At 44.1% G+C, this 70707-nt stretch overlaps 7 protein-coding genes across 14 annotated transcripts in view; 1 reads left to right on the top strand and 6 right to left on the bottom strand.

Moving 5' to 3' along the window:
* The window catches only part of ZGLP1 (zinc finger GATA like protein 1), a 13613-nt gene extending 5532 nt beyond the window's left edge, over nt 1-8081 (top strand). The window contains exons 3-6 of the mRNA XM_081894760.1: nt 946-1040; nt 2039-2132; nt 6835-6966; nt 7077-8081. Coding sequence (XP_081750886.1) covers nt 946-1040; nt 2039-2132; nt 6835-6966; nt 7077-7107 — 352 coding nt within the window. The 3' untranslated portion in view covers nt 7108-8081. The remainder of the gene's footprint in view (nt 1-945; nt 1041-2038; nt 2133-6834; nt 6967-7076) is intronic.
* A 3051-nt stretch (nt 8082-11132) lies between these two features.
* LOC309360551 (olfactory receptor 1B1-like) lies at nt 11133-17463 on the bottom strand. Of its 7 annotated transcripts, none has more exons than XM_081895117.1 (3): nt 14958-17463; nt 12756-13426; nt 11133-12511 (listed from the first exon to the last, which is right to left on the bottom strand). In XM_081895117.1, the coding sequence occupies exon 3, from the start codon at nt 12504-12506 to the stop codon at nt 11571-11573; it is 936 nt and encodes a 311-aa protein (XP_081751243.1). In that variant the 5' UTR covers nt 12507-12511; nt 12756-13426; nt 14958-17463; the 3' UTR covers nt 11133-11570. The 7 variants fall into 7 exon arrangements, with proteins under 7 accessions (XP_081751243.1, XP_081751244.1, XP_081751246.1 ...); XM_081895118.1 differs by having other exon boundaries at nt 15800-17463; XM_081895120.1 differs by lacking the exon at nt 14958-17463 and adding an exon at nt 14205-14260.
* Nucleotides 17464-17978: 515 nt separating this feature from the next.
* LOC309360090 (olfactory receptor 1B1-like) lies at nt 17979-24002 on the bottom strand. Of its 2 annotated transcripts, XM_081894671.1 has the most exons (3): nt 23585-24002; nt 21192-21289; nt 17979-19643 (listed from the first exon to the last, which is right to left on the bottom strand). In XM_081894671.1, exons 2-3 carry the CDS (start codon nt 21202-21204, stop codon nt 18700-18702), a joined length of 957 nt encoding a protein of 318 aa, XP_081750797.1. In that variant the 5' UTR covers nt 21205-21289; nt 23585-24002; the 3' UTR covers nt 17979-18699. The 2 variants fall into 2 exon arrangements, with proteins under 2 accessions (XP_081750797.1, XP_081750796.1); XM_081894670.1 differs by lacking the exon at nt 23585-24002 and having other exon boundaries at nt 21192-21805.
* A 4906-nt stretch (nt 24003-28908) lies between these two features.
* Nucleotides 28909-29889, bottom strand: LOC309359678 (olfactory receptor 1f45-like; the record flags this gene model as incomplete). The annotated part of the gene is made up of 1 exon (XM_081893553.1): nt 28909-29889. The coding sequence occupies one exon, from the start codon at nt 29887-29889 to the stop codon at nt 28909-28911; it is 981 nt and encodes a 326-aa protein (XP_081749679.1).
* Nucleotides 29890-39905: 10016 nt separating this feature from the next.
* On the bottom strand, nt 39906-49817 carry LOC309359677 (uncharacterized protein; the record flags this gene model as incomplete). The annotated part of the gene is made up of 2 exons (XM_081893552.1): nt 39906-40858; nt 48869-49817. The coding sequence occupies 2 exons, from the start codon at nt 49815-49817 to the stop codon at nt 39906-39908; spliced, it is 1902 nt and encodes a 633-aa protein (XP_081749678.1).
* A 10514-nt stretch (nt 49818-60331) lies between these two features.
* Nucleotides 60332-61267, bottom strand: LOC309359707 (olfactory receptor 1E5-like; the record flags this gene model as incomplete). Its single annotated transcript, XM_081893585.1, has 1 exon — nt 60332-61267. One exon carries the CDS (start codon nt 61265-61267, stop codon nt 60332-60334), a length of 936 nt encoding a protein of 311 aa, XP_081749711.1.
* A 7826-nt stretch (nt 61268-69093) lies between these two features.
* Nucleotides 69094-70029, bottom strand: LOC309360509 (olfactory receptor 1E5-like; the record flags this gene model as incomplete). The annotated part of the gene is made up of 1 exon (XM_081895067.1): nt 69094-70029. The coding sequence occupies one exon, from the start codon at nt 70027-70029 to the stop codon at nt 69094-69096; it is 936 nt and encodes a 311-aa protein (XP_081751193.1).
* Nucleotides 70030-70707: the final 678 nt, after the last annotated feature.

Genomic DNA, 70707 nt, shown 5'->3' with positions numbered 1-70707 from the left:
TCTGTCATGGATGCTTTAGTTGATATTACTTCATTGCAGGGCATTGGTCTAGATGACCCTTGGGGTTCCTTCCAAGTCCACAATATATGATTCTATGAATAGGGGTACTCCAATAACTCTCAGCATCCTTTACAATTTTCTGGATTCTTTTGGGAGAAAAGAGGCAGTGTGGTGGGAATGGTTTGAGTCTTGGACTAGGACCTGGATTACCTCACAGGGTTGTTGTGAAGATAAAATGGGGGGGAATGCATGTACGTACACCACCTTGAGCTTCTTGGAGGAAAGGTGAGGTACAAATGTTATATACAGTATATATATGCCATGATTATTTAAAGTGGTGTAATAGTGCTTTAAATGTATGGGGCAGAGGGGCCTTAACTCTGAAATATTTTCAGTCAGGGAAGGTAAATATAATTGTAGCTCCATTTCTGGGATGAGTTACATATAACTGGAAGCAGCAGGCTTTAAATACCTGGGTCTTTAAATACATAAATTTAAACAGGCTTTAAATACCTGGGTCTGGTTTTACTACTCCACAGGCTTTCACGTTCATTAATGTTTTATTTTTAAGCATGTGTTGTATGGTATAATTCTAGTAACCCTTGCTTATTTTGCTTCTGTCTGTAATGGAAGTGGATTAACTGGCAAATGATGATTCTAGGAGATGTCACAGGTTTCAAATCCCTCACTCAGCAATAGATTATTTAGAATGATGTTTAGGTGTCCTTGAATGCATGACTCACCTCTCAGCCTCAGTTCCCCAATCATCAAAATGGGAATAAGGCGGCCTGTTCTGGAATGACTGAAGACACGTGAGATGAGGAAAAAGGTTGTTGGTTCTCTTGAGTCTCAGGAATCACTGCAGAGTGCAAAACTAAGTCAATTAGTTTAGAAATTAGATTTTCGAAGCAGATCTAAAATGCTATGCATCTAATCTGTGTCCAGTGGAAAACTTGGGAAAAGAAGCCGAACCCCTTTAGCAAGAGAAGAATGCAGAGCTGGCAGTTCCAAGGAGGAAGAAGGATGTCCCTCTACCCACAGTATGTCAATAATTTAGGCAATAAATACTTGTAGTATCAGCTGGAAATATTTGGGATACTAAGGACAAATAAAAGCTTGTTGTGATATTTTTTTCTCCAGGAGAAGTACAGAGTGGGGAGGGTCTTGTTCCACTTGCCAAGCATGTGGTTTTTCTGTAGCAAACCAATGAACGTTCTTGTTTCACCTATTGGTAAGGCTAGTTTTTTAAAAAACAAAAACAAGGGAGGGGGAGAGAAAGAGAGGAAGTACCGTATTTTTTGCTCTATAAGACTCACTTTTTCCCTCCTGAAAAGTAAGGGGAAATGTGTGTGCATCTTATGGAGCGAATGCAGGCTGCGCAGCGATCCCTCTTGCTGTTCTGGCTTCTGAGATTCAGAATATTTTTTTCCTTGTTTCCCTCCTCCAAAAACTAGGTGTGTCTTGTGGTCTGAGGCGTCTTATAGAGCAAAAAATACGGTAAACTGATGCCTCCCCTATTTCAATGTATTAATTTTTTTCTAAAAAAAACCATCCATCCCAGAGTCGCTTCATGCCATTAGTGTCTGCTGTAATAAACCCACAAGCGTGAAAGGGGGGTTACCTTCCTAAATACTCAGTATGCCTTAATGGTGGGTTGTGCTGAACTAAGTGTAGCCATGTGCAACTTTCCTAAACACTTTAAGGGCTTACTGTGGGAAAGGGAAGTGAAGCTTGGCTGCTGTATCATCTGAGCCAGTTCTGACCTCTCAGTCTGATCACTACTCAGCTGATCAGAGTAACTTTTATTCATAAAAGTTATTTTAACTTTGAAATGCTGTTCTGGAATCTTTTGATGAAGTAATATTCCAAATAAGGTATGCCAGGCTATTTGAAATTAATACACATGAGGGAGGTGCTTCGAACATCCAATAAACATTAAGTATTGTTTATAATAAGTTTTGTATTTATCCATTAAATACCATCCAGGGGGTTGTGGCTTATAAACTGCTATTTGACCCAGTTGCCCTTTGTCTTTAAGGGGATAAGTGCTGTGCTTCTTGCAAGACCAGGAAAACACCACTATGGAGAGATGCTGAAGATGGGACCCCCCTCTGTAATGCTTGTGGCATTAGGTACCTTATGACTGCTGAAATAGCATGGCATATTTCTTGTTGGTTTCCTTAAAAGGTATGCCCAGCATATCTTCTGGCAGTGCAAAAAGTTTAAAAGATAATACACAACAGCACTGAGTACAACTTGCCATGTAGCCTGAAAAGGCTCTTCTCTGTGATCTGAAGCCTGTGGTGAGATCAACAGATTTAGAAGCGATTGCAGCTCTCCTAGCGACAGCTAGAATTTGCATCACTAAATACTGGAAGTCTGAAGCAATTCATCAGTTAAAAGATGGGCTGGAGAAGACACAGCAAGTGTTAACACGCATTCAAATGACATGCTAAATCACATAAGCCAGAAACCAACATGAGCATAAGTTCTTAGAGTGTTGAGTGCTGTGTGTTTTGTGGAATGAAGGAGTTGAGGACAATACCTTTAGAGCTTATCCTCAGTGATCGGACTCCTAGATACTCTTTCTTATTCTTCCCCTCATTTGTAGCATCTGCTAGTATTATTTTAATATTTCAGTAGGCTAAGATACTTACCTGTGTACAATGTCTAATGAACTCTGCCATTCTTCTCTCCATTTATTTTTGATTTTTCACTATATAGGCACCCCCCCCAAAAAAAGCGATGATGAGACAAAAGCGATGATCTGAACTGCATGGCAATATGAAAGCATTTATCTGAGCTTTTTTAAAACAAGAAATAAAGCTACACCCAACTTTTCACCACAATTTTTTAAAAGCTGTTGTTGTTTAGTCGTTTAGTCGTGTCCGACTCCTCGTGACCCCATGGACCAAAGCACGCCTGGCACTCCTGTCTTCCACTGCCTCCTGCAGTTTGGTCAAACTCATACTGGTAGCTTCAAGAACACTGTCCAACCATCTCGTCCTCTGCCATCCCCTTCTCCTTGTGCCCTCCATCTTTCCCAACATCAGGGTCTTTTCCAGGGAGTCTTCTCTTCTCATGAGGTGGCCAAAGTATTGGAGCCTTAGCTTTACGGTCTGTCCTTCCAGGGCTGATTTCCTGAAGAATAGATAGGTTTGATCTTCTTGCAGTCCATGGGACTCTCAAGAGTCTCCTCCAGCACCATAATTCAAAAGCATCAATTATTCGGCGATCAGCCTTCTTTATGGTCCAGCTCTCACTTCCATACATCACTACTGGGAAAACCATGGCTTTAACTATACGGACCTTTGTTGGCAAGGTGATGTCTCTGCTTTTTAAGATGCTGTCTAGGTTTGCCATCGCCTTTCTCCCAAGGAGCAGGCGTCTTTTAATTTCGTGACTGTTGTCACCATCTGCAGTGATCATGGAGCCCAAGAAAGTAAAATCTCTCACTGCCTCAATTTCTTCCCCTTCTATTTGCCAGGAGGTGATGGAACCAGTGGCCATGATCTTCGTTTTTTTGATGTTGAGCTTCAGGCCATATTTTGCGCTCTCCTCTTTCACCCTCATTAAAAGGTTCTTTAATTCCTCCTCACTTTCTGCCATCAAGGTTGTGTCATCTGCATATCTGAGGTTGTTGATATTTCTTCTGGCAATCTTAATTCCAGCTTGGGATTCATCCAGCCCAGCTTTTCGCATTAGGAATTCTGCATATAAGTTACCGTATTTTTCGCCCTATAGTACGCACTTTTCCCCCTCCAAAAATGAAGGGGGAATGTGTGTGCATCCTATGGGGCGAATGCAGGTGCGCACCGACCCCTCTCACTCTCCAGGCTTTGCGCACCTCTCCGCAAGCAGCGGGAGCCCTGTGCTGGGCTCCCGCTGCTTGCGGAGAGTTGCCTGCATGCTGAAGCCTGTGCGCGCTTCGAAATCCAGCTTGCTCTTCTGGGAGTTCTCGGTCCACATACTACTTAAGCCTGCCTTGTAGAATTTTAAGCATAACCTTGCTAGCGTGTGAAATTGTGTGGTAGTTGGAGCATTCTTTGGCACTGCCCTTCTTTGGGATTGGGATGTAGACTGATCTTCTCCAATCCTCTGGCCACTGCTGAGTTTTCCAAACTTGCTGGCATATTGAGTGTAGCACCTTAACAGCATCATCGTTTAAAATTTTAAATAGTTCAGCTGGAATACCATCACTTCCACTGGCCTTGTTATTAGCAGTGCTTTCTAATGCCCATTTGACTTCACTCTCCAGGATGTCTGGCTCAAGGTCAGCAACCACACCACCTGGGGTGTACAAGCCATCCATTTCTTTCTGGTATAGTTCCTCTGTGTACTCTTGCCACCTCTTCTTGATGCCTTCTGCTTCTGTTAGGTCCTTTCCACTTTTGTCTTTTATTATGGTAATCTTTGTACGAAATGTTCCTTTCATATCTCCAAATTTCTTCAACAGATCTCTGGTTTTTCCCATTCTATTGTTTTCCTCTATTTCTTTGCATTGCTCGTTTAAGAAGGCCTTCTTGTCTCTCCTTGCTATTCTTTGGAAATCTGCATTCAATTTCCTGTATCTTTCACTATCTCTCTCACATTTTGCTTGCCTTCTCTCCCCCGCTATATGTAAGGCCTCGTTGGACAACCACTTTGCTTTCTTGTATTTCCTTTTCGTTGGGATGGTTTTCATTGCTGCCTCCTGTATAATGTTGCGAGCCTCCATCCATAGTTCTTCAGGCACTCTGTCCACCAAATCTAAATCCTTAAACCTGTTCCTCACTTCCACTGTGTATTCATAAGGGATTTGACTTAGATTGTATCTTACCGGCCCAGTGGTTTTTTCTACTTTCTTCAGTTTAAGCTTGAATTTTGCTATAAGAAGCTGATGATCTGAGCCACAGTCAGCTCCAGGTCTTGTTTTTGCTGACTGTATAGAGCTTCTCCATCTTTGGCTGCAGAGAATATAATCAGTCTGATATCGATGCTGCCCATCTGGTGATGTCCATGTGTCGAGTCGTCTTTTGTGCTGTTGGAAAAGAGTGTTTGTGTTGACCAGCTTGTTCTCTTGGCAGAACTCTATTAGCCTTGGCCCTGCTTCGTTTTGAACGCCAGGGCCAAACTTGCCAGTTGTTCCTTTTAAATCTCCCTACTTTAGCATTCCAATCCCCTATAATGAGAAGAACATCCTTCTTTGGCGTCATTTCTATAAGGTGTTGTAAGTCTTCATAGAACTGGTCAATTTCAGTTTCTTCAGCACCAGTGGTTGGTGCATAAACTTGGATTACTGTGATGTTAAAAGGTCTGCCTTGGATTCGTATCGAGATCATTCTATCATTTTTGAGATTGCATCCCAATACAGCTTTTGCCACTCTTTTGGTGACTATGAGGGCCACTCCATTTCTTTTACGGGATTCTTGCCCACAGTAGTAGATATGATGGTCATCCGAACTGAATTCGCCCATTCCTGTCCATTTTAGTTCACTGATGCCCGGGATGTCAATATTAATTCTTGCCATCTCATTTTTGACCACATCCAACTTACCAAGGTTCATGGTTCTTACATTCCAAGTTCCTATGCAATCTTTTTCTTTGCAGCATTGGCCTTTCCTTTCGCTTCCAGGCATATCCACAACTGAGCGTCCTTTCAGCTTTGGCCCAGCTGCTTCATCAGCTCTGAATCTACTTGTACTTGTCCTCCGCTCTTCCTCAGTAGCATGTTGGACGCCTTCCGACCTGGGGGGCTCATCTTCCAGCGTCATAACTTTTATATGCCTGTTGTCTTTGTCCATGGAGTTTTCTTGGCAGGGATACTGGAGTGGCTTGCGGGTTCCTGCTCCAGGTGGATCACGTTTGGTCAAAACTCTCCACTATGACCTGTCCATCTTGGGTGGCCCTGCACGGCATAGCTCATAGCTTCTCTGAGTTATTCAAGCCCCTTCGCCACAGCAAGGCAGTGATCCATGAAGGGGTTTAAAAGCTACAATGGTCAAAATTTTATACATTGAAGAGTAACACATTAGAACAGTATGTATTGTGCAAGAGCATCCTGAAATAAAACAACTTAACCTGTTTGTTCAAGGCTTATTCATCTAAAAGGGTCTAACAGTTGCCACTGTACAGAAACAAGCTGTAACAAATTATCTACTTAATTGTGGGATGCTACAGTATATAACAAGGAACGCAGGTGGCGCTGTGGTCTAAAGCACAGAGCCTAGGGCTTGCTGATTGGAAGGTCGGCAGTTCGAATCCCCACGACGGGGTGAGCTCCCGTTGTTTGGTCCCAGCTCCTGCCCACCTAGCAGTTCGAAAGCACGTCAAGTGCAAGTAGATAAATAGGTACCGCTCCAGGCAGGAGGGTATATGGCGTTTCTGTGCGCTGCTCTGGTTTGCCAGAAGCGGCTTAGTCATGCTGGCCACATGACCCGGAAGCTGTCTGTGGACAAACGCTGGCTCCCTTGGCCTATAGAGCAAGATGAGCGCACAACTCCAGAGTCATCAGTGACTGGATCTGGGGTCCCTTTACCTTTACGGTATATAACAGGCCACAGCACTTGAGGCCATTGCAGTCTCTGGGCCACGCTCCGTGAAGCCCCAACACTATGCTGACTGACCCATATCATATGTCACCATCACCTTCCTTTCCTATATCCTGGCATCTGGGATCCTTAGCCTGATGTTTCACCTGACACCCCTCTGAAAGATGATGCACCTCCACGTTCATGCCATTTGGAATTAACTGGAAGATTAAGTTGGGGGGTGGGGAGAAGGTTACTACAGTCAGACCTAAATGAATGGAATGACCTGCCATATGACTTAATCAACTCTGTTTTTGACCTTCAGGTACAAAAAGTACAGAATCCGGTGTTTTCAGTGCTGGAATATTCCAAAGCATGGTGGGAATCCCTTTTCTCATTGTTCCAGTTGTGGACGCAGGCTGCATTTAGTTGCTGCCCAGGAGAAATCTCGGAAAAGGTAAAGGGACAGGCGGGAGAAGCAGCTTCTAAAACACACCAGCCCTTCACCGGCAGGAAGAAAACACAGCTGCTGCCAACCTAAGGGCTCTCTTTTCTCTCCATTTCTAGATGTGGAAGCTTTCTAAGGGTTTGCAGTTAGCTGGATATCAAAACAGCTCTTGGGAAATCTGGCTGACTTGTCGGAAGGGTCTGGCTGAACAGCCTGGTAGATTGGTCATTAGGAGGTTCAGTGGATGAAGGGCTCTTCTTTGTTTGTCTTTGTCTTTTGTTTGTTTGTTTGTTTGTTTGTACGCTGCTTTTGTTTTTGAAGTCGTATGTTGGGTGTTTGTTTGCAGTGTGTGGGAGGAGGCAGGAAAGAAGGGGGATGTTTTTTGCAAGGAAAAAAGTGTTTGTTTCCATTAACTTCCATAAGCAATTGGGGCTACATATTGGAACAGAATGCAATGTTCCCATTGAGGATGGACATATTGAAACTGCTTTCAAGCAGTGATTCCCACCCAACCATTTAGTACTTTGGGTTGCTGCCTTCTTGTTAATAGTTCTTTGTAGTGATGGACTGGAAAGTACAAAGAAACATTTCCACAAACTACAAACTTTGGGAACAGCAGTCATTGAGCAGTTGTGGTGGGGGAGGGAGTTTGTTTAAAAGACATGAAGCTCTTTCGCGAATTCCTGATGATTTTCTATTGCACTAAATATGGCAAGTGTAAATATATAATATTTATGATACAAAATATTTATATACTTGATTCAAATATTTGTTGGGGATGCCGATGAATATCCTTTGTTAGTACAACATACAGCATTGCTGAATGTGTCTCAGAATGTGTGACCAACCAGGATTGTGCCATGTGGCACTTTTCTTTTCAAAGTGGTATTTATTTTTGTAAATAGTGTTTATACCTGAAGTATTTGTTTTCTGTATTCTCCCTTACATAGCACAGCTAAAAGAAAATGAAAATGAAAAATGTTGTGAAATTGAAAGCAATTACTCTGATTTTCCTGTAATTTTCTGCTTACTATCCCAAGTCAAGGTTTTGTTCAAGAGTACTGAGCTTCTTGATGGTTATTTTGCTGGTTATAAGCTTCTGCAATAAATATTATTTATTGTAACTAAGTGTAGGATATTCTTTTAATTCCTAATTTTTCAAGTCAAACTTGGAATAAAGCTTTGAGGGGCAGGGAAGCAGGGAAAGTAGCCTGAGAAATACACAATTGAATTTAGGTGTGGTTAGGCAATTACAGTACTACTTTGTAGTCCTTATTATAACAGTAGAGGAAACCTACAAAATAGGAGCTCATGATGTGCTTGGGATTTTGATGGTGGCTAGCTGTTTTCTAAGTAGAGACCTTGGCCTCTAGTAAAATGGTAGAAAATTCCACAAGAGACCTTGGGAAATGATCTGGACCCAACAAGCCTTACAGGGGCAAACCCCTAAAACTGATCCAACTGAATTGGATAACAAGCTGCCTCTGACAACAGAGCCATCATTAATTCCCTTCTCTTTCCACCTCCCTACCCCAGTACAGAAAGCCAGATCCAGTACAGTGGTACCTCAGGTTAAATACTTAATTCGTTCTGGAGGTCTGTACTTAACCTGAAACTGTTCTTAACCTGAAGCACCATTTTAGCTAATGGGGCCTCCTGCTGCTGCTGCGCTGCAGGAGCACGATTTCTGTTCTCAACCTGAAGCAAAGTTCTTAACCTGAAGCACTATTTCTGGGTTAGCGGAGTCTGTAACCTGAAGCGTATGTAACCCGAGGTACCACTGTATGTGTCCTGCCAGATGCATTTTGGCCTGATGTAGTTTGACAGAGAACCATGGTTGTTATAGCAGAGATAAGAAACCAAGCTGCCACAGACAAGACTAACTTGGTGAGGATGTACAAGTTACCCAATACAGTGGTATCTCGGGTTAAGAACTTAATTCGTTCTGGAGGTCCGTTCTTAACCTGAAACTGTTCTTAACCTGAGGTACCACTTTAGCCAATGGGGCCTCCCACTGCTGCTGCCGCGCGGTTTCTGTTCTCATCCTGAAGCAAAGTTCTTAACCTGAAGTACTATTTCTGGGTTAGTGGAGTCTGTAACCTGAAGCGTCTGTAACCAGAGGTACCACTGTATCAAAAGCCTTTTAAGGTCTTCAGTGCCACATCTGAGGCATGGATTAATATTTTTGCCCATTGATTCATATATATAGCTTCCAACCCTTTGATAAATGCTATCCCAAAGTGCATAATTTCCATAGTTCTCTTCATAAATGCCCAAGAGGCATTGTCAAATGCTTTTTCAGTATCCAGAAATATTAAGATAGCCTCTTTTTCATTCTTCTTTTCTAAGAGTTTGATAATCAATACATTTTGAGTGTTATTTCTTAATTGTTTTGTCGGTAAGCAGCCTATCTGCTCTTCTTGTATATAAATTTTAAAAATCATTCTCTGTTCAATCCAGTTTGTCCTTATCTCCTGCCTCTTTCATTCAAAGTTTCCTGGGAATTTCCTCTGTGGCCCCCTTCTTTGATACCATCACTATCTGTTTTAATTGGTTTTCTTCTACACCTTTATTGTTACTCTTTTTTGGGGGTTTTATTCAGAGATCCTTTCTTCCACCTCGCTTTGACCTGCGGCTGTTTTCTTCACTCTGCTGTACACCTACTATAATCAGGCTCAAGGGTATTTGGATATTCCTTAGATCTGCTGGCATTATAATACCTTCCTCCCCCCCTTTTTTCCCCTTGCCATGTTCACACTTTACAGTCTGTTCTTCCTTCGCTTGTTTTTTCAAATTCCACCACTCACATTATTGTTGTCGTTCTTGTTCTTGTTATTTATTAATTTGTGTACTGTAGATCTAAGGGTGCTTTGCAACATAAAATATACAAGATAAAAACCACACACAATACATAATAAAAACAAGGACAAAAACAAACCAATAATTGCTCCCCCAAACACATTTATAAGGGTGCATCACACTGTTGACTCTTGTTAAGCTTGTGGTCTACTAAGACCCCAAAATCATTTTCACAGGTACTGCCAATAAGCCAGGTGTCCTCCATCTTATATTTGTGCAGCTGGTTCTTCTTTCCTAAATGTAGGACCTTTTAGCCTTGTTGGAGTTCAGCATGGGCTCTTAAATTTATCTCCTTGAAATCTATGGAAGTAAGAAATGCTTAACTTTGGCTGATGTCAGTTTTTTAGTTGTACAAGGTATGAGAGAGAGCAAGTAAGTGTCTGTGAGGTACAGTGGAACCTCGGTTTTCGAGTGTCTCGGAAGCTGAACGTTTCAGTTTTCGAACGCTGAAAACACGGATGTAAAGGCTTCCGTTTTCAAACACACCTCAGAAGTTGAACAGCTTCTGCTGCGTGTTTTTCAATAGTCTTAATTTAACCTTCAGTCAGCCCTTTGCACCTCAGTTTTTGAACATTTCAGAAGTCGAACCGTCTTCCAGAATGGATTACGTTCGAAAACCGAGGTACCACTGTATTTAGTTTAGGCTGGGATAGTCAACAATGGTGCCTTCAAAACTCCCATTAGACCCAGCCAACACAGCCATTGTTCAGGGATGATGGGAGCTGGATTCCAAAAACATCTGGAGGGCACCATCTTAGTTATTCCTAGTTCAGTGGAATTTAGATTATTGTTGTCTTCTGCCTTCTATGAAACTGCTTTATATTAAGTCGGACTATTAGCCCACAATGCTCACTAATTATATTCACTGCCTGACAGCTGCTCTCTAGGATTTCGGAGTGGAATCTTTCCTCTTATATTTGCAGTTGTCAGGAATGGAATCTGGAACATTTTGCATGCAAAATATATGCTTTATTGCTGCATGACAGCTGTTCCTTCAGTATTGTCCCAGAGAGGTAGAATACAATCTTCCACAAGTGGTGGACGTGTAAAAAGGTAAAAGTGTATTGGGAAATGATTTATGATGAATTGGGAAAAAAGTTCAAAACTACTATCCCACAAAAACCAGAGTCCTTTTTGTTGGGGATAATCCAGGCTAAAATTCCCAGGTGTTGGAAAAAGGTTATTTATGTGTGCAACAACTACAGATCGTGTTTTATTAGCCCCCAAATGGAAAGTGAGCGAGGTCCCGATGGCAACTTAAGTTGACAGAATATGCACAACTTGCAGATTTAACATATAGAGTTAAGAGAGCAAGAAGAACATATGTTTCTAGAAGACTGGAATACATTTATTGAATATATGGAAAATAACTATACAGCTGAAAATGCTGGCAGCATGAAGATAAATTCAACAGAGTAAATAATTTTTGATGGATGTAAAAGTGGAAAACTGATCTGAATAGTTACAGTAAAATATGCAGGGATGTAGGATACGTAGAATGAACCATGGAAAGAGAAGGGAAATCACTGGATATTTTAAAGTTTGTAAAATGTTTATTTGAAATTGAAAAATTGAAAATTTAATTTAAAAAATTATAAAAGAAGAAGAGAGGTGGAACACAAATATTTGAATGAATGAGAATACGTTGAACAAGGTCCCATTATTCCCTTTAGCCATCCACGTCTGAATTGGATTCAGTACATCATAGCTGATACAGTGGCAACATGAGATGCCTGTTAACCAACCTCTCACGATTACTGTTGAAAAAAGACCCTCTTCCCCAGGAGACCCCACAGAGCTTCCTTGACATCTTTGTTCCTGAGGCTGTAGATGTAAGGGTTGGACATTGGGGTGATGACAGTGTACACCACAGCAAAGACAGCCCCTCGATGCGATGAGTAGCTGGATTTTGGCAGAAAGTAGGCAGCAATGATAGCTCCATAGAAGAGGGTCACCATGGTGAGGTGGGAGCCACAGGTGGAGAAAGCTTTGCGCCTCCCCGAAGATAACTTCATCACAGCTACCACAATGCGGACGTAGGTGAGGAAGATTAATACACAAGGTCCAAGAAGGACGACGGAACCTTCAAAGAAGATGAGGGCTTCATTGACGCTGGTGTCTGAGCAGGACAGCTGCAGGAGGGGCTGATGGTCACAAAAGTAATGGAATAAGTGGTTGTCCCCACGATAACTGAGACGCAGGAGGAGGCTGGCATGGAGCATGGAGTGGAGGGTGGAAACAATCCAGCAGCCAGCTACCAGGTGTCCACAGACCTTCTGGTTCATTACTGTAGTGTAGTGTAGTGGATTGCAAATTGCAACATAGCGATCCAGCGCCATGACGCTCACTATCAGAAGGTCAGTCACGCCAAACACGCAGAAGAAGAAGAACTGAGCCATGCAGCAGTAGAAAGGGATAGTCTTGGAAGAGGAGATGATATGAGCCAACATCTGAGGCACAGTGACTGATAGGAAGCCCACATCTACCACAGAGAGGCTCCGAAGCAGGAAATACATGGGAGTCTGGAGTCGGGCATCCAGAGAGATGAGAATGATCATCATGATGTTGCCCAGAAGTCCTGCTCCATACATCAGCAGAAAGATTAGGAACAAGAGTGGCTGCTCTTTAGGCTGGGCGGAAAAACCCAGAAGGACAAACTCGACGATGTCTGTGCCATTCTCACAGTCCATGGGACCTGCAGAGAGAAACACACCACACAGCTGGCATGAGCCAAAGGGCTTCATAGCATAACTACCTGTGTAGTAATTGCACGGGCTTTCCACCCCAACCTGTCCTCCAAATGCTGGAAGGACCTGGCAGGGAGAAGGAGAGGTCACAAGGTGTTGCAAGTCACAAGCCAAACAGTAAGCTGCCACCACCTCCTTTCCTGGGCACCCTCGAATGGGGTCCAAGGAGGAGAACCCCCCTTTGTTATTTACCGGGTTGCCCAGTCCTGTGTCACTGTACCATGACACAGACAGAAATCCAACAGATAGATGTACCAAGGGTCAGGCACCAGTTTAGCTTCTCTGGGCAAAAGACACAAAAGGTAAAAGTCCTTTTCCAAGTTTATTGAAAAAGCCACTCAGAAAGTAAAAGCTTGCACATTTCTTGGAAGGTTACAAACAGAAAACATTATAAAATATAGCTAACTAAAACATACTCACAAAATCCAATAGTTCAAAGCACAGCGAGTAGTCAAAATCTCTTTGCTGGTCAAACGCCTTCTGGCAACAAATGCCAGGGCAAGATGTTCTGCAGTTTTCATCTGAATTCCCCAAAGCTTTATCCTTGAGAATCCCACGTGGAAAAGGGGTTTAGGGACCAATCATTTCTTTAGGTTAATTACCAATTACCAATGGCTGTATGATGGGACTATATCTGCTGATTATCAGGAGACCAGGACAGCTGAACTTTGTTTATGCTCAAAGGACCTTGAGATCAAAAGACTGCTTCTTTGTTCCCAGACTTTTCTGACATGTATCAGGCTCTTGAGCTGTAAATTGCCTGATAGCCTTTTCACACCCAGTCCACATCCGAGCCCCCAGCTGCCAGGATCTACAAATCAGATAGCATCTCTTTCCTGCTGTGATGGTAACATATGAGAGTGCTGGAGGTGAAATAGTTAAACAGGTTACCCAATCAGAACCCAGGGGGGTGGAGTCAGAGGGACTATTAAACCAGCTCTGGGAGGGATGAAGGGAGAGTTTGTTGGGTGGTTGGTTGGAGTGGGAGTGAATTGGGATAGAGTCTGTGGGTAGGTTGAGTGAGTGTAGCAAAATAAACTGAGTCAGGAACAGTTAGGAGCTAGGAAGACAAGTAAATATCTGAGAGGTGGTTTAGTGAGTGAGAGCAGGTAGCGGAACATATAGGTCTGGATAGGCACCCCATGATTGTAATTGACTGAGACTGTTTAAGAAACCACACGCTTGTTACACTGCAATAAATAAACAGAAGTTTATGTTCCAATTTAACCCTGACTGGACTCAGTATTTTACCAGGTAGGGCCTGGGTAGTGGCAGCGAGAAATAAAGTGGTGGTGCAGGGATCAATAGACGGTGAAACGTCCGGGGACCTTGTGAGATCGCCACAGAAAAGTGGCGGCAGCGGCGGGATTCGATAAGTCTAAGAGCCTGTGAGGGGAAGCAATACACCTGGAGAGGGGAAGGGTAAATCGGTGAAGTGATTACCTGGCCCGAGGGTGTGATTGAGGTAAACCCCAGATTGCTGCGAAACCGAGATCACCATAACAGCAAGAGATCTCAGAAGTGTGGTGGCCTGGGATTCGGACTCGGATGCTGAACCTGAGGAATCCCAGCCTGCACAGGATTCCCCGCCTCCAGAACCAGCTGAGCCGGGGCTGGAGCTTGAGCCTGAAGGGTCCTCACCTGTGCTGGGTCCTCAGTTGCAGGCACCAGCTGAGTCTGCTCTGGCTCCTGAGGGGTGGAGGACCCATTGCCTGCAGGTGCTCCACTCTCAGTCCCATCAGGGGAAGCTGAGGTTGCCTCTGGGTCTGGTAACCCTCCAGCCTCTCCTAGAGAGGCGGAGGGAACTAAGTTCCCACAGGAGGAGTGCTCGCCTCCAGGCCAGTGGACCTGGGCCGCCCTATGCCTTGGGGCGGATAAAAGCCAGCCAGCCCCAGTCCCAAGTTGCTGGAGCAACATTGTTGGTAGCCAGTTCCTGCCTGAACCCTGTCCTGCTTTCTTGCTGGAGCTCCTGACCTCACTCGACTCCCTGCCTTGTGCCCAGCTTCAGCTTTGATGGACTTCCTCCATACTGCACCTTCGACCTCGGACTGGACTCGGACCTCGCCTCACGGTTAACCCACGGGACCAGCACAAGAAGACTGTTCTGGCAGAGGCTTAGGCTCAGGGTCAGTGGAAGTAAGCTTGAAAGGTTAGAGGCAAAAACCTAAAGCTATATTTTGGGGACCAGGGTCTTGAAAAGCCAAGCCGGGAGGAACAGTGTTGCGAGTAAAATTCTCTTATTTAATTAATTAGTGCAAAATACTAATTCACACATCATGCCCCCCAAGAAGACCAAGCACCCTGTGAGAGAAAACCCATACGAAAGCTCTGGGGAAGAGAATGGGAATCCCCAGGGGGAGGAAACGAGAATAGAAGAGATGACTAAAACCCCACCTGAAGTAGAAGTTCCACCGTTCTCAGAGGATTTTGAAAAGTGGAAATTTGTACAAGAATATAACTTGAAATTAGAGCTTGAGAAAAATACAACTGAACAAGACTTGGAAAAAAAAAATTGAGGCTTGAGCAAGAATTGGAAAAAGAAAAACTGAGGGCTGAGCAGGAAAGGGAATAGCAGCGGTTTCAGTCGGAGATGAGGCAGTTGGAATTAATGGTATGATTGGAAAATCAAAATAATAGTAATAACACCAATGGGCAGAATCAAATGAAGATAGATTTTAAACGCTTTCCTGAGTTTAGGCATAAGGATAGCCCAGAAGCATTTTTAGTATCCTTCGAGAGAGCCTGTCATGATTTTCAAGTGAGAGAGGAAGATAAAATGATGATCTTGAGAGCTAGAATAAGTGGTCCTCTAGCTGAAATATATGCACAAATGACTGAGGAACAATCCCGAAATTATGAGGTGTACAAGCAGTTAATATACACCTGCTTTGGGATTACCTCAGAGCAGTTGAGAAAAAAAATTAGAAGTGTGACAAAGGTGAGGGAGGAAACCTATGTGCAGATGGGTGCAAAGATAAAAATTTACCTCACAAGATGGTTAGAGCAAGAGAATGCAGACGCAGTACCAAAGATTAGGGAAGTGATAGTGTTGGAGCAATTTTAAATGGCCAATTGAAGTACCTGATAAAGGAAAGGAACCCCAAGACAATAGAGGAAGCGGCTGGTTTAGCCGATAAAATAAATGAAATGGCCCACAGATTTGATGGGCCAAAATTTGGTGGGAGATATTGGGAAACAAACAAGAATAAATTTCAGCAAACCAAAGGAAAGATTACCTCAGGAACTGATAAGAGAAGTAGCTCCTCTTCAGAAAGCCAACATGAGAAGGCACACACTCATATGGAGTTTACTGAGGGAAAAGTCAATAAAACAAGTTATGCAGGACCCAAAGACATTTCATACTGGAGATGTGGAAAATTAGGTCATAAAAGTTTTGATTGTAAAACAGGAAAAGAAACGTCTATTGGTAGCACCACACAAAAACAGACATATTGTATCCGGCCTGTGGAGCAGGGCCAGACTAGTCAGGTTGTCAAGGGAACGGACATGCCAGCTAGGCCTGAGCCTGCTGAGGTATTAGACGCCAAAGTCCTGCACTGTTATGCAATTCCACAAGATAATCTCTTGTTAAAGAAAGCTGGAGAGTATATCTGGATAGACGGAAAAAGATATCTTGGGTTAAAGGACACGGGTTCACAAGTCACTATAGTCCACCTGGAGATAATCAGGGATGAAGCCAGAATTCCAGGAAAATTAATAAAATTAAAAGGCATTTCGAAGCAAGCAGAGATCCTAAAGGCGGCGGAAATAGATGTCAGGTTCAAAAACTGTGCAGGGAAGTGGCAGGTAGCCCTTTCGGAAGAAATTCCCGCCCCTGTGCTCATTGGTTGGGACATTTTAGAACATGTGCAGAGTACTTTCATCGTTACCAGAGCAAACGGGAGCCTATAGTCACCTAATCCTGAGCGGGTCGATACAGTAGCAGAGGCAGACTATGCTGAAGGACAGCAAGGGGATAATCTGTGTGAGGAAAGAAAAGACACCTTTTTGTTTCCTTTGACTAAAAGTCAAACCCCAAGTTTTGCCGAAAAGCAAAAAGAAGATACTGAGTTACAAATGTACTTTGAGGCAGCCGAGTCGGAGAGGCCATTAACTCCTCAGTGCCCAGAACGTTTTTGTTCGAGCAAGGACCTTTTATATCGAGAAGTCCTTGCCCCACCGTCCGGGGGTGGGGGATGAAGAAGTGAGAAGACAGTTAGTAATCCCACATGAATACTGGGGCCAAATCCTGCAGCACGCTCACAATAGTGTATTTGGAGCGCATACGGGTATTACACGTAAAAAACGGAGAGTGGCTCAGAATTTTTATTGGCCAGGCATGGGGAAACAAATAAAACAATACTGTCAAGCTTGTGACATATGTCAGAAAAGAGACACCGGTCAAGACAAAACAAAAGCCAAATTGTGCCCCTTGCCTATCATATCAATCCCTTCTCAACGGTTAGGGCTGGACCTGATAGGGCCCTTGCCTAGAGCCAGAAGGCGGGGAAACAGATACATCCTCACCATAGTGGATTATGCAACCAAATATCCAGAAGCCATTCCGTTGCGAAACATTGAAACGGAAATGGTGGCAACCGCTTTAATTAACTATATGAGTAGATTGGGCTTTGCCAGTGAAATAGTCACTGACTTGGGTTCTTCTTTCACATCAAGACTAACGAAAAGAGTATGGGAAGTGTGTGGTATTAAGCATTTAACATCAACACCTTACCACCCTGAAACTAATGGATTAGTTGAAAGATTTAATGGAACCCTAATGAGAATGATTAAAGCCTATACTGCAGAAAATCCCAATGATTGGGATGATAAGATACAACCACTACTGTATGCATCTAGGGATGTACCCCAAGAAAGTACCGGGTTTAGCTCATTTAAGTTATTGTGCAGGAGGCCCCATTAGCTAAAGTTAAAGCTAAAGTCAGGTTAAGAACAGTTTCAGGTTAAGAACGGACCTCCAGAACGAATTAAGTTCTTAACCCGAGGTACCACTGTATTTAGTTTAGGCTGGGATAGTCAACATGGTGCCTTCAAAACTCCCATTAGACCCAGCCAGCACAGCCAGTGCTCAGGGATGATGGGAGCTGGATTCCAACAACATCCTGAGGGCACCATCTTAGCTATTCCTAGTTCAGGGGAATTTAGATTATTGTTGTCTGCCACCTACTAGAAAACTGCTTTATATTAAGTTGGACTGTTGGCCCACAATGCTCACTAATTATATTCACTGCCTGACAGCAGCTCTCTAGGATTTCAGAGTGGACTCTTTCCTCGTTATATCTGGAGTTGTCACGAATGGAGTCTGGAACATTTTGCATGCAAAATATATGCTTTATCGCTGCATGACAACTGTTCCTTCACTATTGTCCCAGGCTAGAAGAGAGGCGGAATAAATTCTTCCACATGTGGTGGACATGTAAAAAGGTAAAAGTGTATTCGGAAATGATTTATGATTAATCAAAATCAAAATTATTTTCTCCCCAAAAATCAGAGTCCTTTTTGTTGGGGATAATCCATACTGAAATTCTCAGGTGTCGAAAAAAGGTTATTTATGTGTGCAACAACTACGGCCCGTGTTTTATTAGCTCCTAAATGGAATGTGAGTGAGGTCCCAACTAAAGAGGATTGGCAACTTAAATTTGACAGAATATGCACAACTTGCAGATTTAACATATAGACTAAGAGAGCAAGAAGAGCATATGTTTCAAGAAGACTGGAAAACATTTATTGAATATATGGAAAATAACTGTATACATCTGAAAACGGTGGCAGCATGAAGATAAACTCAACAGAGTAAATAATTTTTGATGGGTGTAAAAGTGGAAAACTGATCTGAATAGTTACAGTAAAATATGCAGGGATGTAGGATACATAGAATGAACCATGGAAAGAGAAGAAGGGAAATCACTGGATATTTTAAAGTTTGTAAAATGTTTATTTGAAATTGAAAAATTGAAAATTTAATAAAAATTATTATAAAAGAAGAAGAGAGGTGAAATGCAATTATCTGAATGAACAAACGAACGTACGCAGAACAAGGTTCCATTCTTCCCTTTAGACATCCACATCTGAATAGGATTCAGTACATCATAGCCTGTTAACCAACCTCTCACGATTACTGTTGAAAAAAGGCCCTCTTCCCCAGGAGATCCCACAGAGCTTCCTTGACATCTTTGTTCCTGAGGCTGTAGATGTAAGGGTTGGACATTGGGGTGATGACAGTGTACACCACAGCAAAGACAGCCCCTCGCTGGGATGAGTAGCTGGATGTTGGCAGAAAGTAGACAGCAATGATAGCTCCATAGAAGAGGGTCACCATGGTGAGGTGGGAGCCACAGGTGGAGAAAGCTTTGCGCCTCCCCGAAGAAGATAACTTCATCACAGCTACCACAATGCGGACGTAGGTGAGGATGATTAACACAAAAGGTCCAAGAACGACGATGACACCTTCAAAGAAGATGAGGGCTTCATTGACGCTGGTGTCTGAGCAGGACAGCTGCAGGAGGGGCTGATGGTCACAAAAGTAATGGAACAAGTGGTTGTCCCCACGATAACTGAGACGCAGGAGGAGGCTGGCATGGAGCATGGAGTGGAGGGTGGAAACAATCCAGCAGCCAGCTACCAGGTGTCCACAGACCTTCTGGTTCATTACTGTAGTGTAGTGTAGTGGATTGCAAATTGCAACATAGCGATCCAGCGCCATGACGCTCACTATCAGCAGGTCAGTCACGCCAAACACGTAGAAGAAAAAGAACTGAGCCATGCAGCAGTAGAAAGGGATAGTCTTGGAAGTGGAGATGATGTGAGCCAACATCTGAGGCACAGTGACTGATAGGAAGCCCACATCCACCACAGAGAGGCTCCGAAGCAGGAAATACATGGGAGTCTGGAGTCGGGCATCCAGAGAGATGAGAATGATCATCATGATGTTGCCCAGAAGTCCTGCTCCATACATCAGCAGAAAGATTAGGAACAAGAGTGGCTGCTCTTTAGGCTGGACGGAAAAACCCAGAAGGACAAACTCGACGATGTCTGTGCCATTCTCACAGTCCATGGGACCTGCAGAGAGAAACACACCACACAGCTGGCATGAGCCAAAGGGCTTCATAGCTTAGCTTCCTGCCTAAAGGAAGACCCATCTAACACAACACTGAAAGGGATGGTTCAGTGGTTAAGATTGCAAATTTTGGAACGCAGATTCTGAAGTTGAACTCTCAGTATGTGAAGTTTGGCCTTTCTACACTTGTTGAGCAGTCTTTTTCTTTTGTGGTTTTATCAGGTGGAAAATGCGGAATGCCATTAACAAACTGTCAGCTACCAAATACTATCAAATCCTTTAGATACTGCCCACCATTTCATATCAACAATAAAGTGCTGTCAACATTTCTAAATATGATACCATATAAAGAATCAAATATTTTTGCTTAATAAATATTCTGGCATAGCTACCGTTAAATACTAGGTGGTCATTTCCCCCCCCTCATTCAGTTGTTTGGATATTGATAAAGGTCATCTCCTCCTAAACCAGAGATGCGGGACTTGTTGTCTTCTAACTGCTGTTGGACCTCAACTCTCACTGCCCCAGGTAGCACAGCCAACAGTCAGGGATGATGGAAGTTGAAGTTCAACATCTGAAGGACGCAGGTTATCCACTCCTGCTCTGAACTATCCTTTCCTGCTTACAATGATTCTCCATTTTTAGAAACCAGAGGCCTTTCTCCTGGGCATGGTCGGCCAATCGGTGTCAAAGAAGGATAGAACTTTTTTATGTATGCTACAACAGCAGCAAGAATACTTATTGCAAAGTATTGGAAGACACAAGATCTACCCACCCGGGAAGAATGGCAGATGAAGGTGATGGACTACATGGAACTGGCGGAGGGGCTGGCAGAATCTGAGACCAGGGAGAAGAGTTGGTGGAAGAAGATTGGAAGAAATTTAAAGTTTATTTACAGAAATCTTGTAAAATTAAGGAATGTTAGATGTTGGAATGAAGTTACGTGGTTTTAGCAGAAAAGTTATAAAAGATTAAGTAAAAATAGATTGTTAATTGGTGAGAATGTAAAGTTACATTATATTAAGATAAATTATTAGGATAAAAACAAAGATGGAAAGGATTTGCTGAAATAGCTAATTGAACTAGAATACAAAAAAGGGAGGTGTGAGGAGGTCAAGGAAACAAGCAAATGAAAGATAAGTTATGGAAGGATTGATTTGGTTTTTTTCTTAATTGTTTTTACTTCTTTGTGTTTTTGCTCTTTTTTTCTTTTCTTTTTCTTTAATTTTGTAACCTTTCAAAACCTTAATAAATATTATTTTTAAAAATAATAATACAATGATTCTCCAGTTTTGTTGCATTATATCTGGCTAATGACCACCAGTCACACTCATTGTTTCAACACACCTATTCGTTTGTGGCTCCACCTTCACAGTTTTCATAGGATGGAACAAGAAACAACACGCGACAAGCATGTGATGACCTGGTGCATTTCCCAATTGTTAAAATTATTTTATAATTATTAAAAAATGAAAAAATGGTGCAGGGCTGCCTTTAATGTGCTTTCAACACATAAAGATGCATTATATTGAATAAAGCCATTGGTTTACCTTGCCCAGTCATCTCTCACTGGCAGCAGTGTCCCAAGATCTCGGGCCGAGATTGCCCCCAATGAGTCAATTTAAAAGTATTTGTTGTGATCGTGAATCTGTGGAACAAAGTAATATATTCACATGGCATGCATTAACTTTTGCAACCTGATGATGTCATGGAAAACCAAGGCAATAACTGATCAAAGAAGAATCTGACAGATTCAGGGACCACAGGGCACATGTGAATGAAGTATAGAGAGTGAATGACTGAGTGGGGGAAAGTGGATAGCAGATAATCATTTAGCCCTGTGCATCTTACTAGACCTCAAGTGCAGTAGCAGATATATAGACAGAAGATGGGAGAGAGAGAGGGGGGGATACAGACTGGACATATTTTTTGGTGGTGGTGAGCCATGTTCTAAAATATGGGTTTGCTGTTATCACATCTAGTAAGATCACATCATCGTCTGATCACAGTTTCATGGATGTTGAACTGGATGTAGGGATGTGTGAACATGTCCATTTTGGTTCCTTTGGTTCCTGTAATCTTATATTCATTTCTGCACATTCCTACATCAGTGTGCTTTTTATTTTATGTCTGTGTGATAATTCATCAGGATTTTAGTGCAATTTCCCCCCAGTTTGCATATTTTATATGAATGCTTTTACAAAGCAAATTGTAATGCAATTTTGTATGTTCTTTTTGGTAACATATGCATTTTTTAATGAGCACTTTGCCTAGTAAATTCATTTTTGGACACATTACTTGACTGAAGAGCCACAATGCAAAGTTCAGAGAAGCATGAAATTTGAAGAGTGGCTATGTTTCAGTTTTCAGGTGGCTTCTGAAAGTGTGGATTAAGTAGCCCACCCTCTTCCCATAATAACTCTCGCTCTCACTCCCTAATGGACCCACTCTTTCTGCCTGCACAAGCTCCCATTCAAATTCTTGCTCCTCTCCTTCCACCAGACCCACCCTCTGCCCATGCAATTCTGAGGAGGAGCTTGAATATGTGAAGAAAAAGTAGTTCTGTTTGAAGTCCAAACAGGACAGGGGACACTTTTCTCAAAAACGAAAAGAAAAAGACACACTTTTTTAGGGATGGGTGGCAACCCTAGCTAACACTTGCTTTGAAGTATCACGCAGTATCTCTGCACACAAATCGGAATGAATGATAATTAAATGCCCATTATCATCTAATCTCCCTGCAAATTAATAAACAGGTTTTCTGGAAGCAGTCTATTAGTCTGCCCCAGTGCAAACAATGAAGGGGGTTTCCTGATGGCTGTTTATTGTAGGATCAGTGTTCCTCATGCATGCAAAAGTTTGGGGGGTTTTTTTGTAGAGGACACACCACATTGTTGTAATGTTTCAAGGACCCATTTGCAAGTTAAGCCCTCGTCTGAAAGCACCCAAAGAGGTGGAAGACTGTGGTAAACACTTGCCCCACCTCCCCACACAAAATGGGGCAGTATAATTCACAATAACAAGCTTAGGATGTGAAGGTGAGCAATCAAGCTACAGCACATATTAGAGGTCTTCTACTGTCCCACAATAGAGGTCTTACTATACTGTCCATATAGTAAAAGCTATGGTTTTCCCAGTAGTGATGTATGGAAGTGAGAGCTGGACCATAAAGAAAGCAGATCGCCGAAGAATTGATGCTTTTGAATTATGGTGCTGGAGGAGACTCTTGAGAGTCCCATGGACTGCAAGAAGAACAAACCGATCCATTCTGAAGGAAATCAGCCCTGAGTGCTCACTGGAAGGACAGATTGTGAAGCTGAGGCTCCAATTCTTTGCCACCTCATGAGAAGAGAAGACTCCCTGGAAAAGACCCTGATGTTGGGAAAGATGGAGGGCACAAGGAGAAGGGGACGACAGAGGACGAGATGGTTGGATAGTGTCTTCGAAGCTACAAACATGAGTCTGACCAAACTGTGGGAGGCAGTGGAAGACAGAAGTGCCTGGCGTGCTCTGGTCCATGGGGTCACGAAGAGTCGGACACGACTAAACGACTAAACAACAACAACAACACTGTCCCACAATCACTTTACCTATTTTGTGCTTCCATATATCAAATGTCTACATTTTACATCCTTGTGCACAACATATCCACAGGCTTTCCATTCACAGATCTCTGTTGCTCATGCCTATAGGAACACACCCACAAGCATTTTCTCTCCAAACTTTTGTGCTGGGCTGATCTTGCTTCAGAAGGGCTTCCTTGCCTTGCCTTGGTCTGGGCCAGAAAAATTCAGTCCCACCACAGACTCGCATTCTGTCTCATCTAGCTGATGAAGGTCTAAATAAAGGGTGCCTAGCACACTGTTACAGACATTGTGTTAAAAGTTAATGGGGCATCAGAGACTGTAGCATGCCTCAAGATAGTAGCTAAACCTATCCTTACCTGCCTCTGTTTGGATGCTCTTAACTCCTCGCCAACTTGATCTTCAGGCTTGAACAAAAGCACTGGGTAAAATGGAACAAAACCCAACAGAACTGCTTTGCTTAAGTATCTCTAAGTTCTGATAAGAAACAGGAAGGGTCTTGTTAAAGGATTTGCATTGGGAGCCTGTTGAGATCTCTCACAAGCCACTTGAGAATAGCTGCTCTTCAACTCTAAAAAGAAAACTTAACAATCATGTTCTATATATCAAGTATAAAAATTCCACCCTTTCCCCAGCTTATGTTTTCCCCCATAAACTGGATTGTATCATATCTGTTTATATGAAATCAGGCCACCAAAGATTGCAACAGACTACAACCGACCTTGCTTTTTAACCTCTATGGATTCAGCTAGACTGGTAACGAAAAAGCAATTTATATGTGTTGTATGTGTGATATGAAAGGTAATCGATGACAACTGAATTGTGCTTTATCGGCCTTCTTCCGCTTCTCCACTCTGACTGTGCCCCACCGGTGGAGGGTTTCCATCCAGCGGTTGCTGAGTTGTGTGCCAGCAGTCATGTCCACTTAGCATTCTCTCCTCACACCGGGGTCTCTGAAATCCAAAGTGCCCCTTGCAATGGGTTGGGCCCCTAGCTGACAGCGGTCATTGAAAAAGGGCCACTTCTTTTTTGCAGGCTGTGTATGTGTGAGTGAAAATGAGCCAGGCCTAAGAATTAGAATTTGAAAAGAAACCAGGTGAAATTATTTCTGATTTCTTCCTCTCCACCTTGCACTTTGAGGTTTGCTATAGTTGGGAAGGGACGCGGGTAGCACTGTGGGACGCGGGTGGCACTGTGGGTAAATCCTCAGTGCCTAGGACTTGGCGATCGCATGGTTGGCGGTTTGAATCCCCGCGGTGGGGTGCGCTCCCATCGTTTGGTCCCAGCGCCTGCCAACCTAGCAGTTCGAAAGCACCCCTGGGTGCAAGTAGATAAATAGGGACCGCTTACCAGTGGGAAGGTAAACGGCGTTCCGTGTGCTGTGCTGGCCTGCCAGATGCAGCTTGTCACACTGGCCACGTGACCCGGAAGTGTCTGCAGACAGTGCTGGCCCCCGGCCTCTTAAGCGAGATGGGCGCGCAACCCTAGAGTCTGGCAAGACTGGCCCGTATGGGCAGGGGTACCTTTACCTTTACCTTATAGTTGGGAAAAGAGCCATCTTACAAAGATTACCATGATAAAGGACAAAAGTGGTAAGGACCTAACACTGGAAGGACAGATCGTGAAGCTAAGGCTCCAATAATTTGGCCACCTCATGAGAAGAGAAGACTCCCTGGAAAAGACCCTGATGTTGGGAAAGATGGAGGGCACAAGGAGAAGGGGATGGCAGAGTACGAGATGGTTGGACAGTATTCTTGAAGCTACCAGTATGAGTTTGACCAAACTGCAGGAGGCAGTGGAAAACAGGAGTGCCTGGCGTGCTCTGGTCCAGGGGGTCACGAAGAGTCGGACATGACTAAACGACTAAATAACAACAACAACATGTGCGAAATTACATTGTGCCACCAGATGGTGATGTGGTTTCCCATTTTTCTCTACCAGTTTTCCCTGTTTACATTTACAAGACTTTATACTGAAACACTTCTGCCTATTTCTCCCTGGGGGTGGGAAGAGGCCAGCAGCACCTCCTATTAAAACATTAAAAGTGTGTTATATTAGGGAATGGGAATGTTGCTTTGCAAATGTGTTTATTAGGTAAATTTTCCATATTAAAATGTATATATGGGATACCATTGCACTAAAATGCTGCAGACATTCATTTTTCAACAAAATGCAACCAGGTGCGGAAATATCACGTGACATCATTATGATGTCAGGACGAAGCATTTGTCTTTGCATACTAGCTTGCATCAAATGATTCATTTCCTGCTTCTTGCTTTCAGCAAGTATTGGCTGCCCTTGGATGCTCTGAACAAAAGGCACCAAATGCAATTCCCACTTGCTAAGGAACCCCCAGGAGTGCCCTTAAAGTGCACTTCAGAGCCAGCGTGGTGTAGTGGTTAAGAGTGGTAGCCTTGTAATCTGGGGAACCGGGTTCGCGTCTCCGTTCCTCCACATGCAGCTTCTGGGTGACCTTGGACTAGTCACACTTCTTTGAAGTCTCTCAGCCCCACTCACCTGACAGAGTGTTTGTTGGGGAGGAAGGGAAAGGAGAATGTTAGTCGCTTTGAGACTCCTTAAAGGGAGTGAAAGGCGGGATATCAAATCCAAACTCTTCTTCTTCTTCTTCTTCCTTTGCAACCAGGCCTTTGTGGGTGTGATTGGGGCGAGGTGGCCTCACGGGCTGAATTGGGACCTCTGGTGAGCCTAGTCTGAGGTTCCTCATCTCTGGTCTATGTGAAGCCACTAGGAGACATCATCCTGAGGTTTAGGCTGAGACTCCATCAGTCCATGACACCCATCTCTCCAAAAAAGAGGATGCTGATTTGCATAACAGTTGTACGTGTTAATTTATACGTATAGCTGTAAACTTGGATATAGTTACTATTGTTTAAACAGAAAGACAACAAATCTCCCCAGCCATTGCAGGTGACCTGGGTGTGCCTGCCTTGTCTGTTGTCTAGGTGCTAGTCATGGGTAGGCAGCTTCAAGGGCCATCTACTTGCTCTCCCCTTTGGGGTTAAAAGGTAAAGGTAAAGGGACCCCTGACAATTAAGTCCACTTGTGAACAACTCTGGGGTTGTGGTGCTCATTTTGCTTTATAGGCCGAGGGAGCCGGTGTTTGTCCACTTCTGCAGACAGTTTTTCCAGGTCATGTGGCCAGCATGACTAAGCTGCTTCTGGCGAAACCAGAGCAGTGCACAGAAATGCCATTTACCTTTCTGCTGGAGTGGTACCTATTTATCTACTTTAAGGTTACCTGATTTTTTTCAAATAATCCAGGAATACTTCTTTTTTTAAAAAAAAAGAGAAAAAAAGTTATTAAAACAGGTTTTTGTTTTTTTTAAAAAAGAAGTAATACCTTCTCTTCTGTGGTCTCCTCTGGCATGTGGCCTTCCTCTGGGCCCGGCCTGCTCTTTTGGAGTGCTAGCCACCATGGAGTAGGTTCGGGTCAGGCCTGGGCTCGGCCACGTGTCCTTGCCCTCCCAGTGCTCTTCTACCTCTTTTCCTCAGTGGCGGCAGTGGCGCAGCAAGGTCAGCGCTCCCCTCTTTTTTCTCCTTCCTCTTTCTCTCTCTTCCTTCTCCCTGCGTTGGCTTCAGGGTTTTCCTGGCCCCGGAGCACCGCTGGGCAATAGGCCGGGTGCTCTCACTCCCAGTTCGATTTGGGTCAAGAGGGGATCAGCGGGTTCCCCTCGGCAGTGGCACTGGCAGCGGCAGTCTCAGCAGCCCGGAGCCAGCCTGGTAGCGCAGTTGGCTCTGGCTGGCTTCAGGAGCTGTTCACTGCCATGGCGCCTGCAATTTTGCCTCGCCCAAAGTCCCCATATGATGTGTCTTGTGCCGCTGAACCAATCACGCAACATTCATTCCCTACTAATAAATCTATAACACTTAAAATATAAATCCGGGGACATTAAATGAAATCCGGGGACATTTCGGGGACGGATTTTGTCCAGGGACAGATTTGTAAATCGGGGGGCTGTCCCCGGGAAACGGGGACATCTGGTAACCATAATCTATTTACACTGTGTGCTTTTGAACTGCTAGGTTGGCAGGAGCTGGGACTGAACAACGGGGGCTCACCCCGTCGTGGGGATTCGAACTGCCGACCTTTCGATCAGCAAGCCCAAGTGGCACAGTGGTTACTTATCTTTAAAATGGACTTGGAGCCAGACAGCCTTTCACATAGAGAATGCCTTTCAACAGAGGACTTTAAAGGAGGACACAGTAAAGGAGGACCACTTATGTACATCCTAGGCAGATGGTAGAGATTATGATGTTTCTGAACTAGTATCAAGGAGTAGCCTGAACAAGTGTAAAATTAATCCAGCAGGACAGAGATATTATTTACTGGGGAGTCACGAGTCCTGGAGAATGTGTATGATGGGATTGCACTTTGCTTTGTTGCTTATGGGTACTCCAACACTGCCTGAGATTGCCCAGGTGTTTGGGATGGCTTCTTAAACACTTTTGGTTGGTGTAGCTGTTCTGTCCTTTTCCTGGAGAAGTCAGACTTGGCCACAGTCATCCATGTGTTGCACGCCAATTAGACTACAATAATACAACGAAAGTCAAGTGCATTTAAGGGTGTTTAGAGATTTCAATTGGTTCAAAATGTGGCTGCCAGGATATTAACTGGAGTTAGTCACACATAATATATAACTGTTATGTTGCTTTTTAGAATTGTAGAGTTAGAAGTGACCCTGAGTGCAGGGGTGTCCAACAGGTTGATTATGATCTACCAATCAATCACAGGATGTACCTGGTCGATCCTGGTCGATTGCGGGACCCTGATGCCCCCCCCCAACACAAAAAAAGGCTCAACAACTTTGGCTGACCCTCCCCCCCAAAAAGCTCAACAACTTTGGTCAATTCAATGGGTAGATCACTGCCAGTTTATTTATAGTGGGAGTAGATTACAGTCTCTTGGAAATTGGACACCCCTAGTGCAGCCCCCGCCGTGCAGGAAGATGCAGCTGTTCCATACTGAGCTCCATCATAGAGAGGAGAGGTGGACTTACAGAGAAAGAAATTGCTACATCATCCATAACTGGCAAACACCACTCTGCTGTGTGATGATGAGTCATCTTCCCTTGGAGTAATTTCAAAGCTACTCCATTGTCCTACAAAAAGTTGGATTTTCTGAGTGGGGATGAAGGCTAGACAGGGAAGGCATACCTGATATCAAGGAGGTTCCTTGTCAAAAGTAGGTGAGCAAAATGTGTCTTTCCCAAGTGTGGAAAAGTCAATACAGTGGTACCTCGGGTTACATACGCTTCAGGTTACATACGCTTCAGGTTACAGACTCCGTTAACCCAGAAATAGTACCTCGGGTTAAGAACTTTGCTTCAGGTTGAGAACAGAAGTCTTGCTCTGGCAGCATGGCAACAGCAGGAAGCCCCATTAGCTAAAGTGGTGCTTCAGATTAAGAACAGTTTCACATTAAGAACGGATCTACGGAACAAATTAAGTACTTAACCCAAGGTACCACTGTACCAAGTGTGGCAGCAACTCTATTTCTAAGATTGCTGCTGGTTTGTTTAGCAGCTGTAGTTGGTGTGCAACATTAATCTTTAAATTGTTTGGCGTATTTTATTGATTTTTCTAGCCGCCTTGATTATTCTTTTTATGGACAGAATTTTTAAATATATCAACATCACCACCACCAGCAACACACTCAATGCATTCATGAAAAAGACACTGTGCCTTTTCCAGGTGCCTGCTTCCTCAGAAAATCTCTGATCCTGCCGAGAAGCCTCCATGCAGCTGCCTTTATGTCCTGGTTCCTCAGGCTGTAGATGAAGGGGTTCAGCATGGGTGTGACCACTGCATACAAGAGAGAGATGATGGTTCCTTTCTGGGCTGCGTAAGCAGAGGGAGGCTGGAAATAGAGGGAGCTGATGGTGCCGTAGAACAAGACCACTGCAGCCAAGTGGGAGCCACAGGTGGAGAAGGCTTTGCGCTTCCTAGCGGTAGGTGGGACTCTCATGATAGCACAGAAGATGTGGATGTAGGAGATGAAGATGAGAACAAAAGGCCCTAGGATATCCACAACTCCCTCTGCCTGCACCAGAATTTTTATGAGCCCTGTGTCAGAGCAGGAGAGTTCCAAAAGAGGATAGACGTCACAGAAGAGGTAGGGGATCTCCCTAGAGGCACAGAAAGACAGGCGGGATACCAGAAGCGTGTAGAGCAAGGAGTGGAGAGCGGAAACGATCCAGGACCCAGAAGCCAAAATGAGGCAGAACTTGTGGCTCATCAGGGTGGTGTAATGTAAAGGGCGGCAGATGGCCACATAGCGGTCATAAGCCATGCAGGCCAAGAGGAAATTATCAGTGTTGCCAAATGTCAAGAAGAAATACATCTGGATCAAGCAGCCATTGAAGGAGATGGTTTTGGTTTCGGACATCAAACTCATCAATATCTTAGGAACAGTGGTGGAAGCAAACATGGCATCTACCAGTGAGAGGTAGCTGAGGAAGAAGTACATTGGGGTGCGACGGAGGTGGTCATCAAAACGGATCAGCAGGATTATCAAAAGGTTCCCTAGTAGGGTTAACAGGTAGATGAAGAGAAAAAGAAAGAAGAGGAGACTCTGATGTTCTGCTAGGGCAGAGATACCCAAAAGGACCATTTCAGAGATGCTTGTCTGGTTCTTTCTGGCCATTTTACATCTGTAAAAGGGAATGAGAGACCAAGATACCATTTAACTGCTGCTGTGCAACCTTGCAACTTAAACACACAACGAGAAGAGTTCGGTTGGGTCTTGCTTACCTGCAGCAGGTCACAGATTTCCCTTTGGAGAATGTGGGAGCTGAGCTCACAAAGAACACACACACAATGTGAATCAAGACTACAGCCTACTTCACATGTCTGTGTGGCAAAATGTGTGAGCCGCTTTACTGAGATAGGGTTGTATTTATTGAGTACATTTATGTCCCATGGTGTGTGTGGTGTGTGTGTGTATGCCAGGAGGGCCGTTGCCCTGGGCGCACATTGGGGGGAGCACAAACCAGGCGCCCCCCTGGCACATGAGCGCCCGCCTGTCAGCAATGGGGGTTGGGGTGCACAGAAGATGCTCTTTGCCCTCTGTGCCCTGCCCAGCCTGGCATACAAATGCCCGTCTGGCAGCAGTGAAGGCTGGGGGGAACGGAGGGTGAAGAGCACCCGCTGTGCCCTGTGCCTGCCCAGTGGCATCGGCAGCAAGGGCTGGGTGAGTGCCCCCTGGCACGGGTGCACCCGCTCCAGGCTCTGGCAGATGGCACTATGCCCTTGTTTATATGCCCCTGTTTATTTTCTTCCATCCTGGTTCTTAAGGAGATGTAGGCTACATTCATGCCATACATGTAAAGCATGACTTCCCCTGAAGGATCCTGGGAATTGTATTTTACCTTTCATAGAATTACAGTTCCCAGCATCCTTTGCAGTTCTCAGGTTTCTTTGGAGGAAGTCACTTTATTTTACATGGCCCAAAATGCCCCCATTCTCCTATAACATCAGGGCTGCTTCCTTCCTGTTCTTATCCTCCTTATATTCTGGGCTTTCCCACACCTCTTTTTATGTAGTTTCGGAAAACAACAACAACAACAATTTACTATTTATACCCCGCCCATCTGGCTGGGTTTCCCCAGCCACTCTGGGAGGCTTCCAACAAAATATTAAAATACAATAGTCCGTCAAACATTAAAAACTTTCCTAAATAGGGCTGCCTTCAGATGTCTTCTAAAAGTCTAGTAGTTGTTTTTCTCTTTGACATTAGATGGGAGGGCGTTCCACGGGACAGGTACCACTACTGAGAAGACCCTCTGCCTGGTTCCCTGTAACTTGGCTTCTCGCAGCAAGGGAACCGCCAGAAGGCCCTTGGCGCTGGACCTCAGTGTCCGGGCTGAATGATGGGAGTGGAGACGCTCCTTCAGGTATACTGGGCCGAAGCTGTTTAGGGCTTTAAAGGTCAGCACCAACACTTTGAATCGTGCTCGGAAATGTACTGGGAGCCAATGTAGGTCTTTCAAGACTGGTGTTATGTGGTCTCAGCAGCCACTCCCAGTCACCAGTCTAGCTGCCCCATTCTGGATTAGTTGTAGTTTCTGAGTCACCTTCAAAGGTAGCCCCACACATTGCAGTAGTCCAAGCGAGAGCATGCACCACTCTGGTGAGACAGTCTGTGGGCAGATAGAGTCTCAGCCTGCATACCAGATGGAGCTGGTAAACAGCTGCCCTGGACACAGAATTGACCTGTGCCTCCATGGACAGCTGTGAGTCCAAAATGACTCCCAGGCTGCACACCTGGTCCTTTAGGAACACAGTTACCCCGTTCAGGACCAGGGAGTCCTCCACACCTGCCCACCTCCTGTCCCCCCAAAACAGTACTTCTGTCTTGTCAGGATTCTGTTATTCTAAAGCAGCAATGCGGCAGCAAGCAAAGGCTATAGCAGCCAAGTCTGCTGCTTGTGGCTGGAAAGCCAAACAGGAAGTTTGTGACTGTTGCCATGGGAACAAAGGGGCAGTCCATTCTGTACTGAGCACCGGATGTTAGCTCAGTGGGTTTGTCATATGACCTGTACAGGATGTACATGGGTGGAGTTTATTCTAACTGCTGATGAGTGCAGACATGTTTTCTCTGTACTGAAGTAAAAGACAGGAATAAAAGATGTAAATAGATTTCTGTCTGCTTCTTTCCCCTCCCTGGGGACACCAAAGGGGAGAGAGGAGCAGTTGGTGTGTTTTCCTCACAGCCTGAGGAAAATCGCCGGAACGGACCTCGCGTATGTTTTATCCTGCCGGGAGTCGCCGGAGGGAGGTCTAAAGAATTCAGCCGGTGCCTGAACAGATAGGCACATACCTCAAGATGGGCCTGAAATTCCAACAGTGGTAGCAGACGCCGGTTGCTGTTTTCATCGACCTCTGCATCAAGAAGTGGCCTCCATGGAAGCCTGAGGTGAGAAGGCTGATTCTCTGCAGCCAGAAGCTGACCAGAAGCATCTGAAAGCCAAGCAACGGAGCCCAGGTATGAGTTTTTCGGGCTTAGAAGAGTGAATGCAGATTGAGTTATTCTCTGCTTCACGGGGAGCAGTAGATGGGAAAAACAGCTCCAGTCAAAAGAGAAACCGCATTCCAAACATTCCTGTGGTTAATCCTGTCCAAGGGATGGAATGCACTGTTGCTAAGCGACGCCCTTCAGTGAAGGCCATGCCTCAGAGAGGAGAAGTGAAAGTTAAAATGGAATGTTTTGACTACACAGTCTGAAGAGCTCTTGGAAAATTCCAACGCAGCCAGCGTTGAGAGCTGCCAGGTGCACAGAGTGTAAACAAGCCAGCTATTGGATTTTAGAGGCTTGTGTTTGAGAGTCAGTGCAAGGACTCAAAATGGATGCAAAGGGGGGAGGCCTGCCTACTCCAGACCTTCTGACCAGTGACAATTATGCATCCTGGTCTATTAAGATGAAGGCCTTGCTGCAGAATCAGAGACTGTTTGGGGTGATTGAGAACCCCATTCCAGCAGCACCAACGCGTGCTTGGGAGTCACAGGATGTGAAGGCCAGAACTGCTATAATTCTGTGCGTGTCAGATTCGCAGTTGATCCACATACAACATTTACTGCACGCGAGAGATGTTTGGGAAACGCTGAGAAGGACACATCAGAGAGATGCAGGTTCTTCAGCGTTGCTGTATTTTGAGAAGCTGACCAACCTGAGGCTTGCGCCTGATGGAGATGTTCAAGCGCACCTGACGGAAATGAAATTTCTGCGTCAACAGATGGTGGAACGTAACTTCCGTCTGCAGGAGGAAGTGTTTTGCTTCATGGTGATCAACAGTCTGAATCGGACTTACAAAACGGTTGCCAGTCAGCTGGGGTCTCTCCCAGCAGCGGATCTCACTTCGGAGAGGGTCTTTGCCGTGGTTCTTTGTGAACATGACAGACTTGCCGCCCTGGAAGTGAAGGACAGGGGGAGCCAAGAACGGAGTTCTGACACCCCCACTGCTGTTGCTACTGGAGAAAACGCTGTAGCTTTAAACCTTGTCCGATGCTACAATTGTGACCAGATTGGGCATCTTCAGCGGTACTGTAAGAAGCCACGTAAGAACAGAGGAGCTAAGGCGAGCTCCGCAAAGTCTGAGGCGTCAGACAAAGGTCACACCAAGCCAAAGGCAAAGACTGCAAAAGCTTTGATGTCGCTAAAAGCCACACCAGAGGTGGGAAACTTCTTTGTCCTAGACACGGGCGCGACAGTTCACATGACAGGACACAGAGGACTATTTTCTACGTTTGAGAAGCAAAGCTTCGCTGTGCAACTAGCCAACGGTCAAGAGCTGGAAGCCACCGGAATCGGAACTGTGTATCTTAAAAGTCTGAACTTGACTATAAGCAATGTTTATTTGGTTCCAGATTTGAAGTACAATCTGCTCAGCGTTTCGCAGATTGCCAAGAAGGGACTAAAACTGTCCTATGATGATCAGAAATGCGAGATCTACAAAGATGGAGAGTTGTATCTTTCTGCCAAAGAGAAAGATGGACTGTATTTGTTGACTTTTGATCAAAGTGATTACATGGAATGTAATTCTTGTGATTCTAACATGATCTCCTTTACAGGTGTAGCCAAGAAGAACACCAAGCAGGTGACCTCGAGGGTCGACAAGGCATTTCAGCGGGTGTATGCTGATGTGATTGGTCCTTTAGCACCTTCTAGAGGCAATGCAAAGTATTACCTAATATGTGTTGATTCTTTTACAGGTTTTGTCTGGATTTATCTTTTGGAGAGACCGAAAGAAGCCTTAGAAAGGTTTAAAGAGTTTTGTGACAAGGTTAAAAATATGCATGATGCTGACATAGATTGTCTTTGCACAGATGAGAAGCCAATTTTTCTTTTACAGGAGTTCCAGAGGTTCCTGAAGCAGAAAGGGATAAGACACAAAATTGCTAGTTCCGAAGAAGCTTGGAACAAATGTGTCTGTAGTAGGGTGAACAAAGAATTGCAAAAGGGAATGCATGCGCAATTGCTTAGTTCACATCTGCCACATGAGTACTGGGCTGAATCGCTAATGTCATATTGTTACACGTGGTTGAGAAAGTTTTCAAAAGAGTTGGGATGTTCTCCTTTTGAGAAACTGTTCCACAGAAAACCTTCAGTTGCCCATTTCAAGGTTTTTGGGTCTCATGTGAGAACAGAAACTCCAGGTGGAGTAAAGAATGCCAGAGGCATTTTTGTGGGTTATGAAAAGGGTCTCTACAGAGTAATTTTGTCTGAATCTGGAAAGGTGATTCTCACAAAATTTCTAGAGAGTGCTCCTGAACAGGAGAAAGTGATTGTTCACACATTTCCCACAAGTGATGATTCTGATGATGATGATGATGAGTTTGATCTTATTGAGTTCAGTACTACTGATGATGACAGCGATAGCTCAGACAGCTCAGTTGTCACAGTCATTGAGAGGAAATCTCACACAATGACTAGACCCTCAGAAGAGGAGGATGAACCACTGTTTACAATTGGTACTGGTTCTCCAAAGAGTCCAAAGGCTGAACCAGAAAGTAGAGAAGAGCAGCACCTCTTACGTAGGTCTGAGAGAGCAACGAAGGGTGTACCACCCAAGAGGTATTCACAAGAGTTTGCTAACTTAGCTGTTGCTGTTGTAAACGACCAAGGTCAAATTGAAGCTGTGTCTGAGTCAGAGACAAAGGCACAACAGAGAGTTGCTAACCAAGGTAATGCAGAAGCACTCATTCCTTGGAAGTCACACAACCAGAGAGGTACATTGGTAAAACCAGTGGCGGGTAGTTCCAAGGGTGGAACTGAAACAACAGGGGAATGTTATAAGTATAACAACTGTTTGTTTTCTTCTCTGGATGACGCTTTGCTCGCAGCACGCATTGATACTTTAGGGGGAGTATGTTATTCTAAAGCAGCAATGCGGCAGCAAGCAAAGGCTATAGCAGCCAAGTCTGCTGCTTGTGGCTGGAAAGCCAAACAGGAAGTTTGTGACTGTTGCCATGGGAACAAAGGGGCAGTCCATTCTGTACTGAGCACCGGATGTTAGCTCAGTGGGTTTGTCATATGACCTGTACAGGATGTACATGGGTGGAGTTTATTCTAACTGCTGATGAGTGCAGACATGTTTTCTCTGTACTGAAGTAAAAGACAGGAATAAAAGATGTAAATAGATTTCTGTCTGCTTCTTTCCCCTCCCTGGGGACACCAAAGGGGAGAGAGGAGCAGTTGGTGTGTTTTCCTCACAGCCTGAGGAAAATCGCCGGAACGGACCTCGCGTATGTTTTATCCTGCCGGGAGTCACCGGAGGGAGGTCTAAAGAATTCAGCCGGTGCCTGAACAGATAGGCACATACCTCAAGATGGGCCTGAAATTCCAACAGATTCAACCTCAGTCTGTCAGCTGCCATCTGTCCTCCAACTGCCTCCAGGCACTCACACAGGACCTTTACCGCCTTCACTGGTTCTGATTTGAAAGAGAGGTAGAGCTGGATATCATCCGCATACTGATGAACAATTGGAACAATTGGAAGATACGATATTCAACGTGTTCATCTTGATGTAGCTCAAAGACAATGACCAAGTGTGTGGCAGTCACAAAAAAGGCAAATTCCATTTTAGGGATTGTTGGGGAAGGGATTGAAAAATCAAACTGCCCTATGTCAATATCATAATGCCAACATACAAATATGTGACTTGGAACGCTGTGCATTGTTCTTCTCACCTCCCTCATAATACTAGAAAGCAGTACCATCCAAAGAAGCTGAACACTGCAAGATTCAGCATGGACCAATGAAAGTGATTCATTGATTTATCAAAGAGTGCTTACTTAAACTATGGAATGTTCTCTACAGGATGACCGCTAGTTTGGATAACTTTAAAAGAGGATTATTATTATTATTATTTTATGTATTCCATTTCTATACCGCCCATCATCTGAGAATCTCATGGTGGACCAATGGTCTGATTGGGCAATATGAGGCCGTTTCTTAGGTACCTCCCTGGAATTTGTAATTTTATTTACTTTAAACTGCACAAAAAGAACCATGTGACTTGCTAGAAGTAAATAAATGTCCAATGTTCAAAATGCCTGGATTTGGCTTCCATGCTTCTCATACTTTCAGTCCTCCTCACTCAATTCCAGCTCCCATCAGCCCCAGCCACCAAGACGGAGAGAATTGAAGTTCAACATCTGGACCATCAATTCTCCATTCCTGACTTATGGGAGCAGGAGATGGTGATACACACCAGTTATATGCTCTTAAATAAAGTGACTGGGACTCACCTGATAAGGAGGTGCTAGTTCCACAAAGTTGGTGCACCCGCCTGTTGACAAAACAGGAATCTGTGTGTGGTAGAAAATATATCCATTCAGGAAAGAAAGCATCATAGCCAGATTTAACTGGCTGAGAGAGATTCTTTTTTCCTTCCTTTAGGCTCAATAAGATCTCTTTTATTTGGATGATAGATAAAAACATTACAAAGTGTAAGGCAGCAGTTGTTTAAAATCAACAGGATGCCTTCTCCATCTTGGATGTACAAGTTCCACTGCACCTTGTAATCCTGAAAGGAGCATATATTTCATTTCATGGAAGTTGTGCAATCTCCAAGGAGGAAAGAGGCCTCTTGACGGTTGAAATTTTGCTGGGCTGCAGCAATGAACACCTCCTTGACCATTAGGATCTGTGAGAAATCGCAACTGGGAGAAATGTGTGATATGAATAAAATAGATACATAAATAAACTGTTTCATTTAGCTGAGAAACGGTCCCCAGGAGCATTGATAGCAGTGGAGAACTGTGCCAGAGAGAGCTTGTTAATTGGCACAGTTCTCCACTGTTCCATCCATATCAACATGTAAGGAGAGCAAAGTAGTGGAATAATGTAAAGCCTCCATGAATGGGGCAATGTTTGCCGACATTTCTTTCATGGTGTTTCTGTGAACATCTTTGCATTTACAAATTTATGGGATGATAGGGAATGTAAGAAACAAAATGGGTGCAATGGAATGAAAGCAGCAGCTGGCAATCTACCTCTTACATACTAAACAACTCTGTACATTGTTACCTCGGGTTACAAACTTACGGTAATTCGTTCCAGAAGTCCGTTCTTAACCCGAAGTGTTCTTAACCAGAGACGCGCATTCCCTACATAGGCCTCCTGTGGCCCCGGAAGTGGATTGTGTTCATATCCCAGGGCAAAGTTCGCAACCCGGGATACCTACTTCTGGGTTTGTGGAGTTCGTAACCCGAAGCGTTCATAAGCAGGACTGTTTGTAACCCGAGGTGCCACTGTATGTAGTATATATAAACCCATTAACAATAATGTACAGCATTTCAACAGCTTCTGTTACATGAAACCTTAAATAATATATATACAATGCCAAAATAATAACGACTTGCGAAACTCGGTATCTCAAAGCCAAGCAGTCCAAACACTTGGACTTTGCTCTGTTTTGAAAGATGAGCAAAGTGCCGTTCCAAGGATGGAGCTGATCTATTTGGTGGAGCATTGGACTGCCATTGTATAGTTCCTTTTTGGGCCATCCAGAAGAAGATTCGTAAATCAGAGAATCTACAATATATTGTTGTAGGAGTTCCATTGGGACTGCACCAGCACAAGTATATGCATAGAGAGTTTCTCTCATGGACTTATTTCAGAAATATTTGGACTGCTTGCCTTTGTAATTAATGAGTTTTTGTAAACTACATACAGAGTTGTTTGTGATTTATCTCTCTGTATTCCTTGGGTGTGGTGTGGCACTCTACCTGTTAGCTTCCAAATTAAGAGACAAGTATCTATGAAATCTCCAGAAACACTCTGCTATTTATGGGGTGTGATGTCTTCTTGAGTGCCTCCAGACTGTCGGTTTTATACTTGAGGCAGTCAAGCATATTCTGGAAAATTTAAGTTTGTGCAATTTATCACCCTTTATGGAAAAAAAACCCTACTTCTTGTGGTCGTTAAAGTGATAGGAAAATGCATTGAAAAGTGTGGATTAAGAAGAGAGAAGATACATAAACACCAAGCAAGGAAATCCAATCTGCTCACTGTCCTATAACAGTGAGAAGACAAACCAACCCAGATTAATTCTCAATAAGGACCAGATGTAGCCTAACCTGTGTGGAAGCTTTGTGCAAGTAAATCAGGATGAGCTCATTGTATAATATATTTTTCAAACTTATTTTTATTAGTTTTCATATTGTTATGGAACCACAGAGACAAGTAAACAACGACAAAAAATCATTAATATAGCCAACTAAAAGGCAGGGCATACAAAATATAAACATATAATAACAGAATCTAAAATCGTGAGAACCATTTTCCTCATGAGTAGAAATGCTAGTAAATCTGAAATTGTATGAAATAAAATATCACATATTGAATAGAAATTATCAGGATCTTCCTTTCCCTTAGATTCCAATTAACTTGCATTATTTTTTTGTAATAATTAAATTCCAGAGATTTTTATACCATTATAAAATATATAACAATTAACAGTTTCTACTGTTGTGTTTTGGGACTGTTGTGGGACATGGGTGGCGCTGTGGTCTAAACCATAGATCCTAGGGCTTGCCGATCAGGAGGTCAGCGGTTCGAATCCCCGTGATGGGGTGAGTTCCCGTTGCTTGGTCCCTGCTCTTGCCAACCTAGCAGTTTGAAAGGACGTCAAAGTGCAGGTAGATAAATAGGTACCACTCTGGCAGGAAGGTAAATGGCATTTCCGTGCGCTGCTCTGGTTTGCTAGAAGCGGCTTAGTCATGCTGGCCACATGACCCGGAAAAACTGTCTGTGGACAAACGCCGGCTCCCTCGGACAGTAAAGTGATATGAGTGCCGCAACCCCAGAGTTGTTCGCGACTGGACGTAACTGTCAGGAGTCGCTTTACCCTTTGCCTTTACTGTTGTGTTATAGAGATCCTGGGAGCTGCTAGAATTCATCTCAAAAGTGCATTTTGTATAAAGGGAAGGATAAAGGATAAAATTTGAATAATAGGATAATTGCTGAATTAATTTTTAAAATGGAATACATGAAAGGAAGGCAGGTGGAAGTAAGGAAAATAAGATTTGGAAGGGTATTAATTTGAAACAGAGTTTTTTTTATAATGTTGAATTTTCTTTTTCATGTTTTTTAGTTTTTTTCTGTCTTTTTGTTTGTATTTTTGACGTGTGTGTTTGTTGGTTTTTTTATTGTTGTTAACTTTTGTAAAATCTAATAAAATATCTTTTTTTTTTTTAAAAAGTGCATTTTGACAAACTTGTGGATGGATTCTTGGGGAGGTTTCAAGTGAATGAGGGGGGCAAAATTGTCTCTGCATTTTGGGATCAGGGTTGGTGAATTTCAACTTGGGCCTCTTCTCCCAGCCTAATCTTCCACACAGGAGTGTCGCAAGGAGGCAAGGAGGAGTAATGTAAACTACCCTGAGCTCCATTGAAGAAGATTGAGATAAATGTGTATTAATCATAATAAATCACACCCCATCACTCAGTATTTTATTAAGCAGAAAAATCTGGTGAAAATCAGCTGTATAGATTTTACATACCAGTTCTAACTTCTCCCTAAGAATTCTGAAATTTAAGTTGGATGAGGATGCTGAGGACTCACAGAGATCTCTCACCCCCCACACTTAAATATGGTTTTTGACAGAGAAGGGATAACCATGAAGCCTGTTTAAATCTTCCCTGGTGTCCTTTGTCTTCTAACATCCTTGAACCATTTTCATCTTGATGATCAGTCTTCTCAAAGCAGCTTTCATCTCCTTATTCCTGAGGGTGTAAATGAAGGGGTTCAGCATGGGGGTCACCACAGTGTACATGAGAGAAGCGACAATGCTATTCCGGTCAGACTTCCTGGAGTAGGTCGGCGGCAAGTAGACCCAACAGAGGGTGCCATAGAAGAGGACTACCACAGCCAGATGAGAACCACACGTGGAGAAGGCCTTGCGCTTCCCACTGGTGGATGGGACATTTAGAATGGTGTAAAAAATGTACACGTAGGAAATCACAATGAGGAAGAATGGGCCCAAAACATCCAAAAAGCCCTCGATTTGAGCTGTGGTCTTCACAGTGCTTGTGTCTGAGCACGCAAGTCCCAGCAATGGGTAGATCTCACAGAAGAATTGGGGGATCTCCTGAGAGGAGCAGAAGGTCAGATGGGACATTAACAGCGTATACAGAAGGGAATGGAGAGATGCCAGGAGCCAAGAACCAATCACCAGTAGGAGGCAACGTTTGTGGTTCATGCGTGTGGCATAGTGTAATGGGTGGCAGATGGCCACATAGCGATCATAAGCCATAGAAGCCAAGATGAAGCTGTCTGTGTTGCCAAACGCCATGTAGAAATACATCTGCAAAAAGCAACCACCATAGGAGATGGTCTTGACCTGAAAGAGGAGGTTCTGCAGCATCTTGGGGACAATCACAGAAGCAAAGCCCACGTCTGCCAAAGAAAGGTGGCTAAGGAAAAAATACATTGGTGTGTGGAGGAGGTGAGCATCAGAGTAGACCAGCAGGACAATCAGCAAGTTCCCCAGAAGGATCAACAGGTACATGGTGAGGAAGAGCAAGGCAAAGAGATGCTGATGCTCTGGCTGGGCAGAGACATCCAGGAGAATGAACTGCAATGGGCCCGTGTGGTTCTCTTCTCCCATGGCTCAGCTGTGAAAAGTAAGGGAAGAGAGACAGGCATGTACAACTTCTTGACACACCCACTAAAAGGACCAAGGTGAATGTCTTAGGCTGGTGGGGGAAGGGAAGAGAGGCTTGCTCATCCATATGAGTGTCTGGAGGTGGCTGGAGGATGGATGGCAGCTAATGTATTGAAGTTGAATTCCAACAAGGCAAAAGTATTGTTTTGGGGGGATGGGGTGGGCAGGCATGGAGAACTCCCTGATCTCCAATGGGGTAACTGTGCCCTGAAGGACCAGATGCACAGCCTGGGAGTCTTTTGGACTAACAGCTATCCATGGAGTCACAGGTTAATTCTGTGTCCAGGGAGGCTGCCTACCAGCTCCATCTGCTATGCAGGTTGAGACCCTACCTGCCTGTGCACTGTCTTGCCAGAGTGGTCCATGCTCTGGTTATCTCCCGCTTGGACTATTGCAATGTGCTCTATATAAATGTGTGTGTGTGTGTGTGTGTGTGTGTGTGTGTGTGTGTGTGAGAGAGATCACCTTAATTTTTTGAAGCATTTGCTATTATTATTTTATGCCTCATAATAACCAGAGATACAGATGCCTTTGAGGAGGAATTACATGTGACTGGAAACAGAGTGTGCTTATGGGAGGTAAATGCATCCCTTTGCCATCACTAAATGACAACAGCAATCTGCATGAGATGATCTCAGTTGTCACACCATGGATTTTCTAAACTACATGGTACCTGCTCTTGGAGAAATTATTCCTTCCCTTCAGGGTTTGTGCGAAAGCATGGAAGTGGACACATGAGGAGCTCTCAAATTAAGAGAGTGAGAGAATGAATCAGACTAAAAAAGGAAGGAGAGAAGAGTAGATGGTCTACCTCATTCATCCCTTCATCTCAGGAAATGTTTCTTTTAAACCTCCTGCCATTAAGAATCACATCCATAACAGCAGAGTCCTCAAGATACCACTCTGTCTGTAAACCTAGAAGGAGCCTCCTGAGTACCTCTGAAATTTGTTGCAAGTCACCTTGTGGAAAATCTTTTAGAAATGAGACATGTAAATACGACGATAAATAAATAAACTTGGATGCTGACTGCTGCCTACCTAACAGATTCCTTCCCCTTCTTTACTTACTGTAGTTGCTATTAGAACACATTCTCTAAGGAAACACTGGGGGATATTTGGCATTTACATTCACAGAAGGGATTTGTGTGTGTGTGTGTGTGTGTGTGTGTGTGTGTGTGTGTGTAAGTAAATTCATTTCTGGTCTACACCATAAGCCTTCTTGTTTGATCCATGTTGAGCTGATCTGCCGTTGCTCTTGACAATATCTCAAAACGGCTGAATTACATCCTCTCTCTGCAATGGAGGACTAGTTGGGAGAGAGCAGATAGCATATAGTGTGGAAAGAGTTTGCAATGAAACCAAACGAAATGGATGCCCTGTATAGAAAGCAGGAGAGCTCTGAGCCCCCGGCTGGAGGGGTCCAGGCCCAGTCTCAGGTTAGCAAAGATTCCTGGCTCCAGGCAACCCAGATTTTATACAGTGCAGGTGCTCAGCAGGTAAGCAATGTCCAACTTGCTCAGCAGGTTGTCATCTCAATGTGGAAGAAGTCATCAGATTCCAGCAGGAAGAGAGCAAATGAAATGAGGTCCAGTGGTTGAAAGGGAATTGGGGCGAGCAGGGGAAAGTCGTGGCATGACAATCCATTAGCACTGTGACTCAGCCAGAAATGTCGAGTTAGCAAGGCTCTCTGCTGCAGAAAAACGAAGTCATGTAGATTTTTCTGTCCGTCTATCGCACAGTGTCACTGCTGATCTTGCAGTCCTTACGTTACAAAACAGATTTACCTTCCTTTCTTGAGTCCTAACCTGGGTTGTTGCAGCATGGAAGAGCACGCATCTGCATGGCATTGGGGTATTTTTCAGTTGAGAAGATGATTTATGTCTCTGAGGGACATGTTTTATTTCCCTGTTTCAGTGGTGTTTGGCACTGTGTATCCCACAAGGAACTTGTTAACTTCGAAACAGCTCCCTTCACTTGGGAATCCTTCAGTGCCACCACTCCTTCCACTTGAAGAATAGCCATAGGGTGTTTCAAGTGGTGTTTGCAAGCACAGATGTGGCAGACTTAAGGCTTGTTGGATCTACTTTGTTTGTTGCCAGGATGCCCCCTGTCCACCCCCAAGTATCTACCACCCAGAGACAAGAACAGAAGATAATACTAGTTACAGATAGGTAGCCGTGTTGGTCTGCCATAGTCAAAACAAAACAAAAAAATTCCTTCCAGTAGCACCTTAAAGACCAACTAAGTTAGTTCTTGGTATGAGCTTTCGTGTGCATGCACACGAAAGCTCATACCAAGAACTAACTTAGTTGGTCTTTAAGGTGCTACTGGAAAGAAGATAATACTGTTAGACTTAAAGAGCAAGGGGCTTCTGGGCACATTCTGAGCCCTAAGAGTTGGCTTTCAGAATCAGAACTAAACTGAGCTTATGGTCTTTGACTCAAAAGTCCACCCCAATTAGCTATCTTCATTTCAGCAGTCTAATTTAGGTGGGGAAAGTGGTTGTAGCCAGGGCTTTTTTTTTTCAGCCAGAACTCACCGGAACTCAGTTCTGGCACCTCTCAGGTGGGCACCATTGCCATTTTAGGAGAACAAGGGAGGTGAGTTCCGGCACCTCTTTTTCTAGAAAAATAGCATTGATTGTAGCACTGTTGTCGTTGATAAACAACTGGAAATAAGAAACACTTATTGATCTGCTACAAGTCACCCAGATAGATTTACCAGTAGATCCCAGTATACCTTCTCTCCACCTCTGCACCAAAGAAGCAGGCAGCAGTTATTGTTGCGCTGTTTACGGCATCTGCTGAAAACATTTTTGCTTAGGCAGATCGACTCACATATGTAGTTGACATGTATCTTAATGTGTAGTTTTATCTTATGATGTATATTTCCCCCTGAATTTCTCTAATCTTTTATTACTATTTTTATTATTTCCATCCAACAGAAAAGATAGCATATCAACAGAAGAGAAATATTACACTAATCATCTCCAGTTATCTTCCACATCAGAACTTTAAGAATCCATCATTAACACTCAGAAATACTCCATGTAACCTACAGCAATCCAAACATTTATTCCATCTTTACATGAAAATATTTTGACAGTAATGATGATGATATGATTTATACCTCAGCCCTCTGGCTTATATAATATTTCTTAAAGTTTATGGGACTGTATAAAAGGTAAAGGTACCCCTGAACGTTAGGTCCAGTCGCAAATGACTCTGGGGTTGCGGCGCTCATCTCGCTTTACTGGTCAAAGGAGCCAACATTTGTCTGCAAACAGTTTTTCCGGGTCATGTGGCCAGCATGACTAAGCCGCTTCTGGCGAAACCAGAGCAGCGCACAGAAATGACATTTACCTTCCCGCTGGAGTGGTACCTATTTATCTACTTGCACTTTGACGTGCTTTCGAACTGCTAGGTGGGCAGAAGCTGGGACCGAACAATGGGAGCTCACCCCGTTGCAGGGATTCAAACCACTGACCTTCCAATCAGCAAGCCCTAGGCTCTGTGGTTTAGACCATAGCACCACCCGCATCCTATGGGACTATATAGTAATAGTCAATTTAACATATCATATGGTATTGGGGTTATACATTATCCCCATTTCAATACTGTTAGTTTCTGCAAAAGTTTTTGGGCAGGCATACTGCTTCATTTCCATTTCCATGCCACCAATTTTCCAGGGATATTTTTGTTCTGCTTTTGTATTGCTGTAGTGCAAGAGTGACCCTCTGGATGGCAATAATGCAGTAACACTGGGGGAGCATGTTGTGTGGAGGGTTCAGTATCTATCCACTACTTATGCACTATTCCTGCCTCAGTGATATTTTGCAGAATGCATGTGCAGCCTCCCTCGCCACCTAAAGCTTCTTGGTACCAGGCTATAGAGTTGGGAGTATCCTATACCTGGGGCTGGGAGGTTGTGCATCATGGAATAGGTCCCTTTGAGAGACTGTGGAAGTTCAGTTGTGAGTTCATTTTCTTTTTGGCCTGTATCTGTGTAGTTAAGAGTTCTGCTCTGTGAAGAGGAAAATGTGGATTCTGTTCCTATTATGTACTGAAGTTCTCACCCTGGGCCAGCAGGGGGATACTGTAGATAGTTATGCAAATGAAGGATCGAAAGTGACGTTCAGTGATTGGTTGGATACTGTAGATAGTTATGCAAATGAAGGATCAAAAGTGACATTCAGTGATTGGATAGTTTTAGAAAGTTGTTACAGTAACGTAGTACTGGAGCTCTATATAAGCAGGCTGACTGAGCCCTTCAGTTCAGTTCTGTCCTGGCCTGTGAATAAACAATACCTGTAGCTGTTTGAAGAATCACTGTGTCGTCTGATATGTTCACCCACAACTTAACAGTTCCCATATCAGGGCCTTCTGTTGGCTAGACGCTACATTCACTGATCTATCTGTAAACACAGGGAGTTCCTCTGTGGTGGATGTCCTTTTTCAGTGGAGAAACATCTCCACTTCTCTCCAGTCTAGGCCTCTGCCAGTAGACCTGAGGGTTAGGATTGCTCTGCCATGTGTTTTAATATTACTGCAAGTCACTCTGTGAATGTAAATAAAGAATGAATTATATTATGAATTCATTTATTATAACAGTTTTTATATATCAGTCTTTAACACAATTCACAACAGTGGTTTACAATAAAATTGAATTAACTAAGATCACTATACATAAGTAACTAATACGACATATGACCTGGGACCCTTGTACCTACGGGACTGCCTCTCCTGGTATGCCCCATGGAGGACCTTACGGTCCACAAACAATAACATCTTGAAGGTCCTAGGCCTCAAGGAGGTTGGACTGGCCTCAACCAGAGCCAGGGCCTTTTTGGCCCTGGCCCCAGTCTGGTGGAACGCCCTGCCACAAGAGACTAGGGCCCTGCGGGACTTGACATCTTTCTGCAGGACAGAGCTGTTCGCCTGGCCTTTGGTCGGGGCTGAGTCTGACCCCACTCCTTTTCCAAGACTCTGCATATAAGTGGTCTCTCTAACTCTTTCATCAGCTCATACAAATAGCTGAGCCGGGTGAGTACTTGAGGTTCCCAACCCCTATAGTTATAGTTACAATTTGCGGGTAGTCATCTGATCTTATTTTGATTTTAATCCAATTTTAAGCTGTATTTCAGTTGATTGCTGAATTTTATGATTTAATGTATTATATATTTTGATGTTAGCTGCCCTGAGCCTGGTTCTGGCTGGGGAGGGTGCAACATAAATAATAATAATAATAATAATAATAATAATAATAATAATAATAATAATAATATACAGAAGTACAACTCAAGCAGCATAAAAAGGTAATAAATGCCATCAAACAGAGATGGGGAACCCCTGGCCGTCCAGATGTTGCTGGACTGCAACTTCCACCAGCCCCGGACAGCATGGACAATGGTCAGGGGCGAGCAGAGTTTTTGGTTGTTGTTGTTGATGTCCCTCTGTCTTGAGCGGCAATGGAAACAGTGCCTCTGGGGCTGAAGTCAAACCTCTGCATTAGCAACACCGAATGGACCTCCTCAGGTCACAAGCCTGGGCAGTGTGCCTGGAGGTTCTGGGCTGCCCAGACAACAGGACCCTGCTTTCGGCCTCGCTGATGTGGTCCAAAGGAAAGCAGAGCAATATGTTTGGCACCATCTTGGTTGCTGGAAGAAGGCACACAAGGCACCATCCAACCATCATAGGGACTCCTCTCCGGATTTGTGTAGGGTTTATTCTCTAGCCTTTTCTTCTCCCAAAGATGTCCTGCAAGGCAATGGAGATTTAGGACCAGAGTTTTCCTTCTCCCAAGTGGGTTACTTTCCCAGGTTGATGATCCTCAACTGCCCTCAATTCCTGCATTGCAGGGGGTTGGACTAAAGGAACTCTGTGATTCTATTATTCTCACTTCCCTCTACAGCGTGTGCAGAAAACACCTTCTTGACTGTTGGACCCACTATTGGTCTCATCTGCTCAATCCCACTGTAGTTTCCCCCCTCCCCATAGAAATGTAGACTAGGACTTCATAGAGTTGCACCACAGAAAAATGGCTGCCTCTCAGCTGCAGTTGTGAAGTCCCATGAAAGTGAGTACAAAGGGCAGCTGCTATGTGGCAAAAGCACTCTGAACTATTTCAGTGCCTTCTTCTCCATGCAATATATTCTTTGAAGGACCACTCCATGCCTTTCATAGGTCCCCCAAGCTTCTCCACTTCAGAAACCAAGCCCTCCAGAATCTCCTTGTGACCTTCTGCATCTCATTGTTCCTCAAGTTGTAAATGAATGGATTGAGCACAGGGGTGACCACAGTATGGAATATAGATGCCACTTTCGATCTGGAGCCAGAGTAGGTGGATGATGGGCAGGTGTAGATGCCTATCAGGTTGCCATAGTGCAAGGCCACAGTGGTGAGCTGGGTGCTGCAAATGGAGAAGGCCTTGTGCCTCCCAGAGGTTGATGGGACCTTCAACACCTTGGGTACAGTGAAGATGTAGGAGAAGAGGATGAGAGGTCCAAGAGCAGCTGTGGTACCTTCACTGACCAGCAGCATTTCAACATAGGAAGTATCTGAGCAGCTTCAGTAAAGGGTAGAGGGTCACAGAAGAAATGGAGGATTTTTTGAGATGCACAAAAGGTGAAGCCAGATACCTAAAGAACATACAACAGAGAGTGGGCATGTGCCAGGAGCCAAGACCCAGCAGCCAACAGCAGCCAGTGCGTATAGTGGAGTCATGTAGTGGGTGGCAAATGGCCACATAGCAGTCTCATGCCATGGAGGCCAAAATGAAGTTATCTGTGGTGCAAGAGAGCAAAAAGAAGTGCAGCCGCTATAGGTGTATGTCTGAGCCAGCAAGATCGGAAGCATTTTAGGTACTGTGGTGGAGATGATTCCTAGATCAGTCAATGACCGGTGTTTGAGGAAGAAATACACGTGGGCATGCAAATGGCTGGTGTTGGAGAAGATCAGCAAGAAAATCAAGAGGTTCCCGAGAGGCCCAAGGAGAGGAAAATGGGGAAGAGGAGTTCCTGGAAGTCTGGTGCAGATGAGAGACCCAGCAGGATGAATCGAGTAAGGTCAGTTTGTTCCATGGGTCTAATGAGAATGTGAATGCATTCTTATTCATATCTCAGTCCTGCAGTTCATCTAGATGCATAGATCCATTTGGGGGTGGATAAGAAGAAATACATTTCTTTACTTAAAGCATTTGATATGCCAGCCTTCTGTTGAAAGGAATCTGGCAACCTAACTATTAAAAATAGTTAAATATTAAATTATTAATTAATTAAATAATTAAAAATAACCAGCACACAGGACTGGAATGCCTGTATCTTTAAGAAGATTTTAAAGGTATATTAAAAGACCTGGGGGAATTTTAAAAGTTCTTCATCTGGCAGAGAAGAACAGAGGCACACTGAAAGCTGCCTGATACCATCTCAGCCCAATCGTCCAGAGAACTCAGTCCTGCTGACATGGACTGACAGCAGCCCTACCTGGAGGTGCCTGGGATTGAATTTGGGACTGTTTGCAAGCAAAGCAGTTCCTCTACCTGCAAGCTAAGGTGCCTCCCCTGAATATTTGTCGACAGGCAAGTCTCTCTTTGAAGAGAGGTGTGTGGCCACCACGGAAAAGGCTCATTCCTGAGTTGTTACATGTCTAACGTCTGAAAGTGAGGACGCAGAAAATGACCTCAGTGTTCAGGAAAGTTCCCATGGAGCAAGCAGCCTTTCTTTTAGACACCTCCATCTTAAGCCAAATAGGGCTTTGAAGGCTACACTTTGAATTGTACTCAGAAGCAGTCCAGCAACTACAGTATAAATTTAGCTGGAGCAACTATTGTGGTTTTATAAATGTAGCAAATGGCTGAAAAGCTAGATAAAAGTCGGCATCTTCCCACTGATTGCCCTCTTTGTTGGTTTTCCAAACTGATGCATGGCTGACTCTTTAGTCATCTCATATCCTCTATGCTTCTTGTCCTCTGAAACCAAAGTCTCAGTAGCCTTCTCATTGCCTCGTGCATCTCAGTGTTCCTCAGGCTATATATGAAAGGATTGAGCATCGGCGTCACCACCGTGTAGAATATAGATGCCACTTTCAATCTGGAGCCAGAGTAGGTGGACGAGGGGCGGATGTAGGTGCCCATCAGGCTGCCATAGAATATGGCCACAGTGGTGAGGTGGGCGCTGCAAGTGGAGAAGGCCTTATACTTCCCAGAAGCTGATGGGACCTTCAAAACCATCGATAAAATGAAGAGGTAGGAGAGGAGAATGAGTATGAGGGGTCCAAGCATTGTTGCTGTGCCTTCAATCATGAGCAGTGTTTCAGCTGATGAGGTGTCTGAGCAGGAGAGCTTGAGCAAAGGGTGCATGTCGCAGAAGAAATGGGGGATTTCTCGGGAGCCACAGAAGGAGAGTTTAGAGATCGTAGATATATACAGTATTCCCTGGGAAAAAGACAGGAGCCAAGACCCAGAAGCCAACAGCAGGCAGCGCTTGTAGCTCATGATGGTTGTGTAATGTAGCGGGTGGCAGATGGCCACGTAGCGGTCATATGCCATGGAGGCCAAGAGGAAGTTATCTGTGGTGCAAAAGACCACAAAGAAATACAGTTGGGCCAGGCAGCCGTTGTAGGAGATGGTGTTTGATTGAGAAACCAAGATGTGCAGCATCTTGGGCACAGTGTTGGAGCTGAATCCGATGTCAGCCAAGGACAGGTGGCTGAGGAAGAAGTACATGGGGGCATAGAAGAGAGAGCTGTTGGAGAAGATCAGGATGATGATCAAGAGGTTCCCCAGAAGGCTAATTAGGTACATAAAGAGGAAGATGGGAAAGAGGAGTCCCCCAAACTCTGGCGCAGAGGAGAGGCCCAGAAGGATGAATCCAGCAAAGCTGGTTTGGTTGTCTTGTCCCTTTTCCATGGCTCTGCTGAGAATGAGAATAAAAGAGATGGAATCATGTTCTTATCTACACCCAGGTTCTATACTTCATCTTATGCAATAATAAAATTAACAAATCTAGTTTCAAAGATGATAGATGCAGGGAATCTTAATATGACCAAGCAGACAAATTGGGCTTCCTCTCTACCTTGGTGCCCTTTGGATAATTACGGCCTTTTAAACAGGGAGGGTATTGCTTTTGTTTATTACTGTGTTGTGCGTTTTTGTGTTTCTATACTGTAAACTGCCCTGTGATCCTTGGATGAAGGGAGGCACAGAAATTTAATAAATGAATAAAAGAATAGGCTGGCTTTATTCAGGATCTGCTGGTTTTGCACTGACTCCTTAACTACGAACCTTCTACTACTTCCTCACAAGAATTCCAATGCTGCAATCCTGTACCCGCTTACCTGGGAGTAAACTCCATTAAATACAAAGAGCCTTACTTCTGAATAGGCGTGCAGACCATTGTACTGTAGGGACTCAGCTGTACAGCTGCAAATAAACGTTTTAAGTATGTTTTAAGTGCAACATACAATGTGACACTAGATGCCGATGGTGAGTCTTATGGGAAATTCAATGTATTTTTAAAAAATGCTTAAAGATACATTTCCAAACCAGTTTTTATATTTGGCTAGATTCCACCTAGGTTACCTATAGACTGAATTCTTAATGACTGCTTGGATTTCAGCTTCTTACTGTGTGGTAGCATTTGAAGAAAACAGTATGTAGGGAGTACCTTCTCTCAGATTAAACTACCAGAGGAAAGATACAGTAAGTCTTGGTTGTTAGGATGAAAGGGAGGGGGGAAGTGGGGAAGTTAGTAGGTCTTCAGCATTACAGAGACTCCAAGTACTAGAAAGAAAGAAAGAAAGAAAGAAAGAAAGGAAGAAAGAAAGAAAGAAAGAAAGAAAGAAAAGTTCACTAAAGGGGAGGGGAAAACAGCAGCTCTTTAGGATACCAGAGATTTCTCTAGCCTGTGTCCAAATAACTGAATCATCAATCACAGTTCTGATTTCACTCACAGCTAAAAAATTCTGAAAGTTGGCCTCTTCCCCCACCTCTTATATGCATCCCTTTACATTTACCTACATTGAATTGCATTTGCCACTTTGTTGCTCATCTGCCAGTCAGCCTCTCTGAGTTTGAAAATGGAATTCATTATTTACCTCTGCACTCAACCAAAATAATGGTTGTTTCCTGCAAACAGTGCTGCTGGGGTCAAATACAGTACTAGGGAGATTAATGTTGGGGAAATAGTGTCCAGATCAGAAACACTTTCTGGACTAGGCTCTGTGCAGCTGCTCCACACACACCCCCGACCGCTTTTCCCCAAAATGAAAATGGCCAGATTATGAACACATATTTAAAAGAATAAATAATATCTAATTTGCCCCAGAGACAATGGCAAAATGACATTCAGAGGGATACCTGGGCATCTTGAATAAGGCATTTATGAAAAAGCTCAGCAGCTTCTAAAATAAGGTTCCTGCTTCTATCCTGTTCCTTTTGGAGCTGTATAGCAGGGATGGGGAGCCTGTGGATCTCCAGATGTTGTTGGACGTCATCTCCCGTCAGCCCCAGACAGTATGCCCAAGCATGAGAGATGATGGCAGTCCAGAAACACCTGGAGGACCACAGGGTCACCATCTATGCTCTATCGTGTCACCTGTGCAGCATCAATCACCACCCTGGAAACATAGCAGAATATTACCTACAAGGTTCAGACTCACCTTGTTGAATCTTGGTAGTTTGACAAAGGGATAGTAATGATGATGATGATGATGATAAATTGTTTTCTGCTTTCCTATATGGAGGGAAAGCAATTGGAGATTGTGGAACTAGCTTAAGGCGGCAGTCAGCATAAAACAGGACCTTTAGATTTCAATGTGAAAGTAATGAACTGATGGGAAGCAGGAATTCCGGTGAGAAAATAAGTCAGAGAACAGAGGATAAATGTAATCAACTGTCGATCATGCCAAATGGTAATGAAAACCCCAGCTATGCTTGCAAAGTTGAAAGGGCAAGAAGGACTTGCATACCTGTACATTGGTTTCACTGAAGTACATAAACTGAAACAGCAGCAAAGAAGAGCATATAAACGTTGTATCAAACTGGAGAGCATTTCAATGGCATGGGCTTTGGTTTCCAAGGACAAAAGCAGCAGGAGAGCATAACTCCACAGGGAAGTTGTTAATCAAAATTAGAGCACCGCACTGCAGGTTCTGTGGTATGAAATCTCCAAGTCCCTCCATACAGCCATCAGGAGATTTTCCAACCCAACTTTCACTCACTTTTCCACTTTAGTGAAAGATAACTTAAGACACAGGTCCTCAACCTGTGGGGGCCTGGGAGCACAGCTGGAAATCTAAGAAACTGTTATGGGCACCAGAAAATACCCTTTTCACAGAAGAGAAACTGGCAAGTCTCAGAACAGCCCCCTCCGAATAGGCAAAACACCCCCCAAAAACAAACACCAACAAATAAAAAGTAGAAAACATCCTCCCATGAAAAAAACCAGACTCGTAATCTGGTAAACCGGGTTCGCTTCCCCGCTCCTCCACCTGCAGCTGCTGGGTGACCTTGGGCCAGTCACACTTCTTCGAAGTCTCTCAGCCCCACTCAACTCACAGAGTGTTAGTTGTGGGGAAGGAAGGGAAAGGAGAATGTCAGCCGCTTTGAGACTCCTTCGGGTAGTGATAAAGCGGGATATCAAATCCAAATCCAAACTCCTCCATATCAAATAACTCCCATCCAAAAAACCCTCCTCAATTTATTTTTTAAAAACATGGGAGGGGCATGGGGCCTTGTTTGTGGGGGTACTATGATGCCCACAGCCACATTGGGGACCCCAGACATACACCATATCTAAGGATGAGCTTTCGGGGGGAAATTCAGAAAATAATACAATGCATGATCTTCAAAGTCATCTTTACAACAAACCTATCAGTAGGTCACTTTTATTATTATTCCCCTGTTGTAGCTGTTTTACTACAAAGGAATTTCAGAAATAGACTGGAAAGAGAAGCTGCTGAATTGCAACTCATTACCAAACTTAAAACCATGGAGAAACCTGGCCTGAACAAAGACATTGGATTCTTATCTCATTATACATGACAAAGCCACTTTTCACCTTCTCACCCCTTGCTTTTTCCTGTAAGACCTATTGCAGTCGTTAAGAGTCGTCAACAGGCTCATCACAGCTATCTGCCAATCACCCATTCCCACCACCCTTCTGAGTAATACCCCTCCCCACCTTCTCACTATATAGAAGGGTCTGGTGACTTCTGTTTCAGTGTATCTGAAGAAGTGTGCATGCACATGAAAGCTCATACCAAGAAATAACTTAGTTGGTCTTTAAGGTGCTACTGGAAGGAAATTTTTTTGTTTTGACTATGGCAGACCAACACGGCTACCTATCTGTAACTGGAACTATTATTCCCCTGTTTGCAGATCAGGGATTGAGGCAAAGGCCAGTCATGCACATTCCAATCTTTGCCTGTCAGGTAGATTTGCTTGTGCAATGTTTTCTTCAGTTTGGAGTCGGTGTGTTTTACCAACATGGAAGATATAGGGTAGTGGAGCTGTGTGAAACCTGTACTTAATCCATAAGGCTTGACAGGGTAGAACTGATTGAGAAGGTGGAAGTACTGGGAACCCTGGGAGGAAGTCAGCTTGCTGTTGATGCCCGGAAAGGTCCCAGAACAAATAATTAAACAGTTGGTCTGTGAGCACTTAGAAAAAGAGGCAGTGATTACTAAGATCCAACATGGGTTTCTCAAAAACAAATCATGGTACATGAATCTCATTTCTTCTTCTTTTTGATAGTGCTGCAGGGTTGATGGAATGCTGTTGGCACAGTGCTCCTTGATTTCAATAAGGCTGAAATTTCTGTGTAAAATAGCAATAAAAAATAAGGAAAAGCTGTAAGAAAGTATTAGATAATACAAAAAGAATAAAGTAATAATTATAAGTACATTCGATAACAGAAATGGTAAATACATTGGGAGCTGACGGGAAGTCTTTTGCATCATAAGAATGTATGGTGAAAGGGATTGTATAGGATTGAATTAGTTTTTATTTGTATATTCAATACACAAGATTGTTTTTGTTATTAATCAGTTTCAATAAAGCATTAAAAAAAATGATATGCTTGTGGATTTTGTAGCTGATTGCCTGACCCAACCCAAAGAATACTCATTAATGGTTTCTTGTCATCCTGGAAAAAAGTGGCAAGTGGGATGCTCCAGGATTCTGTCCTGGTCCTGCTGTTGTTCAACGTCTTTATCAATGACTTGGATGAAGGAATTGAGGGGATGCTCATCACATTTGCAGGGTGTTATGTACTGACGTCCTCACCCTGGGCCAGCAGGGGGATACTGTAGATAGTTCAGGTCCACATATGCAAATAAAGGATTGAAAGTGACGTTCAGTGATTGGATAGTTACAGAAAATGGTTACTGTTGTGTTCTAGTGGAGCTCTATATAAGCAGGCTGGCTGAACTCTTCAGTTCAGTTCTGTTCTGGCCTGTGAATAAACAAGAGCTGTTTTAAGAATCGCTGTGTCGTCTGATATGTTCACCCACAACTTAACACAGATGACACCAAACTGGGAGGGGTAGCTAATGCTGCAGAAGGCAGAATCAGGATTCAAGATGGCCGTAACAGTTTTGAAAAATGTAAGATTCTACACTTAGGTGGGAATAACCAGCTGCACAATTATAAAATTTGGACATATAAGGACACCTGGCATGTGTCTGACTCTGGCTAATGTGCCAACTTTCCTTTTATGTATTTGCTCATGTGCAAATTGAATAAGCTGCACCCCACCCCTGGTACAGACACAAGAGCTATCCAGAATCACATCTGATCAGCCCGGACACCAGAGCCGTCTTTCCTATTGGGCTTACTGGCGTGTTGCACCAGGGCACTGGCCTCTCAGGGGCGCCCCTGCAAGTGAGGGAGCTATGTGGCTTTGCCGACGGCCTCCCCTTTCCCAGCACACCTGTGCTGGTCCCGGGGGGAAGGTTACCGTTGGCATAGTCAAAGTCCGGTCCTGGGTCACTAGCCTGGAAACAGTTCACAAGAAGCGGGGCGAGCAGGAAGCCAGGCAGGGGCAGGAACACTGGAGGGTCAGGTCTGGGTCCGGGCAGGAGCAGGTACTCAACGACGTTGCTCCCACAACCTGGGACTGGGCTGACTGGCCTTTATCTTCTCTGAGGCCAGGGGTGGCCCCGGCCCCCAGGAGACCTGCCTCTCCTGGCCTTAAGGCGAGCACTCCTCCTGGGAGAAACCAGTTCCCTCCTCCTCTCTGCCCTAAGCCTCTGCAGTTCAGGAGAGGCTGGAGGGTTACTGGACCCAGGGGGAGACTCACCTTCCTCTGGCAGGGCCGGGAGAGGCGCACCTGTAGGCACTGTGTCCTTAATCACCTCTGGAGCTAGAGTGGAATCACCTGGTGCCTGCTCCTGAGGATCCGACACAGGTGCAGGCTCTTCAGATCCAAGGCCTTGCCCCAGTTCAGCCGGCCCTGGAGGCGGGGACTCCTGTGCCTCTGAATCGGATTCCCAGGCCATCACATCACCTACCAGCTGTGCCCCGTCAACCATATGGCTGGCGGACATGCAGCTTCCTTCCCAAGCCTCCGCGGGAGGAGAGCAACTCTGGGAAACGGGGGGGGGGGGGGACCAGAGGGATCTTTGAACCACGGCGCCAGATATGCTTAAGACGGCCCTGCCGGACACTGAGGTCCAGCTCCCGGGGCCTTCTGGCAGTTCCCTCATTGTGAGAAGTGAAGCTACAGGGAACCTAGCAGAGGGCCTTCTGAGTAGTGGTGCCAACCTTGTGGAACTGCTGTCAGATGTCAAAAAGATAAATAATTCTACAGTGGTGCCTCGCAAGACGGAATTAATCCATTCCGTGAGGCTCTTCGTATAGCGGTTTTTTCGTCTTGCGAAGCAAGCCCATTGACAGCTTAGCGGATTAGCGCTACAGCTGTCAAGCGGCTTCCAGCGATCAGCTGTTAAGCGGCTTATCAGCGGAACAGCTGATAAGCGGCTTAGCGGCTTAAGAAAAGGGCGTAAAAGCGGGGGGGAAACCGCGGGGGGATGCAAGATTTTTTTCGTCTTGCGAAGCAACCCCATAGGGGAATTCGTTTTGCGAAGCACCTCCAAAACGGGAAAACCCTTTCGTCTAGTGGGTTTTTCGTCTTGCGAGGCATTCGTCTTGCGGGGCACCACTGTATAACCTTCCATAAACATCTGAAGGCAGCCTTGTATCAGGAAGTGTTTAATGTGTGATGTTCTGATATTCAAAACTTGCTGCACACACTCCAGCTGGCAAGATGTTCACACTAGGGCTGGCCCACCCATGAAGCAAGGTGAGGCGATTGCCTCAGGCAGCAGGATCCACGGGGCAGCAGATCTGGCCTCCAATGAATGAATTGGCCACTGCTGCTCCTTCCTGATCTAGATCTTCACTCATTCCTTCTTCCCCAGGGGGGACACCATTTTGTGGTTTACTTCACGTGCCCAAAGGTCTTGCACTAGCCCTGGCTCACGCATTACAAATATTTTAATTGTACAACTCTGAGAGGATTGGAATCTTTTCTGTGAAGTCACTGCATGCATCCATTTAAAATGGGTGTATACTTTTACCCTCATGCCCAACAAAGAATTTACACACCAGGAAATAGAGGAAAATTGGTTTATTACAGAGAAATGAAAGCAGTGCCCAGCAATGCAAGGAGGGAGCTGAAGAACAAAATAGGAATACGGTACATCTGGGAACACCCAGCTACTTGAAATGAATTCAAATCTCCAGGGAATGATGAGCTGCACCAAGGGTCCTAGAAGGAGCTCGAGGATGTAATCTCAGAACCTCTGTCTATAATCTTTGAGAATTCTTGGAGAACAAGTGAGGTCCCTGCTGTGTGAAGGTGAGCAATTTTTGTCCCCATCTTCAAAGGGGGGTGGGAGGAAGACCAGTCAGTTTGACATTGATACCAGAAAAGGTCCTAGAACAAAGAATTATTGTACTTGATCAGTCTGTGAGCGTTTAGAAAAGGATGCTGTGATTACTAAGACCCAGCATGGCTTTCTCAAAAACAAGTCATGCCAGACAGATCTCATTTTTATTTTATTTTATAGCATTACAAGTGGATCAGGGGAATGCTGTGGATGTAGAGAGTCTTGATTTCAGTAAGGCTTTTGACAAAGTCCCCCTCTAGAGGAGATATGACAGTCATCTTCAAATACCTAAAGGGCTATCACATGGAAGATGGATCAAGCTTGTTTTATCCTACTCCAGGGGGTACAGTCTGAACCAATGGCTTCAAGTTACAAGAGATTCCAGCTAAACATCTGGAAAAACTTTCTGAAGACAGTGGAACAAACTTCCTTGGACATGGGTGGCCTCTCCTACTTTGGAGGTTCTTAAGCAGAGGTTAGATAGCCATCTGCTATGAATGCTTTAGTTGAGATTCCTGCATTGCAAGGGGTTGAACTAGATGACCCTCAGGGTCCCTTCCAACTCTACATTTCAGCAATTCTATGATTCTATGATTCTAAATGGGTGCTGTCTTGAGCAGCAAGATTACACATATATGGGCAGCAATGCAATCATTAAGTCAGTGTTTCTCAAACTTGGGTCCCCAGCTGTTGTTGAACTAGAATTCCCATCACCACTGACCACTGGTCCTGCAAGCTAGGGATGGTGGGAGTTGTAGTTCAACAATAGCTGGAAACCCAAGTTTGAGAAACACACTGTGCGAGTGAATAATGCAAAGACCATTTGGTTGCCTTTACTATTTCTGAATCATAAATCTACTCTTGGAAGATTTAATTATCTATTTGAAGTCTGGTTACTGCTTACAGGGGAGTGATTTTTAATATAAGGCAAATGTAAGATTATGATGCTGATCTTTACTTTTTTTGTCAATCAATCCTTTATTAGGCATATCAAACCCCACATTATAAAACAAACACCGTATACAGATTGTGGAAAATACGAATTCAGCATAACAATTTGCATAAATAATACAGTATAACGCTACCACATCACCAACCATTCATGAACCACTAAATCTCTCTATGATGGCTCAGTCTTTCCACATGGACAGCACACAAAAATTTAGCCACTATTAAAGTAATTTGATCATTCCTGTCCGAGAGCAGGTCCTGAACTGTTGGTGGCATAGAACCGAGCCTGTTAAGTTGTAAGGCCTCTAATAATTGTCTTTCGGCATAAACGCCAAAATCACAAGAAAAGAAAATATGCTCCAATGTATCAGGTTCCTGCCTATCACATTTGCAGAGATGCTCTGCTTCTGGGAGAGCTAAATATCTTCCTCTTACTATCATCGAGGGAAACATATTAAATCTGGCTAGCATAAACAGCCTGCACAGTTCATGATTCTTCAGATTTGTCATGTAACCCTTTTGAAAATCTCTACTAAAAGGGAGATTTAAATAGAGAGGAGAGCAAGTGCTGTGCTTTGCAACCTCAAGAGTGGAGCGAACACTTTTTCCTGTAAAATTCTTCCTGATAATTTCCCAGGTATTTTTGGCATCAGAATTTTCAAAGTCAATTAGATGAAGCCCTATTGAGTTCAATTTTCTCCTACAAATCAATGATAAATTGTAAATTACATTATCACTTAAGAGGTCGTAAAGGAGAGAGTTAGGAGATAGGGCTCTATAATGCAGGAAGACCCAATCTTTCAACGTTCTTAACCATACTCCTACTGATAAAGGAAGTATTCCCAACTCACAACATATTGATTCATATTTAATAGAATTTGCAAGTCCTAATAATGACCTCAGAAGGAATGCATGAAATTTATCCAACCTCTTAAGGTCACCTGAAATCCACACTGGGGTGCCATATAAAAGTTGGGCACAAAGTTTCATATCAATCACTTGCAATACAGCTGGAATATATCTATTTCCTACAGGAGAAAAAAAAGGATTTAATATGGTGAGCTGTCACTTTAGCCTTAGCTATTGCAGCACAGATATATGTGTTCCAATTCATGTTATTTTTAAATACAATTCCCAAATAATTGAAATGCTTAACTTCTTGTATTAGATGATTATCCATTTTGTGGAGTTCCCTCTTTGTAAATTGCATAATTTTTGTCTTATCATAGTTAATTTTGAGGTTATTAAGAGAGCAAAAGTTTGAAAAGCTCTTAAATTTTTTTTAAGCCTAAAGAGGAAAGTGAGATAATTACCGCATCATCTGCATAAAGTAATTAAAAAACTGGGATATTATTTAAATAAGGAATATGAGTGGTTACATTTTGAAGAAAGAATGAAGGGTCAGATAAAAAGAGATTAAATAGGGTAGGGGCCAGGATACAGCCTTGCCTAACTCCTCGGTTATTCAGAATTGGGCCTACAAGTCTACCATCTTTTGAAACTTTAACATATTTTTGGTTATTGGAGTGTAAACTTTGAATCAATGTAAGCAGGTATGGGACAATACCAAGGTGTTCTAATTTGGTCCACAGTTTATTACGATTGACCTAATCAAAGGCACTTTTTAAATCTACAAATGCCACAAAAAGTCTTCGTTTGTTTCTCAAGACATATTTGTCTACAAGATGACTTAACACTAGACACTGGTCAAGAGTTGAAGAACCTGTCTTGAAACCAGCTTGTTCCTTACCTTTTGTAAGCATCGATTCTTCCAGTTTAATAAGCAGGAATTTGGCATAGATTTTACTTATGCATGGTAACAAACTAATAGGCCTGTAATTCTCTTGGCAATTCCTATCACCTTTTAAAAAAATCAGCACCACTATTGAGTTATTCCACGATTTAGGTACAAGGCCTAAATGATTAATAGAGTTAAAGAGCGGGACAAGATTAGTGGCCCACCATTCCACATTTAATCTCAGCAGATCTATTGAGATGCCGTCCATACCAGGGGATTTTCCATGCTTAAACAAAAGAATTGTCTTTTTCATCTCCTCAACAGTAATTTGAAATTGTGTGGTTATTGCTGAAGAAGATTTAAAATTTTCCAATTTAAAAACTTGGGAATCATAAAAAACAGCGGTAAAATGCGTAATCCAAGCTTCATCACTTATATTAGGAAAGTCAGTGGTAGCTTTTATTGAAAGGAGTGACCAAAAGGTTTTGGTATCTTTATTTCTAATGCAGTGACAATTTTAGACCATTTGGCTTGTGAAAACACATATTTTTTCCCCAGGAGCATGTTCTTAAAAGCGTTTTTCATTTCAAAATAGGTATTCTAGAGACCTTGGGAGTTAGTGAGAGAGGCTTATTTTAGACAGGCTCTGAGTTCTTTCTTATGGTTGATACATTCTTTATCAAACCAATTATACTTATTTGAAGGGTTTTTTTTGCTGAACTGGAGATTTCAAAAGGAAGAAAATAATTCCTGAATTAGTATTAGGGTTAATATCTTTGTTCTGCTATCCAAGTGATGTTGGCTCCCACTCCTGCTACTATAAGGTGTGACAGCAAAAGACTCTAATGAAAATGGCGCCTAATGATCCTCTTCAAGGCTGCTTTCATTTCACTATTCCTGAGACTGTAGATGAAGGGATTCAGCATAGGGGTCACCATGGTATACATGACAGCGGCCACAGTGTCCTTGCGATCCGAGTTGTTGGAGCGTGGCTTGAAATAAATCCAGCTCACAGTGCCATAAAACAAGACCACCACAGCAATGTGGGACCCACACGTGGAGAAAGCCTTTTTCTTTCCAGAGCTGGATGGAATCTTCAGGATGGTGTAGAAAATGCCCATATAGGAGATGACAATCAGCAAAAATGGCCCCAGGACCTCCACCGACCCTTCAGTCAGAATCAGCATTTCTATGACACTGCGGTCTGAGCAAGAGATCTCCAACACAGGGTAAAGATCGCAGAAGAAATGTGGAATCTCTCTAGAGTCACAGAAAGACATGTGGGACATCAAAATGGTATAAAGCAGAGAGTGGACAATAGGGATGACCCAGGACACTGTTGCAAGGAGGAGGCAACGCTTACGGCTCATCAGGGCAGAATAATGCAGGGGGAAGCAGATGGCCACGTAACGGTCGTAGGCCATGGAAGCCAACAGGAAGCTGTCTGAGTTGCCAAAACACACATAAAAGTACATCTGGACCAGGCAGCCATGATAGGAGATGGTCTTCTTCTGAGACAACAAGTTTTCTAGCACTTTGGGGATGGTGGTGGAGGTGAAGCCCAAGTCAGCTAAGGCAAGGTGGCTGAGGAAGAAATACATAGGAGTGTGGAGGAGTTGTGAATCAGAACGGATCAAGAAGATGATTGTTGCGTTCCCCAGAAAGGCCAGCAGGTACATGGAGAGGAATAGCAGGAAGAGGAGCCCTTGAAACTCTGGCTGGATTGGGAAGCCATGGAGGAATAACTCAGAGAAGTCTGTTGCATTCCCAGGACTCATTAGGCTAAATCTGCCGTAGGGGCAAGAAGAAGAAATATTTAGGCTAGTAAATTCCCCACCCTCTGCTTGCTAGCTGCCCAAACTGAACTATGCGGAAATCCCTCTTTCCTCTCCTCATATCATATTCTCCATGTCTGTTTTTGAGATACTGCCAGTCACAGACATACCAAGGGACTTTAAGACTCTGGATTAGAGGCTGAAGTGCCTTAGGCTACAGGTGGTTTTTTCATCACTGCTTCCTGTTGAAGGTTGTGGCCCAGGAAGAGAGGGGAAGATACTGGGGGTAAACCAGTGGCTGCTCAGGTGTTGTTGTCAGGAATGATTTGGCTTCTGCTTCCTTGAGGATGGACTTCTGGCAAAAGATAGGTTATACCTCACAGTGGTCAGCAAGAATGTGTTAGCTCATCAGGAGAGCTTTAAACTAAATCCTGAGGAGGAGGGAGACAATACTACAGACGAAAGGAAAACACCTGGTATTGAGGTTAATAGCTTCGTTGATGCATAGGAAACTGAGGTGGTGCTACAGAAAGCTGCTAAAGGGCTAAAGGTCACCTCCACACCAAACACTTAAAGCACACCTGAAAAACATAGTAAGTCCCCCCCCTCAATAATTCTGAGAACCATACTTTGTTAAGGGTGTTGCGAACTGCTTCTCTGTGAGTGGTAAAATACAGTTCCCAGAAGTCTTTGGGGATAGGCATGTGCTTTAATTGTACTGAGTGAATTCAGCAGATACTGATTAGTAACCATTAAAAAATCCTCAATAGGTTTCTTGGATGTTAGAAGCTTTTAAGTGGGTAACACATTGTTTCACCAATCTATGAGCAGTGGGAGATTCCAGAGGTACCAGTGTGATAGGAATTTTGAGGTCTTAGATATATGGTAATGTTCATAAGGATACCAACCAAGCAGGTACATAGATCAGCACAGGAAGACCAACCTGAAACCATTTTGATTCCCAAACTGACCAAATGTTTTCTCTGCAAGGTCAAAGGAAAATGGAAAAGCCTCCCCATTGTCTTTTCCTTAACAAATCCTGACTTAAGGGTATGTCTGTGTTTGACTAGGGTGTGAACCTGTGACATGGCCCAGGAAGTAAGTATTTATCATTACAAAAGACTGGCCAGGCTCCCCAGGCAATCCAATCTGGTAAGCAGGTATCCAATCAAGTAACCTGCCAGACAGGAGAAAAACAACATTCACATTTCTGTTTTAGACAGCCTTTTCTGTGATGTAGGTATGATGTATCTGAGGGGTGGTCTTGGTCTACAGGGTGGCAATTTCAAAAGTCCATATAAGGCCTTGTGTGCCATTGTTTTGGGTTCTTCCTCCCTCTTTTGTGTAGTGAGTGAGGACCCTGTTGCAACAGATCAATAAAGATCAGGCTTACTAGCTGCTTTGCTTCTCAATATTCTCCGGTTGGCCTCTGTTATTTTCTCCTACCATTAGGGAACCTACGTAAGGACTCTATATGGGCTCTTGGATACCCCATAAGGGAAAAGGGCAATTTTTGTTTACAACACCAGGCATGTTTTACAGGGTCTGTGTTGACTTTTGGAACAATGAGGCCAAGTGGAGTCCATGATCTCTTTATGATACAGGGTTTATTTACATATTTATGCATCCTGTGTCTACATGGAGAGAGATCAGAGCATCCACATCCCAAGAGGGTCCTGTTTCTTCCATTGCTGCAGCCACAGATTCCAAGAGACTCCAAATATCATGTCTGACCTCCTCTGCAACTTGAAACAGACTGCCTGCTTCATGTTTTGCCCCCCCCCCAGCTTCAAAAAGTGACAATTCTTTCCTGTTTGCTTCCCTCATTGCCCACTGCAGTTCTGCTCCCCCCTCCTGAAACTCTGTCCTTTTGTCTCTGCTAATCATCTCTTACCTCAGCGAGGTCTTTCCCCATTTTCTCTCCAGCCCAGACAGAAAATGGCCTTCTTAATGGGTCTTTCCTGGACATGGAAAAACTGCTTTAAACTCAAGCCCCCATTAGGCCTGGGAATTTAGGGGTTTCCTTACATTCTAACCCTTCACTGAATCCAGACATTTAGGGGAGTCTTGCTCCCACCCAAAAACATAACAATATTCACACTTACTTAAGTAAAGGCACTTCCTGTTTGCTCTCTTGCTCCTGTCAGTGTGAAGAACAAAGAAAGTGGACTTGCTCTGCATAGGACGAAACTGGCCTCCTTCATCTGCTGAGGAGATTAGCTCTGTGTTCTCTGATGCAAGGGAAGCTTTTGTTCTTCTCTGCTTAAGGGTGGAGATCTCCAGGGTCCAAGGAAGACTCAACCAGGTTCCCCCTCCAGAATTAATAGAATACAATAGCATAAACTCTGGAGAATGATCATTCAGAGACCCAACCCATCATTCAGCTTAACAAATTAGCTCGTCCTCATTAATAAGTGTTCGGAAAGTTTTTTCCTTTGAGTATGGATGTGGAGGATTCTGGTTTGCTCCACAACTGGGAACAAGTATGAAATATACTCGGAGTCGAATGTGAATTTAATGCTCTTTATTAAACTCATAGTAGCGATGAATGAAACTCTCCCCAAAATCGCTAGGTATATATACAGAGGTACCTCGGGATGCTAACGGGATCCGTTCCAGAGTCCTGTTTGCATCCTGAATAGAACGTAAGACGTGATGGTTGTCCGCAGGTGTGTGGGTTGCGTTTTGCTGCTTTCATACATGCGCGTGATGTCATTTTGAGCGTTTGCGCATGCGCGAGGTGCGAAACCCGGAAGTAACATGCTCTGTTACTTATGGGTTGCCGCGGAACGCAACCCAAAGTCGCTCAACCTGAAGCAAATTTAACCCGAGGTATGACTGTACATTATTTACACAATGGGCCCCGCGTGATTGGCTAATTCCAGGCTGCTCCTGCAGGCCAATCAGGTTGCTGATTCACTTCATCCAGGAGCCTGATTGCGATGCTCCGAAGGGTCCAAGAGCCCTCCCGCCAGCTTCCCAAAGCCCACCTAGCTGTAGGAAGGAGGCAGCAGAGCTCCAGCATCCTGTTAGAAGCCTGATGACTCATTCCCAAAGCCCAGGAAGCATCTGCCCAGCTTAGGGAAGGAGTAGCAATGCTCACGGGCACAACATCAACACCCCCTCATCGCCCTGGCAAGGTTGTGCTCCTACGAAAAAATTAACCGCACGCCACTGCTCTTACCCGGAGTATAATTAGATGGGTGGGCTTCTGCCTGCTCCATATTTTTGAGGGTTTTTTGAGCACTAAGTATTTGCCCAATCAGCTTGGTTTCATCTCACAGGGGCAATAACGTCCGTGCAATTTTGTGGACATGCAAAACCACAGATTCTGGATCTACCCTGAGATGTCTTTTTAACAGTGCAGTCTGACTTGGAAATGTGAGAACCATCCCCATATGGGAGCTCCCCATAGTCTTGACTTCTGAAGCATAGCTCCACATCTCAGTCCTGCCTCTCCTTGTTGTTTCCATATTTTCCACATCTCGATTTTAATGCCTTAATATTCTCCGTCCCTGGTTCCACGATTCTCAATCATGTCAAACATCATATATCCTTTCATCCATCTGCCTTTTTACCAGCGCAGCTTCCTCTGACTCCATTCCAATCCGGGATGTTATCCAAGTCTGTTATCTGAAGTTCAATGCCGCAGCAACTCCCAGTCATTAATCCTTCCAATCCAGGCTGTTGTCTAAACCTTCCTTTTGAGCTTTAATGAATCAGTACCTTCCACGTTAAATTGCTGGGCAAAACTGTTTGCAATATTGCATTGTAAATAAACTGTATCAGTCATTTGGCAATCGATCAGCCTCTGGAGACCGCACACTCTTCCCTCCGGGCCCTAGAGGGTAGGCCTGCTCGACATCCATTTAGCCTTCTCTCTCTCTCATAATGAAAAACTTCTGCAAACAGCTGATTGTCCCAAGTTGCTATCTCAAATCATTGCAAAGTCAGCCAGCAAATAGCTCCTGCTTCCCACGAAGAAAGGGAGAGATTCACATTTTTCCATGCTGCGTCATATTAACAAGCACCATCTTGCCTCCTCTTCCATCTTTGTCAAGTAAAGCTGCGGAATTAAATACCTAATTATAAATAGAAGTCCATCTGTACTCTTTTTTTAAAAACAAATATTAAGTTCTTACTGAGGCTTGGCATAGAAAACCAATTGTAGATGTTAAGAAGAGGGAAAAAACACCATACCAAACACCTCCGTAATTCAAACGCCATGATGAGAATCTCTTTGAAGTCCAAGCTTAAACCCCCAGGGATTGTACAATTCTGCAGGTTTTTCCCTTGGCTTCTTCAGTCCAGACCATGCCTGTTTGCTGTCCAAATTTATTCATTTTTGCAAACAGATATTCCCGGCTATGAGAATGACATCGGAGAGTGCCAGCCATATCGTGCTCTGCGACCCAGTGTCTTGCCACTTGCACCTTGATGCAAGTCGGCAGTCATGGACAATCTACGAGACACTCCTCCCCCACCTAGGGGAGTCTGCCAGGGCTAATTACCCCCATATCAGCCCTGAATTACCAGCACGGCTTGCTGGGATCCACAGAATGCTGTGTTAGATAGTAAGTCTGCAGGCTTGAGGTTGAGAGCTGATGCAACAGGCTCATGCAATCAGCCTCCAATACTTTCTATGGAGGTGCTGGGTCAGAATGACTCAGCAGTAATGTGCTGACAGTTGATTGGCTGTCATCGGTTTAAAAGGGAAACCTGTCCAGCAGTAAGGTGGTGGGGTAGAGGAGTGTGGTCAGAGAGAAAGAGTCTTCGATATTTGCCTTAAGGTGCAGCCAGGTACTCTGTCTGACTGTATGAACTGCTTCTGTAGATATTTGTATATAAAGCTCACAATAAATAACACTGCACTGAAGAACCTGGAACTCTGAGCATTTCTGCTAAAGCGCCACGAATACTTCGTGACAGGGTTATGGGCCCAGCACACTTCCGCTGCGCAAGAGTACAGGTGGCAGTTATCCAGCCGTGGGTGCTGGAGGTGAGCTGCAGGTATGGAGCAGTCCAGAGCTGGCATGTTGGTGGAGAAGCTGATGGCCACGAACTACAGTATCTGGTCGGTCTGCATGCAACACTTCCTGAAGCGTGAGGGCCTGTGGAAAGTGGTCCTGAGGAGGAGGAGAAGGATGAGAAAGCCTTGGCTACGATCATCCTTGGAGTGGACGATAGCCAGCTGGTCTACGTAGCAGATAAGGTGACGGCAAGTGAGGCATGGAATGCGCTCAAGGCTGTCCATATGCGATAGACAGCTGGCTCGCTGATAACACTGACCAGGAGAATGTACCGGTGTCGGAAGAAAACGGGGGACTCCCTGGTAAACCACCTAAAGTTCCTAACAGGCTGTTTCCAGGAGCTAGCCTTAAGAGGGAGGCCTGTGGGGAAAGAGGACAAAGTCTTTATAGTCCTGAGTTCCCTTGACGACAGCTATGATATGCTAGTCAATTCCCTCGAGTTGGTAGAGACTGATAAACTGACTCTGGAATACGTTACCGGACGGTTGTATGCAGAGGAGGACAGGCGTGCAGAGAGAAAGACGACCTCAGCCCAGCTGTCGGAGCATCCCAGAGGGAACAACAGCTGGGAAGAGCAGACGTGTTGGGAGCCGGAGAAACAGCCAGGAGGAGCTGCTGCAGACCAGCCGGTGGTCAACAAAGTAAAAAGGTGGTTTTGCTGCAAGTCCAGTGGTCATCTGCTTCGGAGCTGTCCGAGAAAACAACAAAAACAGCAGAAGCACAGGAGGCAGCAGAGAGAGTCTACCGCTTGGGTGTCTGCAGATGGCCAAGAAAATGAAGAGCTGTGGGTTCTGGACAGCGGAGCTTCTCAAACTTTTTGTAAAAGAAAAGCATTGCTGACTGATGCTAGGGCTTCAGACAAAAAGCATGTAAGTCTTGCTACAGGCCAGAAAGCTAATGTGGTCTGTGAGGGTGAGATTGTGTTCCCACAGCTGGGACACACATTCAGGAATGTGTTGTGTGTGCCTAGTATGCAAAACAATCTCCTGCGTATTCCTGACTTGGCAAAAGCAGGCTTTGAAGTAAACTTCATGGGAGATCAGTGCCAGATAAAGCAAAATGGGGCACTGTTGACAAATGCTAACCTTAGAACTAATATGTATGTACTATGGTGTGTGTCTAAGGTTGTGAATGTGCAAAATGTCCCAACCCACGATATGTGTATTCATGTCCTGCACAGGTGTCTGGCTCATACTAGCTTTAAGGTGCAGCCAGGTACTCTGTCTGACTGTATGAACTGCTTCTGTAGATATTTGTATATAAAGCTTACAATAAATAATACTGCACTGAAGAACCTGGAACTCTGAGCATTTCTGCTAAAGTGCCGTGAAGAATTCGTGAAAGGCTGGGATCCGATCGTACAGGAGTCAGCCATTTCCCACCTCCGGAAACAGGAAGCTCAGTTTGAGGGTCTTCAAAGCCCATGACACCTTTGGTAAAGGCTGTTCTCCAACTGGAGCACTCACAGGCCAGTGTTTCCCAGTTTTCAGTGTATATACTACATTTTTAAAGATTTGCCTTGAGACAGTCTTTAAACCTCTTCTGTTGACCACCAGCATTACACTTTCCATTTTTAAGTTTGGAATAGAGTAGTTGCTTCCATAGACATCTGAAGGCAGCCTTGTATCGGGAAGCATTTAATGTGTGATGTTCTGATATTCAAAACTTGCTACACACACTCCAGCTGGCAAGATGTTCACACTAGGGCTGGCCCACCCATGAAGCAAGGTGAGGCATGGAAGATGGAGCAAGCTTGTTTTATCCTACTCCAGGGGGTACAATCTGAACCAATGGCTTCAAGTTACAAGAGATTCCAGCTAAACATCTGGGAAACCTTTCTGAAGACAGTAGAACAAACTTCCTTGGACGTGGGTGGCCTCTCCTTCTTTGGAGGTTCTTAAGCAGAGGTTAGATAGCCATCAACCATGAATGATTTAGTTGAGATTCCTGCATTGCAAGGGGTTGAACTAGATGACCCTCAGGGTCCCTTCCAATTCTACATTTCAGCAATTGTATGATTCTATGATTCTAAATAGGTGCTGTCTTGAGCAGCAAGATTACACATATATGGGCCGCAATGCAATTATTAAGTCAGTGTTTCTCAAACTTGGGTCTCCAGTTGTTGTTGAACTAGAATTCCCATCTCCACTGACCACTGGTCCTGCAAGCTAGGGATGGTGGGAGTTGTAGTTCAACAATAGCTGGAAACCCAAGTTTGAGAAACACTGCATACAGCACATATACACAACTTATATCTAAAGAGTAAAATAAGTCCCCAATGAACCAAAAAAACCCCCCATAAAGCGTGGGTGTAACAATATGCTACAGACACATGCTAAAAAAGAGAGAACAAGGGAGATGGTTAGTTTGAATCCAGCAATACCCTATAGAAAAGAGGGAAACTTCCTATGTGAGTGAATAATGCAAAGACCGTTTGGTTGCCTATACTATTACTGATTCATATATCTACTCTTGGAAGATTTAATTATCTATTTGAAGTCTGGTTACTACTTACAGGGGAGTGATAGTTAATATAAGGCAAATATAAGATTATGATGCTGATCTTTACTGTAAGTATTAGGGTTAATATATTTGCTTATGGTAGTTCAGCTAATCCTAGCACATGCAGGGCCCAAATACCTGAAAGACAGATTGCAGTCCATTTCCCCATTACAGATACCCAACATTTTGGCCCAAGTTTAAAACAGACCCGAAAATGCACACACCATCTGTGTGCTCTGCTATCCAAGTGATGTTGCCTCCCACTCCTGCTACTATAAGGTGTGACAGCAAAAGACACTAATGAAAATGGTGCCCAATGATCCTCTTCATGGCTGCTTTCATTTCACTATTCCTGAGACTGTAGATGAAGGGATTCAGCATAGGGGTCACCATGGTAAACATGACAGCGGCCACAGTTTTTTTGGGATCTGTGCTGTTGGAACGTGGCTTGTAATAAACCCAGGTCACAGAGCCATAAAACAAGACAACCACAGCAATGTGGGACCCACACGTGGAGAAAGCCTTTTTCTTTCCAGAGTTTGATGGAATCTTCAGGATGGTGTAGAAAATGCCCATATAGGAGATGATGACCAGCACAAACGGCCCCAGGATCTCCACCACCCCTTCAGTTGGAATCAGCATTTCTATGACACTGCGGTCTGAGCAAGTGATCTCCAACACAGAAGGAAGATCACAGAAGAAATGTGGGATCTCTCTAGAGTCACAGAAAGACATGTGGGACATCAAAATGGTATAAAGCAGAGAGTGGGCAATAGGGATAACCCAGGACACTGCTGCGAGGAGGAGGCAACGCTTACGGTTCATCAGGGCAGAATAATGCAGGGGGAAGCAGATGGCCATGTAACGGTCATAGGCCATGGAAGCCAACAGGAAGCTGTCTGAGTTGCCAAAACACATAAAAAAGAACATCTGGACCAGGCAGGCATGATAGGAGATGGTCCTTTTCTGAGACAACAAGTTTTCTAGCACTTTGGGGATGGTGGTGGAGATGAAGACCAAGTCAGCAAAGGCAAGGTGGCTGAGGAAAAAATACATAGGAGCCTGGAGGAGCCGTAAATCAGAACGGATCAAGAAGATGATTGTTGCGTTCCCCAGAAAGGCCAGCAGGTACATGGAGAGGAATAGCAGGAAGAGGAGCCGTTGAAACTCTGGCTGGATTGGGAAGCCACGGAGGAATAATTCAGAAAAGTCTGTTGCATTCCCAGGACTCATTAGGCTAAAGAAGAAGAAGAAATGGTTAGGTTAGTAAATTCTCCACCCTCACAAAAAATCAGAACTGTGGGAGAGAGAGATTTCTGGAGAAAAACGCAAAGGAACCTGGCTTGGAAAGTTCTCCTCCTTTGGGTGTCGGGGCAGAAGGCCCCTAAAAAATCAAGATGTCCTTAAAAATTTACTCCTGGAATGTTAATGGTTTAAATTCTCCGGAAAAAAGTCTCCAAGTTTTTCATGTTTTGGCGAAACACAATTTGGATATAATTTTCCTACAAGAAACACATGTTACTAGACTGCATAGAAAAATCTTACAGAATAAAAAACCTGGACAGGATTTCATCTCATCAGACAAGGTAAAAAAAAAGAGGAGTGGTTTTTTATAGTAAAGAAAAATGGAACCCCAAGTGTTGTTTAAGGATGAGGAAGGGAGATACATTGCTGTAGAAATTACAGCACAAGGCGATAAATACCTTCTATTGGGAATTTATGCACCAAATGATGGAAAAGTGGAATTTTTTTAGAAACTTGGACTTAAAGCTCAATGAATATCTGGATTATAAAATAATACTAATGGGGGATTTGAATGGAGTAGTTTCTACACTTATGGATAAATCACAAGAGCAAAAAGTACAAAATGCAGGCAGACTTCCAAAATTGTTTTTTGACATGGTGGACAAA

This window comes from Podarcis melisellensis, assembly GCF_964234715.1.
Source record: "Podarcis melisellensis genome assembly, chromosome: 17".
Lineage (NCBI taxonomy): Eukaryota > Metazoa > Chordata > Lepidosauria > Squamata > Lacertidae > Podarcis > Podarcis melisellensis.
The sequence above is the reverse complement of the archived record's forward strand: the minus strand, read 5'-3'. Positions and strand labels throughout refer to the sequence as shown.

Coding starts and splice junctions, on each gene's coding strand:
- LOC309360551 (XM_081895117.1), bottom strand. CDS start 12,506: ATGGACTGTGAGAATGGCACAGACATCGTCGAGTTTGTCCTTCTGGGT.